The sequence below is a fragment of the Gopherus evgoodei genome, chromosome 12, assembly GCF_007399415.2.
Source record: "Gopherus evgoodei ecotype Sinaloan lineage chromosome 12, rGopEvg1_v1.p, whole genome shotgun sequence".
NCBI classification, from domain to species: Eukaryota; Metazoa; Chordata; order Testudines; family Testudinidae; genus Gopherus; species Gopherus evgoodei.
The window spans coordinates 42,796,020-42,868,108 of record NC_044333.1 but is presented as its reverse complement, the minus strand read 5'-3'; positions in this window follow the sequence as shown (position 1 = coordinate 42,868,108).

Here is a 72,089-nt window from a genome sequence, read left to right as displayed (position 1 = left end):
ACTATTTACATATTTCTGATCCCAAGTAATTTGGCAGAATTGTTTTCAGCTTTGAGAAACTGGCCCTATTAATGCACCAAGTATATCTATATTATTGGTCTGGACTTTATTTTGCTTACACATTATAAATGCGATTGCAAGAACAAAAGAATGTCCATAATGGGTCAAACCAATGACCCAGCTACTCCAGTATCCTCTCTCTGCCAAGTGGCCAGTGCCAGATGTTTCTGGCAATTGGAGGTTTAGGGATACCCGGAGCATGGGGTTGCAGCCCTGACCATCTTCCATGAACTTAGCTAATTCTTTTTTTGAATCCAGCTATACTTTTGGCCTTCACAACATCCCCGGCAATGGAGTTCCACAGGTTGACTGTGTGTTGTGTGAAGAAATACTTCCTTATATTTGTTTTCAATCTGCTGCCTATTAATTTCATTGGGTGACTCCTGGTTCTTTTGTTATGTGAAGAGGTAAATAGAACTTCCTTATTCACTTTCTCCATACCAGTCATGGTTTTATAGATCTCTATAATATCCCCTTTAGTCATCTCTTTTCCAAGCTGAATCGTCCCAGTCTTTTTAATCTCCCTTCATACAGAAGCTGTTCCATACCTCTAATCATTTTTGTTGCCCTTTTCCAATTATATTACTGGGGTTGTTTTTTTTTTTGAGATGTGGTCACCATAACTACATACAGTATTCAGGATGTGGGCCTACCACGGATTTATATAGTAGCATGATGATATCTTCTGTCTTGTCTATCCCTTTCCTAATGGTTCTGAACAGTCTGCTAATGCTTTTGCCTGCCGCTGCACATTGAGTGGATGTTTTCAGAGAACTATCCACAGTGACTCCGAGAGTTCTTTCTTGAGTGGTAACAGCTAACTTCCACCCCAGCATTTGCATATATAGTTAGGATGTCTTCCAAGATGCATTACTTTGCACCTATCAACACTGAATCTCATCTGCCAGTCACTCAGTTTTATGAGATGCCTTTGTAAGTCTTCACAGTCTACTTTGGACTTAACTATCTTGAGTCATTTTGTATCCTCTGTAAACTGTCACTTTACTCTTTACCCCATTTGTCCAGATCATTTATGAATATGTTGAACAGCACTGGTCCCAGTACAAAGCCTTTATGCATAGTATGCATAAAACTTGCTGGCAGAGAAAGTCATTTGACTAATTGAATTAAACACAAAATACCAGTATAGAAGAAATATGAAGTCCTTTATCTTGAAAGAGTTCCCAGGGAAGACAAATAAGCAAGATCTCAGATTAAAAGAGATTGTTCCACCTGGTTATAAGAAACAGCAGTTGCTGACTGGGAGCAACTATTCACAGTCAGGAAGCAAGGTCTTATGAACCCTGGTCAACAACTGAACTAAAATGTACATTCACATAAGAGAGATGAATCATAGAATAGAATATCAGAGTTGGAAGGGACCTCAGGAGGTCACCTAGTCCAACCCCATGCCCAAAGCAGTCCAACCCCATGTCCCCCAACCCCTAGTCCAACCCCATGCCCAATCCCCAACTAAATCGTCCCAGCCAGGGCTTTGTCAAGCCTGATGGATACACACAAACAAAGACAAAGACCTGCAGAATTGCGAGACAAAAAATTCTCAATCGGCTGAAGACAAACCAAAACATCAGAGACTTAAGTCAAGTCCACTTCCATAGATTGTCTCTTCCTTCCCTCTGGAGGTCCAAAATGCCAAGATATTGAACAAGGGCAATGATCATCCCAAATATAGACACATAAAATGCTAGATGAAAAGGAGAGCAGCAAAGAGCGATATACAATCTCATCTTCAAGAGTGATCAACTGAAACTAGTCTATCTTCTTCAGTGGCATGTGTGCCACGCCCCTTTAGATGAAGCTTTCCAATGTTATCAGAGAAAGCTAGAGACCAACACACCTTCCAGGGACAAAGTCAGTTTAGTTCTCATAAGGTGGTTAATAGCAGTGATTGAGATTTTACTACCACAAAAAGCTCTCTAAGCAACTCTGTTAAAAATAAAATTAGTTCTGGAACTCACTCAGGTCTTCTTTAAGAACTCTGAGCCACTAAGGGTCACTTATTTGGTTAGTATACAAGTGAAGTGGCCATTGTCCAGTGATGTCCTGCGGTGAGAGAGGGGACTTTCAGAGTATGAGCAAGGACAAGCCACCCAACTCTTTAGTTAGAGAGCTCTGCTGTACTCTATAGACATTCTGAGCTCTTTCCCAAGTGATGACCCAGCAGATCTTCACTCCCAATTGCCAAGCATATGAGCATGTTACAGAAGGGCCCTGGGAGACTATGGAATATGTTGACACCGATCATGAGGAACATCACTGGAAGTGACAAAAAAGGTCTGACAGATTACCATTAGCAACAGGAACACGGCCCTCTTTGGTTCATATAATAGCCTGGAGCAATGGCTTTTGCAGACCTGAAACTTCATTTAGCACAAGTGGGAGACTCAGGGAGGGCTCATTTCCTTTTTCAGTGGTTTCCTACCAGCCTGTTAGGCCACTTGCTGTGCACTGCCCTCAGTCTGCACAGAAGCTTGAACTAACTTAGCAAGGTTGTCTTGTACACTAGACACATCACCGCACCAGTCACACAACAAATCAAACTACCCCTCTTTAAGTCAACTAGGCATGAGATTTGAATGGCACTGCTCAGGAATGAATGAGCTAGCATGTGATGGTGAAGGCCAGTCCCTTTTCTAGAACAGACTGTTTGGGCACTTTTCAGTGAGAGTGTAAGGAGGAGAGATTGAGTGTGGAAATATTTTGCCAACATGGAGGCAGGGAGTCACTCACTCAAATTTAGCCCTCGTCATTGTGACAGAGAGGTGGCTGGACCAAATTTGAGCAGTGCTGGGACCCTAAGCACTGGGGTCACAACACCCAGAGTGGAAAGCTGAGCCCAGCCAGCCCACGGTCCTTTGGTGCATCCAGTGAATGAATTTTGGGACATGACCTTCAGGCTGAGAAACTGCTTTAGGGAGACAGCATGACAGCTATAGTAATCCCTCTGTCTGGACGTTAGTAGTATAAGATGTATTTACAATGCCCTCAATTCAAACGGCAGCATGACCAGAGTTTTGCACACAGTGACTAGGCAGAGTCTCTCCACTAACCCTCTGAACCACAACACTTCTTTCTAGCTGCCTTGCTGTCAAGCAATCTCATCCTAGATGGCTTTTATCTCTTGCAAGCCCCATGCCTCACCTCTTTGAGAAAGCTGCCCTGCAGTTAGGCTCAGGTTTCATATGCCATATAAAAAAAAAAAAAAGAAAGAAAAAACTCACCACACACATAGAAATGCAGGGGTGGAAGGGATCTCAAGAGGGCATCAAATCCAGTCCCCTGCACTGAGGCAGGACCAAATAAACCCATCCCTTGATGGATGTTTGTTCAGTCTGTTCTTTAAAGCCTCCAGTGATGGGGATTCTACACCCTCTCTTGAAAGCCTGTTTCATAGCCTAACGATCCTTATAGTAAGAAAGTTTTCCTAATATCTAAACTCAATTTCCCTTACTGCAAATTAAGACACTTACTTTTTGTCCTACCTTCTGTGGACATGGAGAACAATTCATCACCATCCTGTTTGTGACAGCTCTTAACATATATGAAGACTTACCACATTCCCCCTACTCGTCTTTTCTCAGGACTAAACATGCCCAGTTTTGTTTTTTAACCTTTCCTCCTAGTTCAGGTTTTCTAAACTGTTTTATCATTTCTGATGCTCTCCCCTGGGCTCTCTCTCCAGTTTATCCACATCTTTCCCAAAATGAGGTGCCCAGGATTGCACACAGTACCAGTACAGCAGGATAGTTACCTCTAATGTTGTACATACCATTCTCCTGTTAGTACATCCCAGAAGGATAGCAGCCTTTTTCACAAATGCATCACATTGTTGATTCATAGTCAATTGGTAAGCTATCACACCCAGATCCTCTTCAGCAGCATTACTGTCTAGCCCAGCGGTCGGCAACCTTTCAGAAGTGGTGTGTCGAGTCTTCATTTATTCACTTTAAGGTTTTGCATGCCAATAATATACATTTTAACCTTTTTAGAAGGTCTCTTTCTATAAGTCTATAATATACAACCAAACTATTGTTGTATGTAAAGTAAATAAGGTTTCAGAATGTTTAAGAAGCTTCATTTAAAATTAAATTAAAATGCAGAATCACCTGGACCAGTGGTCAGGACCCGGGCAGTGCGAGTGCCACTGAAAATCAGCTCGCATGCCATCTTTGGCGCCCGTGCCATAGATTGCCTACTCCTGGTCTAGCCAGTTATAGCCAGCCTTGCACATAGTAGGAGCTCTACTCTGGTCCAGAATTACAAACGCTGCCTCTTGTGGTGGGCATTCAACTTAACAGGAGAAATGTGCTCTTGTCCCTTTAATAACTAAGTTCCTTGTCCTTCCACTAAGCACAGTGGGAAAGGCCATTTTTGTTGCATCCAGAAGTCAAGATCCCCTTCTAACACACTGTTATGGACAGACCATTAAAAAAAGAGAACATTTCACCTTTCTACAGAGACCTCCAACTGAAGATCCCAAAGTCTCCCAGCCTCCAGATGACTGCTTGTTAGGGACTGCACCCTGCTCCGAAGCCCAATCTTGGTTCAAGGAGAGGCTGTTAACCACTCTGCCTAGTAGATGTCCGACCAATCAGAATCTTGGCGACAGTCAATTTCTCTCCTGTCCTCTTTCACATTCTCTTTCCTCTTCTAAACAGAGGCGATGCTAGGAAGCCTCGTGTGTCAATAAAAATCTTCTGCCTCCCCCACATCTTCCCTAGAAGCTATGAGAGAATGTGCCTCTGCTCTCTTTTAAGCAAGTTGTTAAGCTATGTGGGTAAAGTAGCACAGAAAAAAGGAACAGACCCCAGAAATGGCCACACAAATTCAGAGTCTCAGGCCAGAAGGGACTATTAAATCTACTAGCCTGATCTCCTGTGTACCACAAGCCAGAAAAGGACTGCTCTGCTTCAGCAAGACCCACTGGGATCAGTAGCTCTGAAAAGAAGGTTGGAAGCTGTCTGCATTCGCTCATTAGACAGTAGGAAGTTTCCACTTGTCACTGGCAAATGGGAGGGTTATCTTTTTCAAACCCTGGGTTAATGTTGTTCCCCTCTGATGAACAGCAGCAAATGGAAGAGCTTGCAAGCCTGTTTCCGCTGGAACAGAAGTCGGTGATATGGAGAATGAGTATTTGGTTTGTGTAACTTTTTCTTTTCTTTTTTTTCTTTTCTTACTTACACTATGTACACCAGTCCTTGAACAAAGATGGCCAAACAGCATGCAGGAAATCCTCTTTCAGGAGCCTCAGTCCAAACACCAAATTCCTCATGCCCAGAAAGCAACTCTGCCTCAAGGACTGATTCCTAGTTCACGATTAAGGGAGAGAGTTAACTTTTGTGTTTACAAATGTTCCCCGAAAGAAACTATCACAAAACTGAAACTAACACAAGCATTTCTTCAAACACTGAACAGTGCTCTCATGTTAAGAAAAAACCTCATCAGACTCTTGGAAGTACTACTCCCATTTTGTGGAAAGCCACACGGTAAGTGGCAGAGTTGGAAATTAAACTAGAATCCTGGATCCTTGCCAAACTGAAAGGTTGCGTGCGTGTGTGAGAGAAACTTTTTCAAAATGTGGAACACATTGTAAAGAGATGTCACATGAGCCACCTCCTGCTATGGCAAATATAGAAATTGCTTATGTGGAAAGTAACATCAGTAAGGTTATGTGTGTAGCTGTACTCAATACAGCATATTGGAAACGAGGACGAAAGCCAGCACCATGTGGTCAGTTATCTGTGAACTACCACTACCTGCTGTGTCTGGGGCTTGGGAGCTTGCTGGACTGTAATTTGTAAATAAGACTGTAAAAGAACATCCCATTGCTAGGAATCCATTCCCAAAGTGTGTGTACTCTTCCGATAGGAAGCCTGTGTTCTCCTATTCAGTCGCACTCGAAGTCCCATTCTGCAGGCTTTTCCTACTCTGCCTCAGATATTGAGTAAATGGCACAGGACTGTGGCGTCTCTCACCGCCCAACAAAGTGGGTCTGAGATGGAGAGAGACTCACTGGGTTAGCCTAGTTACTTAGGTACTTACATCAGCACCATCTCATGAAATAGGGAAGTTTTCTACTCATTGTACAAACAGGGGACTGAGGCAGAGAGAGATTAAGTGACTTGCCCAAGCTCACATAGGAAGCCTATGGGAGGGCTGGGAATTGAACCAAGTCTTCCACGTACCAGTTCAGTGACTTAACAAAATCATAATTCCCTCTCTCTCAGCTAAGCCTCCTTCATCCCAGGCTCATATGCTCTGGGGAAACAAATGACGTGGCTGCTTGGGACAATGCCTGTGGGAAGCTCATGCTCCATGACCTCCAGTTAACTTTCTTTGATTTCTAGTTAGAAGCACTACCCCTGGAAGAAAGCCAATGCTGACTGCATCTGTGTTCCGTTCTCAGGTCAGGACGTCAGTTTACACTTGTAGGGTTTTCTCTTGAAATATGAACCTGTTGCCTTTTCAAATCATTCTGATCATCCTTAGAGGGAATTTCCTTTCCCTTATCTCCATCTTCCTTCAGGTCCTTCCTTTTCCATGAAATCACCAGCCAAACTGCAGAAAAGAGTCAACTAGACCCCAGTTAGCCTATATTTGACCTCTCAGCTCCTAGGGGGACATAAACCAGTATTCAGATCTCTGAATCAGTCCAACCAGAGACAGCAGGTTCAGTGAGCAATTTGTTTCTTACCCCTCGACGATTCAAGAGCTCTCTCTGAAACTCCTGTCATCTGGAACAGCCATCCTGGATCTTGCCAAGTATCAATAAGCTCTCTCAAAATCTCAATTCAATCTCTCACGCCTTTAGCTCTTAAAAGGAACACTCTCAGGTAAAAGACAACTACTGCCTTTCCTCACCTTTATCACCTTTGAGGAGTGGGTCAAAGGCATTTCATAATGTGGCCCATATTTTAACACAGATTGTCCCATGAATGACTGCCCTCCCAGTTATGATTACAGTTCTCACCTTCCTTTCCATTTCTGATCCTGAAAGTACCCCTGCAGCAATGATAGCAATTGTGGGCATGAAAAAGGATAGTGCATTTTTAGCTGTATTTTACTGCAGTGTGGTAGGTGGGAATGAAGAGAAAGATGAAAGCCAGTACCATATGAGCAGCCTGCTCTCCACAGAACTTCTGCCTTAGGTCATCACAACTGGAAAATTTAAAAATCTCAGCTTTCACTTGTCTTTATTTTTGTTTGTTTACTTTTGCATTTCATTCAGCTAAAACACTGAAAACAGACTACCCAGTTTCACTTTTGGGTCTCGTTCTAGCACAATGCTGAATGTCTGAGCAGCAGACGCTGCAGGGAATAGTCACAATTCAACTGCTGTCTGTTAGAATTTAAATACAGTTGTGACAAAGAGTAATTAATTAATTTAGGGATCTGAAAACTCCCCGACCAGTGCATAGAACCTAGGTGCTAAATTACCTGCTAGTCCCTCTAGCCCCTTAATTATAATAAAAAAAACCTGAAAAAATTATTTTCTTCTGTAAAATCTCTGTAACGAAAGCATTTTATGATCCTGTTTGTAAGAAATATTCTGTACATAGAGTAACTAGTCTTTACAGTTCCAGCTAACACTCCTTTCAGACACTGAATCCCTCCAGTTCCTATCCCACAGCCTCAGTCTGGGGAGCACGGAAGAGTTGCAAGGCTGCAGATCAGCTCTGTACAGTGGCCTTGCCTCTGCTGCCACTATCCACGCTCCCACAGCTACACTGCTGCTTATGCTACCACGAGATGCATACTTAAGCAAGGGAATCACTCTCTCAGGTTCACAGTATGGACATAGTCTAAGATAAGCAGAGGGCTGGTCGAGTTTCTTTTGTCAGACCTGTCCAGAGAGCAGAAGCGCTGAACATTTCAGCCTCTGATCATTAAGCCGCACTTCCTTTTTCAAACTTAACCGATCAGTTGTAATTGCACTCCTCAAAAATTGGCAGATAAAGACAAACCTGAAAAGCAAGAGTGATAGGAAAAGGGGCAAAAAGTTGCTTTGCTTTGCCAATAATCCTGATCACCACCTGCCCTGGAGGCTGCAGTCTCAGGTTTAATGCACCTGATTCTTGCCACTAGCAGAATGGAAACTCAGGCTGCAGTTTGAGGCGACGGCTCCCACGCAGCCTGCCTATGGAGATGCTCTGGCGCAGAGCTGGCAGCCTGTGGAACTGGAGAGCCTGAGCTGTTGCGCTCAGACAGACAGAGACAAGAACAGGAAAGTACTTAAAGGCAGTGGCATCCTGCCCACTCCTGTGGTAGCCTCAGGCCATCAGCTCTCTTCCAATCTTTGCAGCACCTGAGTACGTGTAATCTGGGTTGCCAACTACATTAGGAGCTGGCTGTCCGCCTGCTCAAATGTCTCAAAATATCTGCTGTCTCAGCTTTCCAGGACTGAATCGCTCAAACTCATGTGAATTCTGGAGGCATCACAACTAACGGGAAAAGAACAGTCAGACTAACATTATCTGCCTCAATACAGGGTCACTATGCCACTAAGAAGAGGGGCTTGCCCGCTCAGATGCCTGTTGTGTGGCTCCTTCCAGGGCTCTGGTACCCATGCAGCCACACACAGGAGAAGACGGACTACAACTGTTTACTAAAGATGTGGTCAGTGGAGAAGACGGATTAAATTGCCGTGATGAAGTGCCAGTCAACGATACCAGCATCCCGCTGTTGTCACACTATGGCTACTCCTAGCACATTTTCCAGTGTGCGGAGTGGTGACCTCGGTTTTGTTCCAATTCTATTATGATATTAGTGTTACCTTTAGGATATCTTATGAACAGTTGCAATGAGGTTTGTATTTGTTACCAATTACACTAGGGCACCATGTTTAGATTCTGGCATTAAGCATTGATCCCTTTGTAATATTAGGGAAATATTGTAGTAACACTGCTCCAGAACCTGCCAGTAAGTCCCCACAGTTCCACTGAAAGGAGCTAATTTCTACTCCCTTGCCAGTGCTTGGCACTTGGTAAAAGATGTGCTTTAGGGTTGAATCTACGCTGGGAAAATCTGTAAATTTTTTCTGTACCACCGTAGCTCTGCCTATGCTAAAAGCGATACTTGTGCTTTCTCTACACTCTTTTACTACTATTTGTTTGACCTACTCCGAGCAGGTCTAAATGACATGATGGTTATAATATCCCCAGTCTACATTAGCCAGCACTGCCACCTGTGAAGCTGTATGAGATTTTAATGAAACTGCTGTAGTAGAAAAGGCCTATTAGGCTAGAACACTTTCGCAACAACTGCCAATCACACCTCAGATCTGCATATGAACAGCAGCTTGAAAGTCTTAGAACTCAGGCTACTTAACCTCTCAATGATCTGGGTGCTGAATACAACTCTTAATGCAGCAGAGTTAGATCCCTGGTCCTCTGAATGACGTCTACAAATCCGTTGGCTCAGAGTACTAGGACGTTGCTCTAAAGAGTGCACACTCCCTTTGAAAGGTGAATATGCAGTGGGTAAAGCTAACACTCATCTAGAAAGGTGAGAAGTGAGAGTGAGATGAGGGGTGGTGGAAGACAGCAAGTTGGACACATTCATAATGCGGAAGCGAGAAAAAAGGCCAGTGGAATTCTGTGGCACGTCACAGAGCAGGCAGGTAATATCTCCTTTGGTACAATGCTGGTGGCCACGCCTGTAATACTAAACACAGCTCTAGGTGCTGGAATGCCAAGAGACATTTAAAAAAAGCAACAACAGATGAGGAGGAGCCTGAATCCTAAGGAAAGACGAAAAGGAGGTAAATGGTATAATTTGGTGGAGCATTTCAGCCATCTAGTGGCCACAACCACTGACACCTGGGTCCAAAAGACAACCCCTTCCCAAACCATCCACATAGTTTGGGTTCACTCAGTTCGCTTCCTCTGAGCAAACGTAATGGCTGAAATGTTGGTGACACAAACCACACTCCAGCTTCCTTCCATAACACGGTCACAAGGATTTCTTACAGGAATATGCCACAGTTAAGAAGAAAACAAAGAGCCTCTTTCTTCTCCACAGCGAACTCTGCCGAGTCACAGTTAGCTGGACTTTTTCCAAGCAGTCAATTGAATGATAAACCCTGACTACACCGAAGCCTCTGACTACTCTATAAAAATATCAACTGAATAAGAGACAGTCTCTCAGGAATGAAAGATATTGTTGTAGAACATATCAAAGATCATCCCACTTTTCATCAGAGGTTCGACCGAACAAGCAAACCATTAAAAGCTCCAAGGGACATCAGGACCTGTCCCTGCACCTCAAACCTTGACCCATCATGGTTGTTCACGGGTCCTCAGCTAAGCAAGATCATCTCTCCTTAAAAGAGAGCAAGCTACCTAACCCTTGAACAAGTTTAGCAAAGATGATTAGATTATCATCATCATTATTCGTATTATCATAGTGCTCAAGAGCCTTAGTCCTGGATCTCGTTGTGCTAAGCACGATACAAAGAGAACAGAAAGTCCCAAAGAGCTTAAAGTCTATCTAAGACAGACAAGAGACAACAGCTGAATACAGGCAAAAAGGGGAGTAAAAAACAAAACAATGGTGGTCAGCATGATAGGCTATGGTCTCAGCCTACCAGCAGCCAAGCCATTGTCAAATGTTTTTTTGCAGGCACCCTGGCAAATGAGAGTTTTAGGAGGGCTTTGAAGAAGAACAATGAAATGGTTTTGCAGGTGTTTACCAGATGCTCCTCTCAGGTGTGAGGGGCAGAACAGGACAAAGCGGCTTGTTGGAAAATGTAACGTAAGTGATGGAGGCTGGCATCATGGGCTGACTGGAGGTGGGAGTGGACCTGTGGACAGTGAGAGAGAGAGAGAGAGAGAGATAACAGGAAGGGTCAGAATAGACCACGAAGGGTCTTGAAAGTGAAAACAAGCAGCTTATGTATGACATCAAATATCAGAGGGGTAGCCATGTTAGTCTGGATCTGTAAAAAGCAACAGAGAGTCCTGTGGCACCTTACAGACTAACAGACGTATTGGAGCATGTATGACGCGATAGAGACGAGGGAGGCAGCAGGGGGATGCAAAGAAAGGAGAGACATGATCAAAATAGAAAAACACACAGTGAATGCTAACGAGTTTGCAACTACCAACCAGCTTCTGATCCGATTCCCAGACAAACACACCAAATGTGTTGAGAACCAGGTCCAACAGAACCCCACCCCTGCTTGTTAACATCCTGGACACTTCGTACATCAGTACTCAGGCTAGGCATAGCACAGAGATGGCTCTAGTAATACAAATGGATTGATGACCTCCTTATGGCAGACAGAGGCCAAACCTCAATGATCAGACTGCTCAACCTGTCAGGGACGTTCAATACCTTGGACCAGGATGTGCTGGTGACCTACATTCAAAATACAATGGGAATGAACAGTACAGCACCAAACTGAATTTCACTCACTCCTTTTAACAGATTGCAGGTGACAGGCAACTGCTCCAGGAGTACTCCTATAAAATCCCATCAGAATTAATCCTGTCCCCTCCCTCTTTGTCAACATGCATATGGAGACAGTTTCAGTAACACCAATATGCTGATAATCATCATCATCATCATCCCGATAACAGAGATAACAGGACGAAAAACAAATAAGTGAAGCTTAACCCAGGGAACCAGAAATCACACTAGCAGGGCAAAAGAAACACTTAGCCCAGCTTGCCCACAGCCCAGTCATGCCCTGCACAGAAGACATTATGGATCTGGATTTCAAATGAGTGTGTAGGGAAAGTGGGTGGGTTGAGAGTACACAGAGACAAGGTACCAGTATAGCAACTTCTCTTCTCGACATGGTCCCTGCACATGCTCAGAGCCTAGCCAGCAGTACAACTCCACGAAGAAAGACAAATACGCAATTTGAACTAAACAAAGACTGCAGAACTGCCATTCCAAAGTGAACACTAGCTCTAGATACCAAGTCAAAATAACAGCGCCACGTACATTTGTAACTAACTTCAGATAGTATCAGAGGGTAGCCGTGTTAGTCTAGATCTGTAAAAGCAGCAAAGAATCCTGTGGCACCTTATAGACTAACAGACGTTTTGGAGCATGAGCTTTCGTGGGTGAATACCCACTTCCTCAGATGCATGATTACATCTGTTAGTCTATAAGGTGCCACAGGATTCTTTGCTGCTTTAACTTCAGATAGCAGCTCTGCAGATTCCTAAGATAGAAACATTACGAGGCAGGGAGGCAATGCTGTGTTAGCCCATCAGAGTGAGCCCTCAGACTCTCAGAAAGTAACATTTCATTGTCTAAGACAGTGGTCACCAACCAATTGATCGCCATCTCCAGAGGTGCAGTGGGACTGCCGCTAAGGCAGGCTCCTTGCCAGTCTCAGCCTCATGCCACCCCTGGAAGCAGCCAGCATGCCCCCGTGGCCCTGGGGGAGACAAGGGTCTCCATGTGCACCTCCTGCCTGCAAGCAGCACCCCCACAGCTGCAATTGGTGGGGAATGGGGAACTGGGGCCAATGGGAGCTGTGAGGGCGGTGCCTGCAGGAGGGAGCAGTGCACAGGGATGCAGGAGTGTGAGAGCCCCTTTTGGGAGCAGCTTGGGGCTGGGGAAGGCAGGGAGCCTGCTTTAGAGGCAGCCCTGCTACACCAACCAGGAATCATCAAAAGGTAAGTGCCGCTCACACCCGAACGCCCTGCCGTGAGTCCCCTCCTGGAGCCAGCACCCCATACCCCCTCCTGCCATCCAACTCCCCACCCCAGCTCTAAGCCCCCTCCCAGGGCCGGCAGCCATATCCCCTCCTGCACCAGAACCCCCTGCCCAAGGTTCAACTCAGAGCCCCCTCCCACACTGCGAAACCCTTGGCCTCAGACCAGAGCCTGCACCCCCTTCCTGAACCCCAACCCCTTGCCCCAGCCTGGTGAAAGTGAGTGGGGGGGGGAAGAGCTGGAGTGAGAGGCGGGGCCTCAGAGTAGGGGCAGGGTAGATCCTGGGTTGCACTTCAATTCAAAAAGTGATCTTGGGTGTAAAAAGGTTTGAGACTACTGGTCTAAATTAATCTATTTTGATAGCATTGCACAGAAGCGGCATTCCTTTTAAACTGGTCTCTGAAAGATACACAAAGCCCAGATAAATTCTGAGTGCTTTACTCCATAGCCTGTTGGGGTTAACCATTGCAGACACACTGTCCACCAGCACTCACAGGAGCTAAGAGTGCCAGTAAAAGAAAGGTAAAGCACACTGAACATGTGCCCACAGCACATCATTCCTTAAGGCACTAATTCCAGGAAGACAGAAGCATGAAAGTCTTTTTGAGGTCCAAATCTGACAATGCCCCAGAACCAAGCTGAAGCTTGCCCAGCTTGATAAACATATTGCATAAAGGCTCCATTCATGATGCACAATTCAGAGTAGTTTCTGTCAATAAGCAGCTAGAAGTCTGGTGAGAAACTAAACCAAGATTCTAGACAGGGTGAAGTCCTTACACCTACAAAGTAGCCAGGAGCGGCACCAGGGTTTCTGGCGCCCTAGGCAGAATTCGGGGGGCAGCATTTTGTGCGTTCCCCATGGGGCACGCAGAAGCTTCCAGTTCCAGTCCCATCGTGCCGCCAGAGAAGGACCCTCCGCCAAAATGCCGCAGGCGACAGCGGCAGTCATTGAGCTGCTCAATTGCCTGTTTTCTGCGGGACGTCAGTAGAAGGTCCTTCTTTGGTGGCGCAACGGGAGAGGAACCAGAAGTTCCCGTGCGCCCTGTGGGGAGCGCACAAAATGCCTCCCCCTGAATCCTGGCAACATAGGCGACTGCCTAGGGTCACCTAATGGAAGCGCCGGCCCTGCAAGTAGCCGTGGAAAGGAATGAGCTGGGAACAGCATGGTCTCGTCCTCAGCTTTGAACATTCAGTGCCATCAAGAGGCTCCAAAAGGGCACTGCTTTTTAAAAGCATGGGTGCATCCAAAAACCAGGAGTATGCAGATGTTAACTCTGGGCATCTGCTGTGGAGCAACACCCCTGCACTGAAAAATACCTACTTGTACCTGCATGGAGCAGCTGCCCCACTCTGGCACTGAAGGAGCTGCAGCAAACCAGAGAGGCTGCGCAGAGCCCCAGCCAATCGTGGAAGGGCTTATTGGAAGCCAATCAAGTGGAGGTTTGAAAGCAGCCTATCAGGGCCAGGCTGGGCCCTATAAGAAGGCTGCAGGGCAGAGAGGAGCCGACTCTCTCCCTGGAGGGCAAAGGGAGAAGAACCGGCTCTTAGAGAAGCACCTAAGACAGAGCAGAGCTGGGCAGGGTCAGGGTCAGGGTCAGGGTCAGCAGGAGCTGGGGGAGCTCAGGGCTGATGGCTTCCAGACTGGGGCCCTGACACAAAGGGGCAGAGAAGGTGCTGGGGCAACGGGGAAGTGGCCCAGGGAAGCAGGCAGTAGAGGAGAGTTGGAGGAGGGCAGTAAGTGGCTGTTGCTAGACGGTCCCTGGGTCGGAGCCCAGAGTAGCAGGCGGGCCTGGGCTCCTTCTCCCCCCCCCCCCCACTTGCCAGTGATGGGTGGCTGAGCCAGGCTGCAGTTGGCCCTTGGAAGAAGGGGCTAGACTGAGGACTGCAGTGAGCCACTGAGGTGAGGGATAGAACCAGAAGCTGCCGGTCCCCCGAAACGGGGGGATGTGAAGCAGGCACAGCTGGAGGGCAGTGTCCGGAAGCAGACCCCACAGTCCAGGAGTGATGTGGGTCCGACTGTGAGGACAGTGGAGACCGAGGGAGTAACAGTGGGCGAGACACCACTAGCGAAGGCGTACTGCTGAAAGAGCTAATTCCCAAACCAGCCAGCAGGAGGTGCTGCCATGGTGAGTCACAGTACATTTCAAAAAGCACCTTAATACGAGTTCTCAGCTGAGAACATACAGAGGGATACTCTCAAGTGACCCTTTACAAACTGCACTTCCATGTGTATTTGAAGTGCCATGGCTCCTTATCAAATGATTCCCCCTGCCACCCACATCACCTATGCTAAACTCACATCAAAAACCCACTGTGCTTGTGTGGCACACACCTCACCAGTCATGCCAACAGTCCCCCAACATCCCAGCCCTCATGGTTGGGGAGACAAGCACAAACTCCACCAGTCTATGATTGCAGGGTAGAGGGGCACACACCTGCCTACAACCCTCCCAACCATGCTCACAAGCACAGAAGAGTGATTCACCTGTCTGTACTTGATCTCTGGTTACCCTCTGATCCACAGAGTTCACATTTATAGCATGAGGTGAGCATTTTTTTTGTGCAGATCTTCCTTCTCCAGAGCACATGAACTTTGCTGACATGAATCACCACTGCCCTGAGGAACAGTCTCATTCTGAAGAGTGACTGAGCCAGGCTCTGAGCAGATCAACACTTTTTTGCAGTATTCCTTTTGCGAGGATGGGCTCTTAACGTCTGTCAGAGCCCCGAAACCCCCTTCGTTTGGCCTTGCTTTCTACCGCTAGCCCTTGGCCTGCCAAAACTGTACCGGCCTCGTTAGAGACGCTCACCAAACCCACTCACCAAGAGTCACTGTTGATTGACAAGGCACTTCCCAGCTCACCCCGTGTCCCAAATGACACTTGGGAACTCACCTCCTACATGGTTTTGTTTTAAAACATTCCTCACAGATAGTCCTTTGCCCAGACTACAGCAAAGCCTGCTGCTTGGAATGGCATCGATCACTCATGGGCCTCAAGTCCTGAGTTCTGCTAAAATAGGGCCACTAGGACTACACAGATTCCCTCCCCATACCAGCCCACTGATGCGGCTCAGGGGACAGAAACTGCAGGAAGGAGTCAGCCAGAGACAGCAGCTGGCATAGCAACTCCAGAAGCACTTGGAGCAGGATACACTGATGACAGCCTGCCTGCTGCATTTTCACTCTGAACATTCTCTTTGGTGCTGATTGGTTGTTAGCTCAACCTCCTCTCCCCACCTTCTTTTCTTTCTATTTAGCTAAACCCTTCCCAATCAGATCCCCCATGAGAGACAAAACACACACATCACGGTTACATGCCATGTGCACACCTCACTTTGCCTGGACAGTGCAGCCCTTCCCCCTACTGAGTCTGTCTTGTTTATTTAGATTGCAGTCTTTGGGACAGGGATTCTCTCTTCTACATTTGTCGAGAATTTAGCTTTGGGTAAAATCATCATAATCCTTCAAAATTACAGAGACTTGGTTTTTACTGAACCAAGTAAATACAATGGGTGGACAGGTGAACTTGCCTGACCTCTTCTAGGGACAGCTAAAAACCAAGAGCTGGCTTAGGGTCTTTTCAGCAACATGACAAGCACATTCAAAGCAGAGAAAAAACCTAACTTTTCCCTTCCTGCCCCTAGTAGGGGACCACTCCACTGGTTCTCCCCTCTTTCACAGTTTCAGGGCCTTGTCTGCACCAAAAAAGTTTGCTGACATAAATATAGTGGTAAAGGTGTACCTGCAATCCCATAGAGTGCAGACACAGTTTATACTGGTGTAAAAGTGCTTATGCTGGCATCGTTTATAACATTTCCCGAGAGAAAGAAGCTACGCTGGCAACAGCATACCGGTGCAAGTACATCTATGCTAAGTACTGGTATAGCTACAGTGACGTAATTTTTTTTTTCTCCCGCTAAGTGACACATTATGGCAGGATATGTTTGTCACGTGCAGACAAGGCCTCAGCAGTGTTTAACAGGTAGAGCCAGGAATTTCAGTTGTCACTGATCTCAGGCAAGTCCATTAGGGAAAGGGTTTTCAAAGGGCAGCTGATAATGCATAGAGAGGGCAGGGGCCCCCCTAGGAACCAACTTTCGAGCTGCATAAGGTCAACGTTAGCAACGAGCTAGTTGTGATTCTGGCAGACACAGATGGAGGCAGTTACCAAGCAGCCTTCCACTGGTTGCTGACTCAGCCCCTTTTGCTCAAGAGGATGGCTGGGGCACTGTGGATGGAGTCAGAGCAGGTTGGGAAGGGACGTTCCAGAAACAAGTGGCAAGTTTACTCTCAGGAGGAATATGGGAGAGGGACAGCATAAAAAAAATGGGGTGACCACTGGAATCGGCTGCACCTACAAGCCTTTCAGCCCACACTTTGCCTGAGGCATTGTCAGGTGTACAGCAGCCCCTAGCATATCAGTGGCCTGTTCGCATAATACCATCTCGTAAGTGACTAGAAAATTTACCAGACAACACAAATTCAATTAAATATTCCCCTCTCCCACTTCCTTCGTGCAGTGGCTCTCAAACTTGCCAGACTACTCTACCCCTTTCAGGGATCTGATCTGTCTTGCGTACCCCAAGTTTCACTCATTTAAAAATTACTTGTTTACAAAATCAAACAAAATACAAAAAAGTGATTACTGAAATTTATAATTATATGGTTAAAAATGAAAATTAAGCAAATAAATGGACCGGAGTATAAATATTGTACTTTCATTTCAGTGTATAGTATACCGAGCAGTATAAACAAGCCATTGTCTGTACGAAAGTTTAGTTTATAGTGATTTCACTAGTGCTTTTTATGGTTGCCTGTTGTAAAACTACGCAAATATCTAGCTGAGCTGACATGCTCCCTGGAAAACCTCTGCGTACCCCTGCCTTAGTGAGTCCAGCTTCCCGGAGATACCATTCCAGCAGTCACCATGTAAACTTCAGTCCACACTAGTCTAAGTGCAGTAACAGTTTATTAGTTTACAACTTACCTTTTCTACTTTCCCTTATTTCTTTTGCAGGAGAAGCAGCCAATTGGGTAGAGTATTTTATCTTTGATTTAGTTTCTTATCCAACTGTCCGACAGTTAATATTTGTGTTCCTTAGAAAGACCAGGCTTGCAATGCCTCGACTGCTCTCTTCCCTTCCGGGACCAGAAGCAGAGGAAGGGGAGTAGAGATGCACACAAACAGGCATCAAAGCAGCCTCTGCTCCCTACAGCCTCTCTTCAATTTGTGCATGCTGTTCTTGGATACACTTCTCAGGCCTAATTTTCCGATAACCCAATGGCTACATAAGGGCATTTAAAAACCAAGTGTCATTCTGAGGGCAAAGAAAAGCACAAATGGCAGCATGAGCATACACAGGCTTTCGAAACTCTAGCTCTTAACCTCTCCTCACTCCAGATACCCCTTTCCCTCTGCCCTGCACTCCCTCCCCCTCAGGAAACCCATGCCACTGATCCTATGCTGTCATATCCAATATTGTTATGTTTGGTAGAATTCATTTTTATATAATTTTACAGATAATATTGATGTATTTTAAAGCATTTTTCAGTCACTACATTTTCATCATTATGCAAAATTATGAAGTTGCAGCTCTTTATTTCTACTGACTTAAATTCACGGTTGCAGGAAATCATGGGGGTCAGAATTATTTAATGACAGTAGATGATGAGATTCACAAAGTTAATGCTTTGTACCCATTAAGCCACCAACTGTATATTTTGACATGTGATGTTCACAAAGTAAATATCCTTAAATCACACTCTAATTAGTTCTCAGGGAGGATTCTTCTTACTTTGTCTATTTGTAAATTTCAGTCATCATCTATGGAAAAAATTTCTGGTTTGTGTGTGTACAGTGAAATCAACGTTTGCCAGTAAAAATCTACTCCTATGGCCTATTATTTTATTTTGTGCTAGAGACCCTGTCTTTCCAACTGCACTCTGACAACTTACAGTGCCAAAATGCTGACTGTGAATTGGCATTTCCCCAGCCAACATACCAAGGACTCTGGCTGTCACATCACCATCACCTTCTGGTTAAAGCCACCAGGCAGAGAGCAACCAGTTTTCAAAGCCAGCAATTCCTGTTTATTCTGGCTCAGGAGCTCAAAGAATCCCCTCCTAGGCAGGGCCATGTCAATCTAGATGTGAGGTCTGGGCTTGACTCAGAACCAAGGGAGATAGCATGAATCCTACAGGCCGGAAAGCTACATTTCAAGCAGGGAGGTCAATGTCGAACACAGCCAATCAGCTACATTATATGCTATGCAATGGGACCACAGGCACTTATCTCAATTGGAAGAGACAGAAGGTTCAGTACAGGTGCAAGGCAAACCAGGGAGCTGCTGCCTGCCTTTCACTTCTAGTCTGATTCCCTTTTTCTAAGGTCGTTTTAAAACAAATTCACATTAAAAACAGTGAAAACATCAGGCAGGTATGCCCCAAAAACCAGAGCAGGCTGCCTGAAGTGAATTAAGGAGCTAGCAGGAGCTCTGAACTCCAACTTTCTTGTATTTGTTACTTCTCAACCCTCTAAACAGTTTTATTCAATTTGTGACCCAATTCTCCTTCTCAACAGGAATTCCAGCTGTTCTACCAAGTGGACACACTGCATTCCCTGCATCCAAAGTAGACAGACACCATTCTCTCAGGTGCTACTGATGTGCGGCTGCAAGCTGCTTTAAGGTAAGAGGAAAGCAGACCCCTCTCCTCCACACCTTGCAGGTAAAAAAGAGTTAAATGTAAAAAACATACAACCAGAAAGCATGGAGCTAGACAGACATGCATAAGTGTGATCTGAAATCAGAAACAAAGCATGCGCATCATCTTTGCTTCTGTAGGATTTAAAAAAAAAGTCCAAAATGTCTTCATCAACAAAAATAGGTTTTTGTTCTGCTTCATTATTACATTCAGAATTAGAGTTTCCTGTGTCCTACCCGTCCTGGAAGGCCCATAAACAACTGAACAACTAAAGGGATAACACCAACTCTGGCACTAAGTGACACCTGGGCAGAGTACAATGGGAGAGATTTTTATTCTGACAGTTTAAAGCTCTTTGTCAGTCAACTGAGGGCTTGTCTACATCACAAAGTTGCAGCGCTGGTGAGGGGGTTACAGCGCTGCAACTTAGGAGGTGTACACATCTGCAGGGCATCACCAGCGCTGCAACTCCGTTTGCAGCGCTGGCCGTACTCCCGTTTTGTCTCGGGTGTAGAGGATCCAGCGCTGGTGATCCAGCGCTGGTAATCAAGTGTAGACACTTACCAGCGCTTTTCTTGACCTCCGTGGAATAAGCAGGTATCCCAGCATACCTGAGGAAGCCTCTGGTAATCAAGCAGGTCTCCTTCCCCGCGGTGTGCTCTCGCGTTCCCCGAATCCCCGAGCAAGCAGGTCTCCTTCCCTGCGGTTTGCTCTCGCGTTCCCCGAATCCCCGAGCAAGCAGGTCTCCTTCCCTGCGGTTTGCAGGGGGGGTTGGGGAACGCAAGAGCAAACCGCAGCGAAGCTGGTCTCCTTCCCCGGTTTGCTCTCGCATTCCCTGAACCCCCCTTGAAGCCGCCCAACAGCGCTGCAGTGTGGCCACATCTAACACCACTTGCAGCGCTGGTTGCTGTAAGTGTGGCCACTCTGCAGCGCTGGCCCTATACAGCTGTACTAATACAGCTGTAACAACCAGCGCTGCAAAATTGTAGATGTAGACATACCCTGAGTTAAATAAGTCAAAACAGGCAAGCTGAAAGAAACACCCTTAATTTCAAACACTTCTCCCTTCAATTAGGGAGCGAGAAAGCTCTCCACTTACATTACCTGAACCCATCAAATGACCTCTTGCAGGAAGAGGAAGGAATACCAGTCCAATCTTAACTACATTTTAAGCATTGCCAGAGTTTATGCAGCTTTAAAGAAGGAGGAATAGGCCCCATTTTCAGATCACTTAATATCACTGCTTGATCAGTGATTCCATCACATCTCCTCCATTCCTTTGTGTATTGTACATTTACAGAGCTACCTCTTCAGGCAAAGGACCTGGCCTTGGTATTTGTCTGTGGGCGTTGTGTTGCAACGAGCACTCCCCAAAAGATGAGAATGAGCATGTCAGGGCACGTGTCCCCATCCCACAAGAGGAGGGAAGCGTGGCAGGAAGAAATCCAGCCACTCCATAGATTCCAGGCACTCCTTTTCTCCCTCCCCCACAACAGACTAGCAGTTCTAACCTCCCCATATTCTGGGCCTCTACATCACACAGGCGTGGAAGAAGAGATACATTTTTACAGATGTTGAATCCCACGTGAAGGATAAAGATTTCCCTCACATCCTAGGGCTTAGAGGAGCACATCCTTGATCCCAGCTTTCAGAAGTCGTGTGCCAAATCTTCATTTATTCACTCTAATTTAAGGTTTCACGAGCCAGTGATAGATGTTAACGTTTTTAGAAGGTCTCTTTCTATAAGTCTTTAATATCTAACTAAACTATTGTTGTATGTAAAGTAAATAAGGTTTTTGAAGTGTTTTAACAAGCTTCATTTAAAATTACATTAAAACGCAGAGCAAGGACCCGGGCAGTGTGAGTGCCACTGAAAGTCAGCTAGCGTGCTGCCTTTGGCACCCATGCCATAGGTTGCCCACCCCTGTCCTAGCTCCTGACAGTGTGAGGAGAGCATGGCAAATGAGTAAGAGGGAGAGAAGAGGTACTAACTTAAAAAGAGATCCTCACTTTCTTGTGGGCAGGCATGCATGGAAAAAATGATAACCTCATTTATTCCCTCCCACCGGCACGTTTAAAGTTAAGGAAGGGAGGCAGGTGTAAAGGAGAGTTTGGCAATGGTTTAGTAGGAGCTGCACCTCTGGGAATGGATTTGATGTCAAGTGTCAGCAAGTAAATTGCTATTGGCTTCTCAATAAGCAGCACTAGAGAGCTAAGTGTTTCCCTGTGTTGTGCAGGCTCTCTCGGACTCAATACAGCAGTATTGACAGCACAATCACACCGTAATCCAAGCTCCACTAATATCTCAGCACTTCCTCATTGAAAATACACTTTCTGCTTGGACATCAGCCCATTAGCCTGGGCTGGAATCATCCCCCAGCCCACTAGGATATGTAACTGGCATTGCCCTCAACGTATTGTTTCTTTTGGCTGTGCCTGACAATCACAGACAAGGGCCTTCTCTCCTAGCAATAGATTACAGCAGAAACAAAACACAAGCAAAAGTCTTTATGGATAAAATCTCAGCCTCTGCTAAAGAAAACGGGTATTTCCTTTCTAGAAATACAGGCTCACTGCAGGAATTACCCATCCTCCCACCTCCACCCCACTTTGCTGTGTTATGTCTAACTCAGGTTGTAGCCTCCTCAGGGCAGCTGCCTGCCCTTTCATTCATTCGGAAAGCATCGCTGATGTCCATTGTGACTAGAGCGCTTAAGAGGTAGCCACTTATGGACACTGGCTCTAAGCAGCCCACACCACCAGGGTAGCAGAACTGTTCAGGGAAACGCTGCACACAATTCCTCCACAGCTCTGTGTTGGAAACTTGGACTAGCCTGGCAAACGGCCTCATATTCCTCACAGCCAGACACTCCACTGGGGCTCAGCTTCACAGTCTAATGTTCAACTTTTACCCAGTGCAGCTAGTGTCTGCTGCCACCTACACCTGGTGTTTGTCCCGCAGCTCCAGCTCCCTTCCTCGCACAAAAGACAAGAGAATGGAAGGTTAATATTGGACACCAAATACTGCCAGGACTCCCAGCTGTGCAGGGCTTCACATCCCAACACTCCAGCATGGTATTAGGGTAGTGCTGGCTGGACGCAGGGTCAAACAACATCGGGGATTGTTCAGAGTTGAACCCTGCCTGTTTCCAGGTGTAAGCCAGCCTGATGCGAGGATGGCTCTATCTCCAGGATTAGGAAGGAGAGGTCAGAGACTCTTCTGTTGCAGAGAGGAAGGTTATCCTGTTTGGAGTCAGATGAAGAACTGATATCTGGTTAGGAAAAGGTTAACTCTGTCCCAGCCTGCAATCTGATAAATAGCTCTGCAGAAAGCAGGTTCTCTCACTTGGATATATGATGTCACTGACCTTTATTGATCCACAATCAGAGAACTTTGCTTATCTCTCCTGTGATATTCTGCCCTCCTGTACTCAACTAGTGTTTAATACACTGCTGGGCATCTGCAGTCTTCATAGCTCACCAGACCACCGCTAGGCCACCAGGGGCAATATTTTACAAGCTGTGCCAGCACAGGTCACTGAGGGGATGGACACCCCCCTACCCCCAATTCCTTTCTCCTTTTCTGCATATCCTCATTCTAGATCCACTGTACATGTTCCTATTTAAGTAATTAAGGCAAGAGTTAGCAGTATGAAACTGATCACATTAACTCGAATACATTGGAGCCTATTTTAAACCAGATATCTGATATTAACTATTTTTTCCAAATTCCTGAATTTAAATTTAATCCTAATTTCCATTATATTTGGAAGGTAAAACACAAATGAATAAGTGAAGAAACAGAGCAGGAATAAATGATGAATTTTCAGTGCAGCAATACGTTAACAGTGGAAGCCACAAGATGACACACTAAGACTAGTGTTTTTTTAATATATTAGTGATCTTGGAAGAGGGGTGAACTGTGAATCAATGTTGACAGTAGGCAAGGTGAGGCACACTGGAAGAATTTATATGAACTACTCACACACATTGCTGGGTTTTTAATTAACTGTGGACTCTCAGGAAAGATCTGGATATCACTGTGGACAACTCAATGAAAGCCTCCACTCTACATGCAGCTGTGGCCAGAAAGGCAAAGAAAATGTTAGAATGATTAGGAACAGGATAGAAAAAAAACAGATGTTATAATGGCATTATATAACTCTCTCACTTGGAATACACCTCTACCCCAATATAATGCGGTTCCTGGGAGAAATCTCACCACCTTATAGGCGAGACTGTGTTCTATCGGGTATGGGTTGGTACGCCGTGCTGGACTGGCTTCCTTGGCAGTGATTCAAAGGGCCTGGTGCTCCAGCCACAGTGGGGAGCTCAGGGCCCTTTAAAACACTGCCGGAGCTCCGGCCGCAGGGCTTGGGCAGCGCTTTAGAGGGCCCAGGGCTCCCCACAGCAGCCAGAGACTCTAGTCCTTTAAATCCCACCCAAGCCCAGCTGCCAGAGCCCTGGGGCTCGAGTGGGGATTTAAAGGGCCCGGGGCTCCCCGCTGCTTTACCACATTCTATCGGGGTAGAGGTGTACTGTGTTCAGTTCTGGTCAGCCTGTCTCAAGAAAAGAGTGTAGCAGACACAGAGGATAAAAATTGTTGGGGATTTCGGGTGGGCATCTATTTGAGGAAAGGTATAAAAGATTGAGTCTGTTTAGAGAAGGATGAGTAAGAGAAAACAAGATAGATGTATGAAAAAATAATGACTGGTAGAGAGGATATAAGAGGCGCTCCTATCCCATACTACAAAATCAAGTGGATGGCCAATGAAATCGAAAAGCAAAATATAATTAACTTATGAAACTCACCACCATCTCTGAATCCAAGAAATTAGAAGGATTCAAAACATGTACTAGAGGTTGAATTAGGCTGGATAAAATATCTTTTAAAAGGATATAAACCCCCCTGCTTCAGAGTATAAGCCAACATCTAAATGCTGAGGGTTAGTAAGACACTTCTCCCTTGGGTATGTTATTCCACAGCTGTCTACAATGAGGTCCTTGCATCTTCTTCTGAAGCACCAGGCATAGGCCAGTCAGAAACAGCATTATTGGAGTAGACGAAGTTCCAGTCTGGCAATTCAGACATTCCAAGACTTTTGTTGAATTTAATTTTTTTTTTTTTTAAGTTAAAGCCATTTTGAGTCACATGCCTACAAAAGCATCTTGAAGTAGCATATACCTGCCCGCCTTCCCCCGCCTGTGGAGATTAGATAGGACTATTGTCCAAATGATCAAGTAAAGGAGGCAGCACAAAAAAACCCAAACCTAGACTCCTCCCACAGCCTGAAGGAGTTTTAAATCAGGCCTCTCTCTTATGAGGCAGAAGCTATTGCAAGGGCCAGACCACAAGACAAAGCAAATCCAACAGAATCCAGAAACAGTGCCAGATTCAGGGTTTGGTTTTGACAAATGACACTGTGCCTCTGGCCTTAGTACTGAATAAACCGGGAGAAGATAGGTAGGAGAAGCCACGCAGATTTGTTCTCCTACCCACGTGAGCCATCTATCATGCAACCACTGGGGCTCTATCACTCCAGTTATATCACACCCCAGGGTGCAGAGAAAAAAAAAAGAAAAAAAAGGGAGCTGAAAGTTCTGATCGTGCTAATTGCTGTGCACCAGTTTAGGTTAGTAAAATATTTTCTAGACCCTTCTAGGTTTCTGCAGTATTTACCAGGACAACAGAAGGCAAAAAAGTAGTGCATAACATTCAGAATGTCCTTTCACTGCTTCAGAGCACCCACTATTTGGGTAATTGAACATTAACAAGTTGCTACAATAAAGTTTGTGGTTTTAGTAAGCAACTTCCAGTCTGCATCTTCCAGTCTGCCAGCGTGTCACCACCACCAGACGTGAGCAAGAGTCGAACACCTCACACAATACAATGTACAAAGGAGAGAGCCAGTCACTCCCGACCTCTCAAAACTCTCGATAGCAGACTCTGGCCAAACAAACGTTTCCCTCTTCCTGGGCTCCTCCATGCTATAGGATTTTTCTTCTATTTCCCAGCATTGCACTGCCACTGAATCCGCTTTAAACAGAGAGGAATCCTAGGGTAAAAAGGGTACTACTGTCCTCTTCCAAGCAGGGCTAGGCAACTTGGAGGTTAAAATATTGGTGCCCTGCCTATGTTTGCGTGCCCATTGTTGCTCTACTAGAAGTACAGCTGTTGGAAATTTGAAGAAAAATCTTGGTGTAGAGCCAGTTTTGATGCCCCACTTTCCCTACAGATAGGCACTGTGTGTGACTGTGCCCCCACCGCAGCTCCGCACCTTGGATAGGCCTTGTAGCACCTCCATGACAAACCAGCGAAAGCTGGAGTGGTTAAAGTCTTCACTGTAAAAGTTCTCATCCTCAGTGAAGGAACAATGTTCAACAACATATGTGATCTGCACACAGAGCCAGGCAAGTAACCTCACTTCTGAAACACACATATTTATGAACACAGTTGTGTCCCAGGCTGGCACAGACTTTACCTTTTCTTCCAACATATAAAATTTCAGCCACACCAGGCTATTTCTGGGAATTCATGCTGTGCTCTCAAACAGGGATTGCAGCCTCTTTCCACAATAAGCTCTACAACAGGTCTCCAGTGTTGCCATCTCTCATGATTTTGTCAAGTCTCAAGATAATTGTTTTCCTTAAAGCTCCAATTCCTGGAGTCAAGTGGCTAGGTGAGGATTTCAGCCTTCATTCTTATAGAAAAAGTAAGTTTCTAGCCCCCATGGCTGTGGAGAAAGCTTCAAAGTATGACCCCAGTGTAGCCTAGAGACTCAAGAAGCAGAAGGCAAATAAACACCAAATCTACTCTTTTTACTTCATCTCATGATTTTCAGTGAGCTTAACTCGTGATTTTTGAACATTTGGGGCTGGCAATACTGGTCTTCTCCTCACTGCCTGGAGCACCCTAAACAGACTGTACAATAATGAGGATATGATGCAGGTGCTACTCCATCACTTTACAAGAATGGGTGAGTAGCCTCATTTTAATACAGATGTGGAAATAGGAAGAGGTTAAAGTCACTTGGCTTAGCCACTGCGTGACCTCGGTCGAGACTAGAGCCTACATTGGCTAGATCACACTCCTCCTTTATGTAAGCAGCCCTGTAGCACTTGACCCTAGGTCTGCACCTGCGTCACACTTGTGGCCAACCATCAATAAAATAATAAAAGCAAACATTGTTTGAGGAAACCTCTCCGAAGACCATACTGCTCTGCACATTGAGGCACCCTCAGCAGAAGCCAGTCTGTCCCACAAACAGCACCAAAGGGAGGGCTTTTCCCTTTTCTTTATGTATTGAATAGGTGCCGTTGGAGGCACAAACACATGAAAGTCTGTGTAGGACAAGGGAAGGAATTATCCCTCTCATTGATTTTCGCTCTGGGGTATTAGAAAGAACACAGCGTTTATCTGGAGATTTCTTCCCAAAGCCAACTGCGGACTTTCAGACAGAAACAAGACTTGAAAGGAGCTTATCAGACAATTGGCTGAAACCATCATCACGGAGAGTGGGAGCCCTGGCAGGAGCTCTATGATCCCATTGTTCCTCCTCGGACATCTGAAAGCAACTGTTGTTGTTGCCCAACTTCAAACAAGCAGGCAAGAGGGCACAGAGGGGAGACACAGACTGACCAGGGCATAAAAAGGTTTTCCACATTTCCTTTTTTCCAGAAACTATCACTTCTCTTCACTGCTCTGCCTCTTCTGGCAAGACCTGCAAGGTCCCATTCCTGCTCCTTCCCACCACCACAGCAAAGCCATGGTTTCATATCTCAACCTGTCCAATTTCTATCTCATGAAAGAGAATTAATGGAGGGGGTGAGAGTGAGAGAAAGCACTATTCTTCTAACTCCATGCAGACAGGGAGAGGATCCTAAACACGAAAGTGAAGGCTAGCAATGTGGTCACATTGCATTCTGCATTATTCACCGGGCAGTGTTCCCCCAAGCGTTTGGGTGAAGAGAAATAAATAGCATAAGAAAGCCTTACCTCGGGGGAGCCTTACATAGAACTCCTGGAGAGGTGAGTGACAGATTCACTATTAAACTGAAGTAGAGGAGTTCTTTCCACGAATAAACCACATGCACAGAGGTGAACTCAACAACTGATGTCTGAGCTAGTCCCCAACTGACCCACCCCCTTTCCTCCTGCCTCATCAACAGGCTAGCTCAACAACAACAAAAATTCAAAAGCCCTATCTCCCTTTCACTCTCTTTTCCAGGTAGCAGGAAGGTTGTAATTGGCGAAGCAGGAGATTAGAAATATCGGCAGCCTCTAAGTAAGACTTTAATTTACTGGCAGATCAATAGTGCTAGGGTTATATTGGCAAAGTGTCTACAACTCTATTGACTCACGCAATTCCTCTTATCAATTTATCAGAAATCTGGAAGCCATAAGATATTGTTTGAAGAAAAAAGGCAGGCAGCAGCTTCAGCATTTAGTGTGTGCTGCCCAATCGGGCTCTCAACACTAAGCATTTTACAGCAGACATATCTGCTACAAAGGAGGCTAATATATACATACATATGAGATACGATTAAGAATTAACTTGCTTCCTCACATGCCACTCTCAGCCTTTTCAAGTGGCTCCCTGTACCTTAGACCTTTAACATAGTGATAGTTTCTATGACAGGCACCACCCCTCATCCTGCAACCAGTATGATCTGAACGACAGAATATGTATTTAATAAACTCCAATCCCAAATTCAGGGGCCCCCATTGGGTTTTGCACAGGTTCAGCTTCCTCATCAGCTCACAAGACGATTTTAAAGAGAGGAGGACTTCACACTGCCAGCTCTCCCCCCCACCCCAAACTCCCAGGAGACTGCTGCTAATGGGGATTTTGTCAAATGAATGTTTCCGCCCTCATTCCTACAGAAAGGAGAAAAGGAGAGGAGACGAAACCCCTTGCTACCAAAGGTCTGGCACAGGATGAAGGAATATGAACACCATGAAGCACACTAGGGAACAGCACCTCATGCACAGATCACTGTGGATTGAGTCCAGAAGATAAGGTGCACAGCATCCCTACCATCAGGCAGCAGCACCATAAGGAGAGCATTTATTTTGTTCAGGGGGAAATCACATCCTGTTTTTTGACTGGCTCGATTCATACAAAAAGAAAATTCTGCTTAATTGCTGTTCACTCCTTGTCTCAATAAAATGAAAATAATATTTAAGTGTTTCCAGACAAAAATAACTCACTAATGACAAAGGCTCTGCTAATTAAATTGCCCTACCTTGACACCAATGACCTCAGACAAGGAATTCAGCTGCCCAGCCCCACCCTGTCCCCAGGAGGAGCTGCTGCCCCCAAATGGTAATGTGAAATACTGCCACACTGAGAATGTGAGAGACTTCTCCCCCTTCAAGTCTTCCAGAAACACTTTTGCAAGCAGCAGGACAAGACTTACACGTCTATCTGCAAACAGAAATATCAAGTATCACACAACCCCGCAGCAGGCCTGATGCAGCAACCAGAGAGTTTCATTTATAAACTGATCTGGTAGCCAGAAAATTCCCACCGACTCCCTCTGCCTGGGCAAGGAACATTCTTATGAGAGGACCATTCCAGAGATGCTTTCTTCTACTCCTGGAATCAAAAAGCAAGGAGTGTGCTCATACTGGGATTGAAAAGGAAATCCAGCTATTCCCCTAATGCAGCCAGGTTTGTGCTACTGATCCAAAACCTGAGAGGTGGAACATCAGAATTCAACAGGCAAACTGGGTTTCAGCTTTTAAGAGTATCACCAACACTCTCACTCTATGAGGCACAGTTTAGAAACTCCAAGTTGCAGAGACCTTGTCCACAGTACCAGTGCAGCTGCTCCTCCTCAGGTTTACCGAACATAGTGATAAAATGTTGCAAATGACTAGAGCTCACAACTGCTACTTCTTGGGGAGGTGCACAGGTGCAGATAGGTAAAAATGCTAGTGCATACCAGGCCCTACATGGACTTGTGGTTTCCAAAGTGCATCACTCTTTCTTACAAAAAAGCAGACAAGCCAAATATCTGGCTGCAGACTCCAATATTGTCCAGAATATGAGGACAATGCAGAACACATGCAAAGATGAACGCTCTTATAGTGGGCTTGCTTTTCCAGAAGGTACACAATAGGTACACAGTGGCCTAAACATCTAACAAGAAGTCTGTTAATACCTTTCATTTTCCAGTTCTTTCTCCCTCTCCAATCTAGTCCTGATAAACCAGAAATCCCCACACCACTCAACAGATCACATTGTGTTGACACCTAGCTGGAAACTCAGCATGTGAAAAAGCAAAGAACTGTAGATTCTGCTACAATAAAGTTTTTCCTTTGAAAATTAACTGAATTTCAACTTGCTCTAGGTGAAAAGCTCTTCCGGTCCTCCCTTAGGTGACCTTCCCCAAAATTAAAATACTGAAGCTGCTGGAGTGCACACACACAAGACATCTCCTCTGACTTCTGTTCCCCAGACTCTGCACCAGGTCCCACCATATGAATAAGAGTCATGAAACTCATTTCTCTGTAGTCCAGAAGGCAGAGTCCTAATGTTCAAGAGCTGTATCTTGCTCCTCCCAGCTTACAGACCAACTAGTTAGCAATCAAATGGAGCAGGAATGAATGAAACCCTAGGAGCCTCCTTAATCTCCATTCATAGTCAAGAGAGAAGCTAAACTATTTACATTTGTCTAATGCTTGTAAACAAACCAAATCTACTAGGTGCTACTCAAATCCTCTGCAGAGTCCAATGCACTTTTAAGGGTAGGAAGAGAAAGAAACTAATGCAGCATATAGCTCAGTGAGGGAGCATCAGGACTAAAAAGAACAAGACTCTTCCACATTAGGGCATTGCCACATGGCTCAGGACACCAAGCCAAGACCCTCCAGCTGTTTCCCAGACGCCAGAGCTGTTTAGAGGTGAGAAACCTCTGACCCAGGTCTTTAAGCAGGAAGGAGTAAGAGGGACAGCCTGGCCTGCAGGGAAACAGAGAGCTTCCCAACTCATTCCTAACACCCAGGAGCTCATTTCAAACTGCTAGCACGTAACAGAAACGGGACTTTCCCTTCCCTCGCCACCTCTCTTGTGGGGCATGCTGAATCACCATGGAGACACAAATCCTGCTCATACTAACGTCTGGCTGCCCCAGTGAGGATTTGTGAACATTAAGTGGGGGAAGGGAAGGCTGCAATCCCACACAAGGTTACCATGGAGCTCCAGCAGTTTAATATATTGGGGGGGGGGGGAACAGGAGCAATGCTTCAGGCCTGCTGGCCAGTGCATGGGGTTCAACAAACGTGAAGCTGTGGAGCATGGTCTAGTGGTCCGAGCACAGGCCAGGGAGCTAGGGGACCTGGTTCTGTACCTGACTTCTGCGGGCTGTGTGGCCTGGGGCAAGACACTGCACTATCTGTACTGCACAGAGATTTGCAAGAGAGGAAGGTGCGAGAAGCACAGAATACAGGATTAGATCTTCAGGGGAAACGCAACCAAAAGATGGGTTCGGAGTTGAATGCCACCAGCAGTGCCCCAATTCCATGAGGCCATGGGTTCCGTTTCTATCCCTACACAAACCCAAGCTCCTCAGCGAGCCCAAGGCCACTGGGAACAGCAACGGTGGCGTACTGGCAAAGCACGCAGGACTGCATGGAGTGTCTTTTAGAAACAAAAAACGTTTCGACTTGACTGGAGACTGTCCCAGCCACTTAATGGCTCTCCTCCTTTTAAATGCAGATTTGAACTTTTCACCCAGGGTCAGGCAGCTGCAGCTCACCCCATCCTTAGCAGGGGCCAGGCGCCAGCGCCTTTCTTCAGTCTCCCTCCAAACCCAGGCAGAAACAGAGAGCAGCTCACCCCTTCCTTGAAAGGCACAGGGCTCAAGCCAGGCACCGTCAGTAAGAGCACAAACCAAAGGACTGAACAGGCACTAAATTCTTCTTCCACAGCTTCACGGGCTGGGGGGAGTGGAGGGCAGAGTTTGGAGTTTCTAACCTACCTGATTCTCCCAATTATAACTGCCTGTAAAGAGCAGGTAATGAAAACCTCAGAGGGTCCCATCTGGAAAAAGAATGGCACCCTCTGTAGCACAGGTTTCACACTAAGCTGGAGGCTCTCTATTTACCTGAGCTGTGTCTGGGGCAAAGATAGCCCCTTTGGAAGGGGCCCAATACTCCACTTGCCATAAGCATTTACATGGAGGCCACCCCCAGGATACCTAGTGCTGAAGGCACTTTGTCTAGCCTGGCTCTCTCTGAAGAGAAGTGTGAGATATAGCTGCTGAAAGAGCAGAGGTATCATAGAATATCAGGGCTGAAAAGGACCTCAAGAGTTCATATAGTTCAACCCCCCGGCTCAAAGCAGGACCAATCCCCAGACAGATTTTTGCCCCAGATCCCTAAATGGCTCCCTCAAGGATTGAGCTCACAACCCTGGGTTTAGCAGCCCAACGCTCAAACCACTGAGCTATCCCAGGTGTTTTAGGATTCTCCTCCTACAGGACAGTATTCTGGGAAGAAAGGCAGGATGGCCTTATGGTTTAAGCAACTGACACGCTCAGGAGATCCAAGAGATCTCTGACAAGTCACTCTGGCCTTACACTGACAATGTTAGGGAAGTCTCCCACTGTAGCACCAATGTTAGCAGAGGTGGGAGCACTAGCCAGCTATTTTACAAGTGCATCATCTATCTCTTCTCAGAGCAGCTGTAGATAACATGATGGTAAAAATGTTGGCAGCCATTCTACAGCAGCATTCTCACTTTTGCTAGGGCCAGCGGAGCTGCACTGGTGTTAGACCAAGGGCTAGAAAATTTATGAAAATCCTCTGTTTAGATCTGGGGTCAGCAACCTTTCAGAAGTGCTGTGCTGAGTCTTCATTTATTCACTCTGATTTAAGGTTTCGAGTGCCAGTAATACATTTTAACATTTTTAGGTCTCTTTCTCTAAGTCTACAAGATATAACTAAACTATTGTTGTATGTAAAGTAAATAAGGTTTCAGAATGTTTAAGAAGCTGCATTTAAAATTAAATTAAAATGCAGAGCCCCTTGGACCAGTGGCCAGGACCTGGGCAGCGTGAGTGCCACTGAAAATCAGCTCGCGTGCCGCCTTTGGCATGCGTGCCATAGGTTGCCTACCCCTGCTTTAGATGCACTTGTTTCTCCATTCTTCAGCTGTAAAATGAGGAGAATGTTCTCCTGCCTCACAAAGGCGGTCCATTAAGGTCCATGAGGTGCTCAGCAGTGAGCACCATATACAAGCCTTTTAATAAATCATGACTGAGACCCTGCTGCTGCCTAAGCCAACCTCGATGGGCTCCACACGTATGCCCAAACCCAGGCTGCCAGATGCTTCCTCAGTCTCACCACACCCACAGCTAACCTGCTGAAATCCTCTCTGCCACTCCAAACTCACCCTAGGAGCCTACCCAAGCCTTCGTTGCTATCACCCTCATTGGCTGAGCAAGACAAAACTCTCGTTGCTTCTAATGTTTCACTGCTCGTTTGTCCAAACCCTTGCGGTCATTCCCTCAAGGTCTTGTTAGGATGCCAATGCCACCTCCACCAGGTGTCCCTCAACTCTTTTCTCTGAAAGGCTGGCTCAGTTTTAGCCTCAGCACCATTACCTCCGTTACTGGAGCCCTCCTTCCTTCCCGCAGGCAGCGAGAAAGCAAGTTTCATAGGACTCCAGGACTGGAAGGGACCTCGAGAGGTCATCGAGTCCAGTCCCCTGCCCTCATGGCAGGACCAAATACCATCTTAGACCATCCCTGATAGTCATTTATCTAACCTACTCTTAAACATCTCCAGAGATGGAGATTCCACAACCTCCCTAGGCAATTTATTCCAGTGTTTAACTACCCTGACAGTTAGGAACTTTTTCCTAATGTCCAACCTAAATCTCCCTTGCTGCAGTTTAAGCCCATTGTTTCTTGTTCTATCATTAGAGGCTAAGGTGAACAAGTTTTCTCCCTTCTCCTGACGACACCCTTTTAGATACTTGAAAATTGCTGTCACGTCCCCTCTCAGTCTTCTCTTTTCCAAACTAAACAAACCCAATTCCTTCAGCCTTCCTTCATAGGTCATGTTCTCAAGACCTTTAATCATTCTTGCTGCTCTTCTCTGGACCGTCTCCAATTTCTCCACATCTTTCTTGAAATGCGGTGCCCAGAACTGGACACAATACTCCAGCTGAAGCCTAACCAGTGCAGAGTAGAGCGGAAGAATGACTTCTCGTGTCTTGTTTACAACACACTTGTTAATGCATCCACAATTCAACACCAATGTCATACATCTCTAAATAAAGGATGAAGGGGGAGGGGGCACTGACCCATCTGGCCCAAACATCTCTCTGAAACACGGCTTAACTCACCAGCCTAAAGACTCCTACTGCTGGGGTCATTTGCCTCAGGTTCCTCAAATATCATCTCAGCAAGAACTGACTCAACTATTCGTGCTGAGCTTTTACTGTGTTCAAGTTCTTCCTGGGCTGGTTTATTTCTAGAAAATAATTTACATAAACTCTTGTCCTACTGGATCACTCTGACACCTATCAAGAGTCTAATCCAGCCACTGTTTCCACAAACCCATGGTTCTGTAACCTCCCAACAGTGCAATATGGGACTAGAGCGACATTTCATCCTGGTGAGACTACACTGTGCATACAGATATTCAACCCCAGACCAGGCTGCTACAGAATCTGGTCAACCTCTGCAGGTTAAAGTTTATACTGTAAACCCACAAGGCACCAATCATGGTCTAGTCTAACCTCCAGTATAAAATGTGCCATAGAATTTCAAACAATTCCTGTATCAAGCTCAATAATCTGAATAGAGTTTATCTTTGAGAAAGATCTAATCTTGATTTAAATGGAAAGGAGAAGACACAAAGAAAGGAGGCTGGGGAAGACAGACAAGCAAAGGACATAAATTGTAATAGTGCCCAAGGAGAAATATTTTCTCATTGACTGCCTATAAATGTGCAATCTTCCTTCCTTTCTGGAGGAGGAAAGAGTGACCGAAGGAGAAGAAAGTCAATTTACTTCTTGGACCCCGATTTTCTTTTTTTTTTTCCTTTTTTTTTTAATTAAAGAAGGTGCTCAGATACTATGACAATAGGAACCTGATAAGATCCTAGACAAAAACAATAAGATTCTTTAATGATGATGATTAAAAGTTTAAATTACTAACGGCTAAGTTCTCCATGTGATCCTCATGCAAGCCTCTCCTTCAGAACAGTAGGAGACTCATTGTGGATCATAGGTCATATGTAGTCCTCATTATATACCATGACCCACTGCTCATAATCAAAAATACATTTGTCCCTTTCCATGGAAGGACTTTGACAGCCTGCTGCACAGTTTTGTAACCAGCTCCCACAACATGGCAGCTTTCTGTCCTGAATAAGGTCTCCTCTATCATAACGTCAGCTTGGTTTCACACCACCATGAGTTGAAATTATCTCATTGCTCCTAGTGGGCATCTGACACTCATCCAACTTAGATCCATCAGGAGTGGCAGATGTATAAACTCTCTCACTCAACCCAGGAGCTCGAAAGAGGTAAAGAAATTACTTATGCTTCCAGGAAGGAACCTATTGCTGTCCCTTCTTTGCATCTGACCTGAACCTAGTAATCCTGACAACTGTCCCAACAGAGAAGGAAAAGTGCCAAGTGCTTTGTGAAAGTGAAATGCTTAGCCATCTCTTACGAAAAGAAAAGATGCAGATATGGAAGAGCCATCCTGGGTCTTACAATTAGAGGTATTTGCATTCCTTCTGTAGCAGGATTAGCACAAGAATGTGTTTTGCAGGGAAAAGGAGTCCTGGAAGAAAATGCAAAGAGGAGGGGTGGGGGAGGAGTTTTTTCTATCTATCAAAAGCTCTCTTAGCACTAGCATGAAAAATCAGAAAAGTGGAAATAACTTGCCAAAGTAGTCTGAGTTGAAAAGGCCACCCCAGACAGCGGGACAGGAACTGCTTCTCCTGGCACTTTGATCCCAATGGTCGCTATGAGAAACCAACTTCTCTTCCTTGAGTTAATCAAAACCAAATTACTCAGGAATGCAGCAGGACAGGTCTGTGCTTCCAGGCCCTCTTGTCTTTGAGGATGTGAAATAAGGGGGAAAAAAAAAAAAAAAAAAAAAAAAGAAGAAGAAGGAGGTGGAGGAAAAAGCATCCAAGGGATTTAAAGAGAGGAAAATCTGCCTACCAGGCCAAAAATCAAACCAGAGTGCTGATGCATCACCAGTACCAGGAGAGAAGAGTGGAATAGACTCTGCACAAGAGGATGGGCTAGAAGAGGAAAACTGCAGAAAAACATCCCCTTCGCATGCAGAGGCTTCAGGTGCAAGTGGCAATGTGTGCCCCTCTTTTCCCACCCCTTCAAGGCTTTTGAAGCCACCAGGATAAAAGGCTGCGAATAGATAACCAAGTGGCACCAAGGTAAATTCTCCCTTTCCTCCCCTCCGCCCCCGCCTGAATGTCACAGGATACAGAGTGGTCCTCTCCCTCTTACCAGGGCCCAATGCAACACAAGTCACATCACTTTTCCTCCATTCACACACACACACACTATGACTCCACATATCAGGAAGCAAAGAGCAGGAAAAAAATGTCAATCAAAGCTAGAACAAGGGCTCACTGACTTCCACTTCTGCCTGCCTTATCTGCAGCCCCTGTCTCAGGCTTCTAATCCACTTCTCTTTCCATTATTTAAATTGTATCCCAAAACATGCTAGCTGCTTTAAGACACTTCACTGCCCAAGGAGCTTGCAATTTATGTAGACAACATACAGAATAGAGGTGGGACAAAGGGAATAAAAGAATGCAACTTGAGACTCTAGCCTCCAGTCAAAAGAAAATGGAGCGATTCTGAGAGAGAGCTCTGCTTCACAACTCCTGCCTCCAGGACACAACCCATGTAGGAAAGAGAATCTCACAGTGCCATCTCTTCAGGAGACCCCACTCTCACTAAATCTTGTCACTGCTGGAGATTAGCACCCCTTTCACCCAATAAATTAATCCTGTACCTCCAATTATCTCGAGTTACTGTATTGTAAACTCCAAGGAGAGAACACGGCCCTGTGGAGATTTACCCTCTTTTCCAGATAGGCCAAATGTGCTGTGCAGCTCCCTCTTTCCCACATAGAGGCAAGAAGGTGGAAGCTTATGCAGAGATTAGAGGTTGCAGGGAGCTTGGTCTCCTCTGCTTCATGCCTGCAGCTGTGCAGCCACGGCCCTACCTTTCAAGAGTAAAAACAAAGGCTTTAAAAAAAAAAAACAAACCCAAACCACTGTTCTCACTGACTTAGTAACTGTGAAAAAGACTTTGCTTCAGGGCAGAAAGGAGGGAGGGACAGGCAAGGAGGAGAGCGAAGCACTCTCAGAACAGGATACACACCAGCAAAAAGGCACTTAAGGCTCTCAGGGCTGGTCAGGAATTGCACCTATTGCATTTATTTGGATCAAGCAAGTAAAATGGCAAATGGCGAGATCTGACTCCAGGTTTTCTTTGTACAGACCCTGACCTTTCCTTGGGTGTCAAGAGAGCGAGCTAATGCCATTTAACTCATTTCACGTGCAAACCTTACTAGCACGCCAAGTAAAAGGAAGTACCCCAGAATGGGGCAGACTAACCAAACCTTGTATTTTGGCAATAATGAGACAGATGACAAAATTCAAATGAGTAAAATCCTCCAGACACACAAGTGAACCTCTGCTCCGTACCCCAGGCGATGTAGCTGGGGTCCAAAAATTAGTTTCAAAGCATCAGGTGGAGGCCACCTCCCCCCACACACAAGCAGCGCACTCTAAACTCTGCAATAACTGGGCCACAAGAAAACCACCATGAAGTCATTCATCTGATTGTATTTGGTGTTTCTAGTCATGCCGTGAAAGAAGAAATTCTGTGTTTTCGAGATAGGTTGAGGTTTTTGTTTTAAAAACACCAGACGTCACTTGGTTGCAGAGAGTAACTAGCAAACACCAGCCACTTCTGAAGCAGAACGCAATTAAGGCAGCCAAGAGAACCAGAACTTCCTATACCAACACTTGGAAAAAAGGTACAAAACTCTTCCTTGAGCTGTGAGCTGCTGGCCTCCACTCACTTTGCAAAACCATGTTCAGAACCAAGGAAAAAGTGAGATTTCTACAGTGACACAGGTGCTGGCAACTTTGACTGCATGTTAGCTGACTTCCACAGCTGCAGCCATATTCCTTTTATCTAGTGATTAGATTGAGTCCAGAGCACTATTCTGGTGCCCCTCTATTCCTCCAACAGAGGGAAGGGAGGGGCATGGTCTGGCACTCCCCCAATTACACATGGGTGGGGGGAGTTAGGTCAGATGACTGGAATCAAAAGAATAAAGCCCCTTTCCTAAAGCTGCATGAAGCAAAGAGAAAAAATGCTAATTAACTCAGCAGCAAGTTGTTAGTATTTGCATATAAATGCAGTCACAAATCACTACAAACAAGCTAGGACAAGTCAGGCTTATTAGCATATACAAATCCACCCTGGACAGTCGCTCTAGGTGGGTCATTGAGATGAGGTGTTCACTTTGGAGGCAGCCTGCCACCTTCCTCTTGGGGGAGGGAAACAGAGAAAGGGTCTGAATTCAGACAGACACTTGCACTCCTGAATCCCGTGGCACAAGTGTAGCAAGAAACACTACCCCCAGCCTAGTAAGAAGAGCGGCTACATGAAAACGTAGAATTTAAATTCAGAACAACGAGGAGGGTCAAGCAGAGAAAACTGAAAACTGTGTTAAGTGAGCAAGTGGCGCCTAGGAAACAGGGTGCCGAGGTCCCAGAAACTGTTTATCACATAGCAATTTCCTACCTGCAAAATACCAAATGAACTGTGCAGGGTCAGGAGGAGAAAGAAAGCCCTGTCCCTACAGAAGATGTACAACGGCTGGAGGGAATTAGAAAGCAGACACAGATCTGTTGCAAGTCATCAAGAACTATGCAGCAGTGCAGTCTCTCTCCAGTGGGTATAGATCTGTGCTTCAGAGTGCCAGAGGTTCTCCGCGGTAGGGCGTTTTTTTAAGTGTGAACTCATGCTGCAGGCTGCTGGAATCATGTCAGGAAACTATACACTGTACACATGAAGCAACTGGTTCGGACTCCTACAACCTTGCCACAACAGTTACTAGCTATGCAAATACAAAGCATGTTGCGCCAGTCACAGTGCCTAATACATCACTGGAAGGTGCTCAAAAGCCATGATGTTAGGCGGAGTAGAAGAATCTAAAACAGAACACAATTCTGGGCTACTTCTATTGCCCACTTGGTTCTTTATTCTCTTCTCCTCACCCAAATCAGGTGGATTTGATTCCTCCTTTGGCTTCCTTCCTTGCTGATAAGAATTTCATAACTTCTGCTGCATGAACTACATGGACTGCAGGTGGGTTCACCTCTGGGACACCTCTCACCATCCTCCTCCTAGGTGTGCAGTAAAAGGGGCTGAATCAGCACTCTCTACTTTATTCATGTTGTCCAGCAAGTCACCCATTACGGCAGAGGAGGACACTTCATCCAGTGCTTTTCCTGCCCCTTCCCAAGCCCAACCTGTGTGGTCCCACTGTTTTCCCTGACTGGAAACTAAGTTAAAGGAAGACTAGAGATTAGTAGTTTATAGATCCACTCACTAATGTCCACTAGAAAATCTTCCCTAGCAAGAGACCTACAAAATTTAAGCTTTCACACAAAAAAGTGAAGTCTCCAGACATTTTAACTAGAGATTGCCTTCCAACGCTAAGAGCCTGGAAATCTGTGCAGTGGTGTTCGGAGTCTGCAGACAGCTCCACTGCCACCTCTGCCTTTGCTCAGGGCTTCACCAGGCAGCCGCAGAATGAGCACTTCAAGTTGGAGATTTATTCTCATGAGTGAGTTTCTTCACATAGGAAACATTTTCTACGATACACACAAGCAGGATTTTCAAAGCAGTTTTTTAGAAATCCATGATGGATTTTTCTAAACACTATCACATCTTTTTTCGGCAGGTCTCAGGCCTGTGTTACACAGAAGGTCAGATGAGATGAACGCAAGAGTGCCTTCTGGCCTTGAAATCAATGATTCTTCAGTCAGCATGTGTGCCAGCTCTCTCAGTGGAGGCTGCACTTCAACATTTAACTTGATCCTGCTGGACTGTGTCAGAGCGGTACTAAAATGAGCAGCTTCTCCATTAGACAGCTGGAGAACCGTTCCAAAGTCCTGAAGTTCTATAATGTGAATGTTTTCGGTAATTACGCCCAGCTAACCATTTCTAAATCAGTGGTCACCAACCGGTGGATCACGAAAGAGTTGCCAACCCTCCTGCAGCTAACAGGCTGGTGGGCTAAGGCAGGTTCCCGGCCTGCCTGGCCCCACACCGCTCTAGGAAGCGGCCATCACGTCTGGCAGTGGCTCTGGGAGGGGAGGGGCAGGAGGTCTCCTCGCACTGCCCTCGCCTCCAGGCACTGCTGCTGCAGCTCCCATTGGCCAGGAACAGGGAACCACAGCCAACGGGAGCTGCAGGGGCGGTGCCTGCAGGCGAGGGCAGAGCAAGGAGACCCTCCTGCCCCTCTGCCCCAAGCCACTGGAAACTGGCCTTTCTAGTCCTCTCAGTCCTACTGTGCGCAACTCATTGTTAAAATCACAGCTTCAATGCCTGCATGTTAATTATTATTTATTACACATAACGCAAACATTTCTTAGTGATTTACTCTTTGTAATTAGCTGGCGCAGTTACAATCTGATGGTTTTGTGGTCAGCATTTTTTTCTTGAACAGTTAGGAAGATAGGGGCCACCAGAAAGATACCCTACTGAGACTCCAGAGGAATGGCAGCCTCACACATCACTTTAGCCTTGTCTACACACTAAAGCTGTACCAATTTAGCCAATCACTATAGAAACTGATTTAGTTAAATCTGTGCAACTCTTGTGTGGATACTCATTTTGATTTAGGAATGTCGTACATCAATTGGTTTAAGCCAGTATTTGTATCAACAAGCTAAAACTGATCTGAGGCATTACTACCAGGGAGGTGCACTAATTTATCTATATCAGTTTCTAAAGAAAATTTAGCTAACCTAGTATACTTTCTCCTGCATGCTAGGCCTTAGCACAGAACTTTAACTTTGTGTCAAGAAAGACTTGATGCTCCGCTATAATAAATATAAAAACAGCTGGTCATGGCAATGTTTGGGATGGGAGCACCACAGAGCTCGGCCAATTCCAACATTACATTGGTGTAAATGAGGAGTAACTCCACTGGAGTGGATGGTACTACACCAGTACAAAAACCAGAGTGAAATTAAAGTCAGGGCCATTCTGTGAGTCAGCACTCTAACAGTATTTAATATTTAGCTTTAAATACACGAAAAATCCAGTATGCACCATATACTCTAGGCACTGCTGACAACTTAAAAATATAATAAAATTCTACCCTAACATAACTGACATCCAACAGCACAATCCAAACCTAATATAGCCCGCTATCAGGAAAGGCAGGCAATTCTTCCCTCTCCCCCAGACACATTCACATTTTTGTTTGAATCCATGTTTCTCTCTCTCTCTCTCTCTCTCTTTGGATCATGCCTGATTGTAAAGACTCTGCAGCACAATGTTAATGCAGATGTGAAGAACCCAGTTTCCAAATGTTAATACTGGGCTGTTTAAATTGGAACTAAACTATCTGAAAGCCTGCAGCAAAAATTCATTTTAGAACAGCAAAGAGCCTGAAACACATTAGAAGCCTGGATACCACTTTCTGCAACTGCAGAATTTAGCAGTAGAGTTTTTTTTTCAGGAAAAGTGAAAAAGGTTATTGCTCTTGGGCAGTTCAGGCTGCAGGAAGAGGAATATGTGCAGCTAACATACCTACCAGGGGTGTTAGGAGAATGGGACAGCATTCATACCGAATTCAATAGACCAGTGCTACTGCAAAAGAGCATGTGGAAGGTAAACATTTTTTTAATGAAGTGGACCAAAAGCGCTGTTAAGAGCTGCTCTGAGCAGCCTAGTTTTGGCAGGGGTGAGATACTAGTGCAAGTCACAGATGACACTACAGCATTGCATCTACAGTACTGGTTTGCACCAGTGCAGTTCCAGGTGCAAAAGAGTGCACAAACAAGACCTCAGGCTGCAAATCTGTCCCACCTTCAGCCTATGTTGTTTGCGATTTCAGCGCAGACACCATGGCAATAACCAAGCTCAAAAGGGAGTGTTAAAGGGGGAACTGCAGTGCTTAGATACACTACCTTAAACAGCTGCGTATAAAAATTTCCACCGCCATTTTTAGCCATCCTTGTTCCATGAACAGGACTACAGGTTCTCTCAGTGGAGGGGGTGCCCTATGAATGATACTTCCTCAGGGAGGTCCACAGGACTGAATCAATCAGCTTTTCCATACCAAAAAAACTGGAAGCCAAACTTTGTAAAGTTTTAAAAAGGCAAGTCCTACAAAGCTTTACAAAAATTCTTATGTTAAATTAAAATCTCTTATTTACTTTGAAAAGAGTCTGAAAAACAGCACCGTCTTGTTCAACAAATATCCCCCCCTCGTGCATATTTAGAATCGTACCTGCCCACTCCAGTGAGAGCTTTTCCTTCTTTTGGCTCCCTTTAGTTCTCCAGAGTCAACACAGTTATGACTGAGTGAGCTGGATTCTATTCCCACTTGTCGATCATCAACAGACTTATTTACTAAGGAATTTGTCTACATGGGAAAATTGCACCAATTTAATCTAAGGTGTGAATTCAATCTAATTTACTAGTGAAAATCCCTGTATGGACACAGTTTAAGTCCTTTATGGTTTAGCTTAATTTGATTGGGAACAGATATAAATTTAACCAAAATAAGCCACCCATAAACCAAAATTAAAGAGAGAGTGTCCAACCCACACAGGGGTTTGAACTAGGTTGAATAAACCAGTTTTTAAACCCATTTAAATTAAACCAGTGCAAATTCTGGGTAGAACAGCCTAACTTCCAATAAATCACACCTATGCAAATCCACCGAAGGAACCAGAGCTGCACAGGTGTGAATGAGGGTCTCATTTAGCCAGAAGAACCATTATAGTTACAGATAAGGGACATTTAAAAAGACAGCTTATATCTGACAGCACAGGCTGAGTATGCAGAGTTACCAATGAGAAAAGGGAGCAGATCTGATCGAGAAATCTTAGAAACAATAAACCCAGAGATGCATCACAGCATTTTTATGAGTGGTTTTTCAGAGTAAAACTGTTCTCTATTGTTTAAGTCACTTAAAAGAGGGATCTGTAAAAGCAGCAAAGAATCCTGTGGCACCTTATAGACTAACAGACGTTTTGGAGCATGAGCTTTCGTGGGTGAATACCCACTTCCTCAGATGCATGTAATGGAAATATCCAGGGGCAGGTATATATATGTGTGCTAGCAAGCAAGCTAGAGATAACGAGGTCAGTTCAATCAGGGAGGATGAGGCCCTGTTCTAGCAGTTGAGGTGTGAAAACCAAGAGAGGAGAAACTCGTTCTGTAGTTGGCAAGCCATTCACAGTCTTTGTTCAATCCTGAGCTGATGGTGTCAAATTTGCAGATGAACTGAAGCTCAGCAGTTTCTCTTTGAAGTCTGGTCCTGAAGTTTTTTTGCTGCAGGATGGCCACCTTAAGGTCTGCTATAGTGTGGCCAGGGAGGTTGAAGTGCTCTCCCACAGGTTTTTGTATATTGCCATTCCTAATGTCTGATTTGTGTCCATTTATCCTTTTCCTTAGAGACTGTCCAGTTTGGCCGATGTACATAGCAGAGGGGCATTGCTGGACAGTCTCTAAGGAAAAGGATAAATGGACACAAATCAGACATTAGGAATGGCAATATACAAAAACCTGTGGGAGAGCACTTCAACCTCCCTGGCCACACTATAGCAGACCTTAAGGTGGCCATCCTGCAGCAAAAAAACTTCAGGACCAGACTTCAAAGAGAAACTGCTGAGCTTCAGTTCATCTGCAAATTTGACACCATCAGCTCAGGATTGAACAAAGACTGTGAATGGCTTGCCAATTACAGAACCAGTTTCTCCTCTCTTGGTTTTCACACCTCAACTGCTAGAACAGGGCCTCATCCTCCCTGATTGAACTGACCTCGTTATCTCTAGCTTGCTTGCTAGCACACATATATATACCTGCCCCTGGATATTTCCATTACATGCATCTGAGGAAGTGGGTATTCACCCACGAAAGCTCATGCTCCAAAACGTCTGTTAGTCTATAAGGTGCCACAGGATTCTTTGCTGCTTTTACAGATCCAGACTAACACGGCTACCCTCTGATACTTAAAAGAGGGATGTCATCAATAAGAAATATGGTCAATTTAAAAGAAAAACAGAAGTAGTTTCAGGTCCTACACATCCAACGGGGAACTCTCATTTTAGGAAATGCATTTTCAATTTTTGTTAAAGTACATCTTTTTCTTCCACTGTGTGAAAGACCCACACCAACAAGGAAGAAACTGACTAATCAGAGAAAGTGAAATACACAAAGCACTATCCAACACGCACTGCAAACAAAGAAAAAACCTCTAGGCTTTCCATTAAAATATCCTTAGATGTTGATTCTATCAATTTTCAGACAGAAGCATGATTTTGAGCTTGACTTACCCCTTTAAAGATAACCCACATTAAGGTGATTCTTACAAAACTATCATGTATTAAACTATGAAGAGGGAATAAAAATAATGTAAAGCATTTGTCGATGTTTTACGCTGTGTAGTTAACGTTGGGAATGAAATCGTACGTCACGCTGTCACTCCCTATAAAGGTGATCTGCCAAGAGAAGGAGAAGTTGTCTTGTTTTTGCTTCTTTACAATATAGGAAGGAAGGTGAATCACTCCCCTAACACCCAGCATTAGAAATTCAGGTTTTAGCTATTCCAGGGGTGGCCAAAGTGCGTCTCGTGAGCCATATGTGGCTCTTTTACGGTTAAAGTGTGGCTCAGAGTCCCCCATGCCACCCCACCATGCTCCACCTAACAGACAGGACAGGGGGAGGGGGAGCTCAGGACCTCTGCCTTGCAGTGGAATAATGAGGTAGGGGCGTCTGTCCAGCAGGAAGTGGGAGGCGGGTGTCCTAGGGCTTCTGCCCCACAGGGTGCACCTACTGGGGATCAGGGCTTCAGCCAAGTGGGGTGGAAGCCCCGAGCCCTGTCAGGAACCACCTGCAGGGCTGACACCCCGAGCCCCAGCAGGCTGCCCCGGCTCTCTAACTGAAGATTGTCATATGCGATTCAGAGGGTCAGTAAGTCTGGCCACCCCATCTGTTGTTTTCCTGGAAAGCTCTAGAGATGACTGGGAAACTAGTAGGATATCACAGTACAGTAGCTAGGGACTGAAACCTGAACTGAAAGAGAAAGGGGTATAAAGACTCTTTAGAAATCTGTGTTCATATATATTTAACTCAAAGGCTTGATAAACAGTTGGGGAAAGTATCATTCTTGTTAAACACCTCACCCCTTCAATGGTAGGCTAAGAAAGCTCCCATTCCACTTCTCTGGTTCCCCCAAGGAGACTTCCAGCAAGAAACAGGAAAGATAAATTTGATATTCCTAATATTTCTAAAGAAAAAAGAAAAAAATAATTTGAGAGAAATAAAACAGATGCAAAACTATTTTTTCCTTTGCTGGGCAACTTCAAAGGGAATGTTAAAGGCTTGAGCTTTATGACTCGCTCTTGGTTTCATTCCACTTCTTGGATTTTAATACTAAGAACCTGAGCATTGCAATGGTAGAACACAGGCTCTCTCAGATACTCCGCTATCCCCACTGAATCTTCCTTCCTCTTTATTCAACTCTCCTACACTTGTTAACTTGGAGATCCAGTCCCCCATCAAAGCCCCCTCCAGGCACTACATATCAGCTCTATTCCCAGCTCCATCCGGCCCCTCATCCTCACCCCCAGAAATTCATGTACAAGGTCTGAGCAGTCACTTACCTCTGTTAATAAAAATGGAGGGAGGGGGCACAATTTCACTGCTGAATCAGGGCTCTGAGACTGGGAACACTCAGTACAGAGCGGGAAGACAGCAGCAGATGAAAATTCCACTATCATTTCAAATATTTTAACATGCCAGCTACTCTGTTAATGTTAAGCTTATGTCCCCCTGCCTCCAGCACTCAGAGGGGAATCTCTCTCCACTCCATGCATGCCAAACTCCCATAAGACACTTTCACATTAAGTTAAAAGGGTCCAAATCCTAGCTCCTTTCACAAGGTCCAGACGGAGGGAGGGAGACCATCTTGCTTGGGCTCTCAGCGTTCCTCAAGGGTCTATGCACATGGAGATTTCTTCTGCCTTCAGAATGGGTTGGGAGGAGGAGAAGAGGTGTCACTACTTTGGAGCACTGCTAGCAGAGCCCTAGATGCCCCCATAAGAGAGGACTAAATACAGGAGAGAGGTGCATAACGCTGAAGTCTAATGACTGAGCAGCTAGGAGCTTCAAGATTCCCAGGGGACCATCCAATGCCTCTCTCGAGATGCTCACTTCACAGGCCTCATTAATTTTTGTGTTCCCTGACTGTATCATGACCTTCAGATGCAAAAGGAAGAAAAACCAGTTGCAGTAGGCATCCTGTCAGGATTCTGGATGGAGGAACGAGCTGATGCTTCATGTCCTAGTGGCCTCTCAGACTAATGGAGAAAAAACGAGCAGAAGAGGAAACTTCAACTCCCCTAGACTAGTCTCCCTCTTCCCACCTTCTACATAGCTCAGCTCCAAAAATTACAATTCACAAAGGGACTCACAGTAAGAAGAAGAATCTTCAGAGAAAAAACACATGAACAAGGCAACTGCAGTTTAGTTAAGACACTGCCCGTATGTCAGCAACATGCATGGTCCAGATGCAGAGCTGCTGCCAGCCAGGCTCTTGGTCCTGAGCCCAGGGACAGCTCACTTCAAAACATCGGGGGGGGGGGGTAAAAAAAAATCAAGAGGCTTACTCCTCAAGGTGAAAGTGGTTTCACTGCCTCTTGTTAAACCCAGAGAAAGATAACTAACTGACACTCCTTAGGACAGAGTTAAAGCTTCTTTAGCCATTTGTTTTGAGTAATTCCCTGGACTCTTCCAAAATTCTGCTCAGATGCTTAAACATTTGCAGTTTCAGATGAAACTGTTGCGAGCCTGCAAGGAAGAGAGCTTTTTAGGCATGACTGCTTTGGCATCAGACCCACTTCAAGCACTTCTAGGATCTCATGCTGACCAGCAAGAGCTCCTGCCTGCTTAAAACAAAGGAGAAAACAGTCAAGAGACTGATTAAAGCAACGAGACAACCGAGGAAAAGGTTGTAGTAGCTCCCTCCCAGCAGATGCCACCATAGGCTGAAAATGCATCAACCAGACTCAACAACAGTGGGGACGAGAAACCATTTACACTCTAACGGAGGGAGCCAGGCATTGCTCTATAGTACTTAGCACACCTCCCTTCTAGGACACTATACTAAGCAAAAAGAATCAAACTCCCCAGCAGTCTACCACATCCCCCCTCCTCATCTAGTCAGAGACTGCAACAATGCCACCTGACCAGCAGTTAGCGCATCCTTCTCCAACACCACTCTTAAGATAATCATGTAGCAGACATCTTTCCTCCTTTTGCCCTACTCCTTCACGTTGCAAATGGACTAACAGAGTAGTTGGTATGCGCCTCCCAAACTCCCCTTGCTCTCTGACCCCAGTATATAACAAATCAGGTATACTGCAGAGATCCCAGCAATACCTTTAAGGCTCAATTTGGGGGAGGGGGTACAGCTAGGAGTAGAGTATATCGGCCTGCCCTTTTAGATCTGTCAGTTTTACTTGATTGAACTCTCTTTAAAACTACTACACTGGCTCTCCTAACCTGGACACCTCCGCACATAGAATTTACACACCAGGAACCACTGGGAGCAGAAGAGATTAAAGTGACATTTCTGCAGTGGTAAAGCGTGGATTCCAAAGCAATCCCCTTCCCCACAGCAGTCAGACAGCCCCTCTGGATTAGAGATGGACCTTTCACCTTTGCCAGATGTGCACATCCACTCCTCTCCATACCATAACTGCTATCATAGTGCAAGTATTTTATAGCCACCGTCACTGCCCTCTTTCCACAAGATAAGGCAACACATACTAACAAGTGTGATCCAATAAAAATCTAGCACAGCTGCTCAGACAAGAAGATTCATATCCCACCCCATTCCAAAATAACGGTCAATTAAACCAGAGCCCCAGGCATGTCTATAATGGTCCTGCTGAATGAGGCCCCAGGAATGGAGATGGTGGCAGCCGTGACTGCAGCAAGGTAAGAGAAGCGGAGGAAGGATAACAAGACTAGACTAGGAGATCTCCATATACAGTCACTTTCTATCTGACATGGAAAACGGACACTGGGCAGTTTCTACAGGTCTGTAAGCAGATGTTTTCCCAGGTAATCATACTGTTACCAACACAGCCCCCAAACTAGTTACACAGCTACACTAGTTGGCCTGCTCTCTTTTCTAAGATGAAAGAATACAATTCATAAAGCCCCCAATATGTGGAATTATTTAGAAAATAAGGGAAGATTATGAAGCTGAGAAATAGCATCATACTCAAATGCAGATTATGGATCCAGGAGGAGAGAGTCCTTCTCTAAATAACTCTAGTCTGAGCACGCCTAGTATATGGCTAATTCCAAGCACCTGACTACTAGAAAAGCATTGACAAAGTGGAGGCTATTCAGAACAACGCAACAGAAACGGCAAGGGGATGGACATAATGAAGTGCTTTCCATATTCAATGCGTATGACAAACCTTCTACCACTAATCCTTACTACAGTTCTGTGACATAACTAAGTTTTATCTCATTTTACAGATGGAAACTGAGGCACAATGGTTAAGTGATTTGCTCAAAGTCACCATCATGACTAGGCTTGGGCATTCCTGACTTCAAATCCATGCTCTAATCAGAAATCTGCATCTCTAACAGCCTACAGGTATTTGAAAGATGCAAACAGAAGAGAGGGAAAAGAACTCAGGACAGGAACACATATAACTAAGAGTAAAGGGGTGAAATTCAGAAAGGGAAGGCTTAGGCTCAACATCTGAAAGAACTTTCTAGGAGCGGATGTTTTAAGGCTGTGGAATCATCTCCCAAAGGAAAGGGTGGAATCCCCATTGCTTAAAACTAAACTCGACAATCTAGTATAAAAAGCAATCCTGCATGGGACACGATAATCTAGCAGGTCTTTTCCATCGTTGGCTGCTACGGTCGTCTTGAAAGGGAGATGGTCAAATCCCCCATACCCCAAACTGTCTCTGGAAGGGAAACTCCCCTCCCCGCACTGCCTGCAAGAGCTGCTGGACTTGCCCAGTCGGCACAAGGCGGGATTCCGATTGCCATCCCCCAGAGGGCCACCGCCTGAACGCAGTCTTCCTGCTGCCCGGCTTCTTGTAATAGCTTTATGTAAATTAAGCCAGGCTCTCACAATTTGCCAGCGTGCACTGCACTGGGAGGGGGCTGAGGGGAAGGGGGGCTTCACGTTAGACATCAACAAAGCAGAAGGTTAATTTGAAACTCACAGCCCTGCTGCTTGTAGGCTTGTCTCTCCCTCACTGCCTCGCTCTCCTTTCTGTGCAAAGCCTGACATCTACAGTTCTGTCTGGCACAGTAAGGGGCGGCTAATCGGAAACGAACGCAAGGACGTTGGGTACATAGCAGCCAGGAGCTCTCGCGCTCCTTCAGCGAGCGCGCAGCCTCTCAAACACACAAACCAGGCAGGCACAAATCCACTTCAGCCTGTGACTGGACCCCTCTCTGAAACCAGGAGGGGCTCCTGTAAACCTAGGGGATGTCAAGTGTCCCTAGCAATACTATGCTTGGCCATCAACCATTAGCAGACTTCTGCCGGCCTGACCAACAGCACAGAACACACTGCTTCAACTCAGCTGGAACTGGCTCTTACTGGCGTGCACTGATGCTTCCTGCTTTCAAATAAAAGTCTTCACTCTTCTAAAAGGGACCGGGCCTCATCCTACAATCTCAGTAACCAGACAGCGAGAGCTTCAATTGTGAACAGTCTGGGGGAAGGGACCATCTTTGTTATGCATCTGTAACAATGCCTAGCACAATGGCTCCTGACGTATGAGCGGGGCTCCAAGGGGCACTCCTGCAATACAAATGAAATAAATAAAACGTGATAACATAACCAATCTAGTTGGCAGCACACACACAAACCCACATCAACAAAATCTGTGCAGTTCTGTTTCCTGTACTGCCTACAACAGTAGTGGGCTCTGCCTTCAGTCAACCTCCCACCTCAGACTCTAACCTAGAGCCCCATCTTTCAGGTACCCATCACTTTACCACACAAGATACCTTTGGTAGGCCAAAATGGAACCCCACACTGACCCCTTCATTATTTCATCTGACTGTAACCCTTTCAGGCTTCCCAAGTGCCTGCCCGTGTATTCTGCTTTTACCACTATACTGCATCATACAGAGAGAACACAAAGCTACGGGCACCTCACTGGATAGCAACGAGGCAGGTGCTCAGATACTCCAGCAATCTGTGCAGGTATTTATCCCATGCTCCTCACCAGAACATCTGGTATAAATGCTTAGATGGCTCGGAGTTTGTATATGTGTATTACTACTTTTGCACATGCTAAAGCACGATTACAATGGGGGGGGAGGAGGCAGGTGTTGAAACTCCCTGTTACCTAACAAGCTGTTTTGTCATTAGTATATCATTGGCTAGAAGAAGCCAACACTCTCTGGTACAGACACCAGGCTAGCCCCTAGAAGGAAGCACCTGCATTTTATTCCAGAGAGATGGTAATTCTATCCACTTCCTACCCAGCCAACACCTCCAGAAGCAGGGACAACTACTCTAGGGTTATCAGGGCACTGGGAGGGACAGAATAGGTCAGGAGTATTCAGAGGAAAAGACAGCATTCCAGTGAGCTGAGACTGCCCAGGATGTGTCTGTTTCTATTCGGTCAAAGGAGGAGATTACTTTTCTACAGGTGTATTCATACGAAAGTTACGGTTCTGAAAAGACTATACATACCGCAAAGCGGAAATGTTTTTTTATGAAAACTCAGGGGTGGGAGGGATTTTCTGCAGATAGTAATACTGTGTGCTGCAGTTTATCACCAACACCCCAAACCTCACCCATCCCCAAATAAAGAGAGAAAGACCAGAGCCTCATCCCTCCAATCTCGCCTCTCTTCTGAAACATGTAACTTGAAAGCCTGAGTACTCTGGGTTTGCACTTTCCACCATCCTGGGAACACAAACTGTACAATTAAGGACAATAAGAAAATGTTTGTGTGCTGAAAAAAAAATCTAATTTTGCCGCTTTGCTTGAACATGGAGCATATCTGTAATTTGATAATACCAAAAACCAGACAATTAACAGTTAAACATAATAATGAATTCAAGAGCAAAACAGAAACACCTGGAGTGCCACATAAACATCATCAAGATTTAGCAGCAAAAGAGAAAGTCTTTAACGATGGCTACCAGAACCTGCTTCTTCCACCTCACAGACCTAACAGGGACACAAATAACCTGAGATCCCCCTGGACACAGAACACTTGCTATGAGCAGACGCTCTGGGCTACATGCAGAAACAGGCAGGTAATTTGAATGCTGGGCTGCTCTTATTACAGAGTCGGTCAGCAGGTCTCCCCCATTCTGACACCCCTGAATCAAAACATAATTTCAAACAAGACTGAACTTTACCCGTATGTTTCACCCTTTCTCTGAAAATATATACATAATGTATACCTGGTATGGAATACCACTGCTCTTTAAACCTTAGTTGCTCTGGAGATAAACACTTCACCTCCCCTGCACCAACAGATAGACATTTTCTGTCCTGCGGAACCAACAAGAAAAATAATAGTATTGGAAATGGTCACTCCTCTCCAATTCAAGTCCTTCAGAAACTAATCCAGTTGCATCTGAATGCATGAACTGACAAGAGCTAAATACAAACATTTTAACAAAAAATGCTGGCTTCACATGCCCCGGAAATGGGAGACTTATCACTTCACAGGCTCAGCTAGCTGTTAAGTTACCAAGATAAAAAACTGTGCCAACCAGATTTCTTCACACATATGCAATGAGTACACATAACCTGTTTGCATTCTCTCACTGAGGGCAGATATAATTCCTGAAATAAGGGACAATGAGTAGGAGCTCCCTCATTTTTATCTAAAAGGGAAACTTAGCTATGTGCTTTTTTCTTACATAATTGAGTTTAATATATTTATTTTTGCAAATCCTTTGCTACACTTAAAAAAACCACACACACACAAACACACACACAGTAAATCAGCGACAAAACCAGAGGCAGACATTCAGCTGAGCTTCTTGTTCTGCCCTTATCTCACCCCATTGTGCCTAGGTAGTTATATTTAGGTACACTTTACGATCTGTGGTACCGAGGCCACCCTCGGGCACTACGTAGAATGCAGATTTTCCAGACAACAGACCACAACAGCTCCGTCAAAACCATTAGAGTCTGCTGTGCCGAGGCCTATGCACAGATGTTTGGATTCCCATTCTCCTGACATGACAGCCTTCAACTCCATCATGGCAGTGGTAGTTTCACAGATTAAAAATCCTACCCAAGTTTGAAATGACAGAAAAAGGAAATGAAGGAAGCAGAGGAAGCTCTGTGCAGGTGCTGAAGACAGTCTGTTACTAGAAGAATTTCTTTCATCTAGTTCTCTTTTCCTCACCTCAAAATACAGAGACATAAATCTCCTATAAGGGACTAATGGGCTACAGTACAATTCCAAATAGGGGGTGGGGGAAGAGAAGGGGAAGAAGAGGTTGAATTATAGGAAAACAAAAAATAGAGTAGCCTTGCATACAACACGAACACCTCACCTTATCCCCGAGAGGTTTTTCTAAGATATAACCTGCAAATTTTAAGAGTTCATAACAGAAAAGCTGACAGACCTCTAAATACAGCATCCCAGTTGATGCAGATATATGGGGGGGGGGAGGAGAGAGGAGAAGGATGGGAAAATTGGACTCCTGCTTTGTTCATGGACCATCTCTCCCATCTGATGCATCCGTTTATATTCAGCGTCGTACAAACCACACAAAGGCAGGTGGTATTACATTAAAAAACAAAGTTAAGAGCCTTAAGAGGTTGGGGGGGGGTAATTAGTCTTTTCTAAAATGCACCACTCTCTCCTATGTGCAGCATGTGTTACATCTTTATAATTAAATTACTATATCAGAAACACGACTCATACAAGCCATAGTACAACCTAAAATAAGATGGTTGTCTAATAATTCTTCCAGTACAGACAAGCTTAGAACTGATGGGGGTGTGGTGTATGCGCAGTAAAATGTCATAAAAAATGGTTGCCTATAAATACTAAATCAAGTTAAAATAAAAAAGTCTTGTTTCATTTTTTACTTTTTCAGCACAACATTTTTATTTTAAAAAGCTGAAGAAAGTGTTAACAGAGAGACTAATGCACTCAGCCATATGTGCATCAGTTTAGGATTTAGCAATTTCTACTGAATCTGTTCAACTGCTGGCCTGGCCTACGGTAAATCTGCTCCATGTTGTTCCACTCATCTCTCTCAAGACACAAACTGAAACTGTGAAATTTAAAGAATGAGATGAAAAATCCTAAAACAAAGAGATTAAAAGATAGACAACTGTTTTTGCGTTTGTGTCTCGCCAAAACGATTGTTTGCTAGACTCTGCTCAGACAATAATCATGAGGAGGCCATCCAAAGGCGCTACACACACAGGGAGACTTCTGGTGCTGCCTTTGGTCCGAGTGAAAAGCACCTTAGCTCAGTTCTCCAGGAACAAAAGGCCAGAGCCATGAAGGGGAAAGAGGTTACCCAAGGTTTCACATCAAGCCAAGTGTCAATGCTGGCTCATTTTTCACTCCAGCTTGGATATGGAAAACCTGAAGCAAACAGCCAAATGGCCACTCCTTTCCGAACATAACTAGACATTTAAACAAAAAAAACTTTGCCCTTAGAAATTTGGTTTCTTTCTTTTCCTGCTCTTTCCTACGTTTGTTTGTTTTCGTTACTGACTGAAGAATGCTTGCAGAGGAGAGAACTAGGCTAGATAGCAACGTTAGTAACATCAGGAGAACAGGGCCCATACCTCTGAAGTCAGTCAACTGACCACGGAAAGGAAAAAGCCACTTAGAAATGTTTAAATGGAGATGAAGAACAGAAATAAAGCGACAGGGGGAAAAAAAAAAATCTTGAAACACTTTCGTTCTTTTCACAGCAGGAGCCCCACTAATGCTGGCCTCAGATTTGCAAGTGAATTGCGGTTGTCAGAACTTTTTTTGGCGGGGGAGGGGAGGGGAAGGGACGGAGGGGAGTATTAAAGGCATTAAAAAGGGGAGAGAGCGAGAAAAGGAAATTGAGATGAATCATCGCCTGCCACTGCAGCCAATGGACAGGCCACAGAAAGTTGATGTCTGAGCATTTAACCAGATATTGGGATTGGAGCTTCTTTCCAAGCAGGCAAATCAGAGAATGACGAAAAGGCACCATACGACCCTCAGCCTTTGAACCCAGAACTTACTCAGCTGCTGCACTTCCCCACATTGCCCTAGGCTCCAGCTGGGGGCGGGGAGGCACAACAAACAACTCAAATATGAAAGGAAATGACATCAGCGAACTGAAGGACCTGTTTAATAGACATCAAAACAAAACAAACTTCTAAACCTTTTGTGTATACAAGAGACCTCGCTCAAGACAGACAGAAAATCTCACCACTGGAGAGCAGATATACAGACAAACATGGTGGGGTGGGGAGGGGGAGAGAACTAAGAGGAGGCCGAAGGCCCAGCTGACTTTATTTTTTCCTCTGCTGATACTTAATATTTATTGGTGTTTATAATCTAAAAGCCATGTGGTGTTTCACTTAATACAGGACCAGACAGTGCTCCCTAATGAGGGAGCATTACAATCAGCTTGTAATACTGAATTTTTAATGCCACCAAGGATTCTGTTACATAATAATATGAAAACAACCACAGAAAGTGGGCTACCAATGACATGCCACAGTAGGTCACCAACATCTACAAACATAGGTCCTTCTTCCCCACATTACCATTTCCAATCAGTGCTGAATCCCAACGCAGGTGGCTAATATTTAAATAAGAGAACAGCCTGACTGCCTTTCGCTAATCCCAACCATGACATAGTTTAACTCCAACATTTCACATAACAATAACTAGAATTCCTGCCCTTCTGGGGTCAGAAGATTTTACAAACTTTTTTTAAGCAGGTGGGGAGACGTGGCACAAAAATATAAACTTTTTTGTCTTTCAGAAAACAAAAAAAAAATACAATTTAAAAGTTCACAGAAGACACAGGCACACTCATACATATAGCCTCTGCTTCTCCTCTGTAATACCCTAAGACTGTAAATCTATAACCACTGCAATGATTTAGTGATTAAAAACACGATAACATATTGTGTAACTGCAAACCACAGAATGTCTGCCAACTCTCCTCCAAGATACAGGAACAAAAATACAGAAAATGTGTTGCTTGCAGCAATCTTCCTAAACTCAACTGAAAGATTGTAATGAAAGAACAAGACATAAAAAAAAAAAGTATTGATACTCTGCGAGTATGGGAAAAAATTAGAGAGAGGGCATTAAATATGTAATTTGTGAGTGTGAGAGAGTCAATCTAAACCTGTCTTTCCTTTTTCTCTCTTTTTTAAGTTTGTTGTAACTGGAATAACTGGTCTTGTGTGATGTCTTGCATATTCAAAGTGCTTTGTAATAGGATATGGAGACTGAACATTATTTGCCTAAACTCAATGGATTTTATTTTTTCCCCTTCTCCTCACTACATTTCTTGGAGGGGGGGGCAAAAAGAGGGAGAAGCAGCTTTAAGCTGTAAAGCAAATACCTGAAAGGGGAGACTGCAATTTGTAACATGGCAAGGGGAAGGAAATTTTTTAATTAAAAAATTTATTTATTTTAAGGCAGCTATGGGAGTTTTGGCCTCTAAGGAACCAACCTGACCCCATTCTCTCTACTCTCTTACTCCCCCCATTGCAGGATTCCTGCACCTTCGGTGAGATTCGAACTCAAAGTGACCCTAAGGAGGGAGTCACTAAGCTTCCAGAAAATTGCTCCATGTTAAACAAGAGGGAGAGAAAAAGAGAGCAGGCAGAGATGTACATATACACACCAAATCCTGGAGCTACCGAAGACCAGCTTCAAGCACAGTTCAAAAGAGAAACAAATCTTTCCCTGAGCCCAAAACAAGTTTAACACAGTTTCAAAAACACCCCCCCCAATTTATAAATTAAAACTAAAATGTGTGTTTTTATACACATAATATACACACACTGCTCTAGAGATTTCATTTTAAAAGAGCATGAATCACCTCCTCTCTAAAGCAAGGAGGACAGTTATTCAGAGGAATCAATAGGAAAGAGCATTTGCAAATATTTAGATAAGCACTGTGCAATTCAGCATTAAGTAATTAAAAACTGAAACTGAGAAAGGAGGGATTGGCCTACAGTGGCATTTTCTGCCTTCACCTCTCCCATCCCCCTAACCAGTGTCTTCAAAACTAGCTCCATGTACACTTTAATAAAATAAAGGACAACCAGACTAAGTTGAACTTCTCCTTCAAAATACATCCCAAACCCAAATTCACCTAAGGCAGCAGGATTACAGGGACTGGCAACAAGGATGGAATGGTGCCTGCATTGGAACAATTTTTTAAAAAATTAAAATATTTTTAAAATTACTCTTTGATGTATTAATTGTACAGAATTGTATGATACTTAACACAGCTGAAATCTAACCCTAGATTAACAGAGAAGGGATCCTAGGAAGTGTTATTGTTCATTTGAAAGACTAGCAAACAACCACATTAATCCGCATTCAGGAACTGGTCGAGTTTAAAGACATCTCCTATTAAACCTCTCTCAACACTAACCCGGAAAACACACACACAGACACCCCTGAAGAGCAAAGTAAAGGGCCGGAATTTGGAAGCGAGGCAGACAAAGTGTCTCTCCTTCGCAGGGACAGTAGCCGAGAGCCGACTGTAAATTCGGGGGTGCTGGCTGCAAGGAAATGCACACGAGTAAGCGGCACTCGGGCAGCCTCGCTGCAGAGATTAGAGAAATTTACAGTAAATGGAGGGACACGGTTTCTGCACATTGCCCTATCGATTATGCAGATTATTCTGATCCATGTTCTCTCGTCCCCCACAAACCTGTGTTGGAACCCACTCAGACCAAGCATCCTGTCCCTCCCCAGGCACTCTTCAAAAGGACAAAAGTCTCGGGAGCCTCGAGGGGAGCCCGCTCCTGTCCCGAAGTGAATTTTCTGCGGTGTAATTCGTGACCTAACCCTGCGCCCCGAGCTGGCTGCTGCTCCGCGGAGCTGCGCAGCCCCGCCGGGGTCACCCCAGCCCTGGGCAGGCGAAGCAGCCTCCTCCCTGCGCAGCCCGCTCGCTCGCTCGCTGCCATTGTCCCGGGCGCCGCCGGGCAGGGCAGGCAGCAGTCCAGGGGCGCTGGGCATCTCCTCGGGAGCAGGCGGGGCCGGGGCCGGGGCCGGAGCGATCCCCGAGCCCGAGACACCTGCGCGCTGCAGCCCGAGAAGCGGGCAGCGGGCGGCAGCGGGCGCGGGGGCCGGCGCGGCGCGGCGCGTGTCCCGGGGCAGCTCCCCGGCGGGGCTCCGGCACGAAGTTTGCTGCGGGACCCGAGCCGGGCGGGTGGGGGAGGGAGGAAGGGGGGCAGGACCAGCCCCATGCAAAGCAGCCCGAGCCCCGAGCAGGAGGAGCCCGAGCGGGGACAGGGCAGAAAAGTTGCCACTTACGCGGTCGCTTCTCCGGCAGCGGCGGCGGCGGCGGCGCTTTTAATCCCGGGCAGAGGCGCTGGGGCCGCAGATCCCATGCAGGCTGCCGCGGCGGGAGCGGCGCGCTCCGAGGAGGAGCCCGGGGCAGCAGCAGCGGGAGCAGGAGGCAGCAGCCGGAGCCGAGCAGGAGCCGCCGCCGCCGCCGCCGCTGCCCAGCAGCAGCATCGTTGTTGGGGAGTTTGCAGCCCCCCGGAGAGAGGGGGCCACGGGCGGCAGCAGCAGCAGCGGGGAGGAGCGGAGCGGAGCGGGCGGTGGGGCTGGTGGTCGCCGGAGCAGGAAGCGCCCGGACTCAGATCTGATGATTGGGAAGAAAAAAAACTCTTTGGATCTTTATTCTGCTAATTAGTTTCCTGCAAAAAATGGCTGATTAGTGCAGTGCGCATGTGCCTCATTACCCAGGCACGACGGGAAGGGCTAATTAGCCACCTTCTGGATCAATAAGATTCAGCCCAGGCGGCGGGGGAGGGAGCGAGGCGAGCGAGCTGGCGGGGGAAGGAAGGAGGGAGCGAGCTGGCGGGGGAGGGAGCGCGGCGGCGGCGCAGCGAAACTTGGGGCATGTGGCCGGCCCCCGGCGCCGCCCGGGGGGGGCCCGGCCGCCGCCGCTGCCGAGCCGGAGGGGCTGGGCCGAGGGCTCCCGCTCTGCCCGCGGGCTGCGCTCCCGGCCACCTGCCCGGCAGGCCCGCGGGGGCCCCGCCGCGCCGCGCCGCGCGGGCCGGGAAGTTCCGCGAGCAGCTGGGAAAGTTGCAGCTGGAAACACGCGCAGCTTTGCCGGTCTCTAGGGGTAGGAGCCGCGGCAGGGCGAGCTCGGGGGAGCGCTGCGGGCCCGGCGCGGAGCCCGCCCCAGGAGAGCGCTGCTAAGGCCGGCGGCTGCCGCGGAGCCCGCCGCCCTACCTGCCCCCAGCCTGGCGAGCCCCGCAGCGTTCCTCCGGCCCGAGCCTCCGCGCCCCGCTGCTGCCCGAGCTCCAATGACACGGATGCGCTTGTGTAACTTCGCCCGCTGCCTTAGCAGCCTCGCCGGGCCACTTGCACGCGTGTCCCGGAGCGGCCGCCGAGCTCCCCCTGCGCTCCGGGAGCCCCCAGCGCCAGGTGCAGAGAGCCCGCTCCTGCCCGGCTCGGCTCGGCTCGGCAGCCCCCCCACCAGCCCGGGCTGGGCTCGCCCCGACCCTCGCTGCGGAATAAAGCTGGTTTATGCGGAACGCTCAGTTTAACAAACCGGGGCTTTCCTCTCCAGGAACCAACAGCGAGTTCCCATTCAAACTTTCCTGGCTGCTTTTCCAAGCGGGACAGCTGATCAATAAAGCCAAGGCCGGCCTCGCTGGAAATCGGGCTACAGGTTTCACCAGCCATAGCTGCAAAGCTTTGTCATTTTCTAAAAATAAAAAGCTAAAAGTTATTGTAGAAGAAGGGGCTTTTTTTGTCCTCAGCACAATGTGCCTTTTGTGAGGTTAATGCCATTCTGGGGCTCTCTATTGCCCTGGACAATGGGAACTCCGGGAGGCGGCTGTGCCTCTGCCTTTTTTCTTGCTTGCTTTCTCTCTCTCTCTCCTCCCCCCCCCTTTTTTTTTTAAGAAAGGATGTAGCATTCTTCAGTCCCAACAGAACCTGTGCTTTGATTAAATATTTCTTTATTGTTACGGTAACATTTTTGCTTTCAATTTGTTCCATTGTGATTAGTATTTAAACGTTCCATTTGCAACCGTTAATCGCTCTTTTCCCCCCAGCCAATGCTTGTAAATCTAGCTGACCAGAGGGAACCTGGAGTTTGAATTTTTAGGAGATGGACCAGGCAAAAAACCATCTAAAATTTTGTTGTTGGTTCCCACCCACCTTTTCTCGGTTTCCAAGAACCTATGTAAATGTTAGTTTTTCTGGGGCGAAAAAATGCAGCCAATTTATGTCTTCCTCCTTGAAGATGTAGAGAAGCTTTAAAAATGTCATTAATTTTATATTTTAAAAAATAGTAACAAAATAAATAAAACCTCCTGATTTTAGTTTACGGAACAAGGAATCCAGTTGCAGTCGGTGTTTCCATTTGGGAGATGGATTTCAAATTGTAGTATAGTAAACTGCATGCTAAAACTAGTAAATATCTGTATTTTTAATTCTCTGATCCTACCAAGCATGCATTATTTAATATTGAGGTGGTAATTTTGAAGTCTTAACAATTTAGTAGGTTAAGGCGAAGGAATGCTAGAAATCCAAAGAACAGCTGCTATTTGGTAAATTAATGAAGGTATTTGCAGTTTGGGGATGTTTGTGAGATAGAAGAAAATGGGCATTTAAATATATCATTTTATTTGTAAATATGAACACTCTGAGCTATGCATGGATGGTGTGTAACTATTTGCATGCCTGCATGTCATTTGTGAATTTACAACATCAGTAAGTATATGAATGCAAGCATGTACTTCTGTCAGCCTTGCAAACAGTCATGGAAATTACCTGTCCCTGCACAAAAATCTGTTTGCCCATTCTTACTATGATAACTGAAAAAAAACAACTCGCCTATTTAAAAACAAAAATCCTACTTGCCTCAGGCAAGCAGAATTTTGCAAGGCTGCTGAGTGTGCTGTCTAGAGAGGGCACAGAATTTGTAGCTGTCATTCTTTGTGAATATAAAACAAATGCTTTGATGACAGTGAAGCTAGGAGAACAGAATAAAGACAACAATTGCCTGCTAATTCCCGGTTAGAGTTTTTAAGGAGAGCGTATTTTCTCCAAAGGTTGTAGATGTAGTGGGACAGGCAGGCAGGACCCATTCTGTGTGTGCACATTTTTCTCCAGGATACAGGAAAAAGTAAACGTGTGGATAAGGGGCAAGGAAGTCTAATACCAGATACTATGTGATAGGTGCCTTAGAAATAATGTGTGACACCTACCCTATTAGACATGTACATTTCTCTGTGCAGTCTAGTCTGTTACTGTCCATTCACTTCCTATGAAAACGTATGGTTCTGTAAATGCAACATGCGGAAGTGCATGGTCTGGGTAGTCAACACTAACCAAACATCCTTCTTTTTGGCAACTCCGGGGTATTCCTCTGGCTCTGCTGCCCTCGCCCCTCTTGTGACAGTTTCTCCCCAGTGCTCCTGCATTCTTGTTCTTCTGTGCTTTCTAAGTGATCCAAAGTGCCCGCAAAGGATGAGGGCAGCAGCGCAGCTGGGGTTAGAGGCACTAATGCTACTTCTCCGTTTCAGAGTAACTAAAGGGTTAAGCAGAAAAGCGAGGGGAGAGGGTTTTACTCTTCCTCTTTTTCCTCCAGAGCAGGGTCCAGTCACAAGCAGCTCTGCTCTGGGGTCAAGTCCTAAGATGCCTTTTGTCTGCCTCCGGAAGGGCAGAAGATGAGGCAAAGGGAATACGGGAGCTGGGGAGAGAAATAAGGCCAGACTAAGATGAGGGGATAGAATCTCTCCCCTCCCTCCCACAGCCTCACCAATAAGATAGATGAGGAGAAACAGAAGGAAAAAAAGGAAGAGTTCCCCTTTTCCATGTACAGAGGCTGTGCAGAGCTTACTGAGTCATCTAAACTGTCCTGCAATTATTAAACCCTTGTGCAAACCACAGAATCTGACTAAAGGATGCTGAAATAGCTGAAGATAATGGTTACAAATGCATATAGTAAATTTATATGTACAGGTTGGTAATAGTAATTAGAAATTCATTGTTCTCGAAAGAGTTTGGAGACTAAATTCTATCATTAAAGTATAAAATATCCGTTTTAGTCTTGGTTTTTAAGTGGAAATCAACATAATCCAACTGCAGAGTCACTAGGGTTGCCTCCATTTTATTTATATACCACCTTACATTAATATGAAAGTATTTAATCTTTTGTTGGATACTTATATTTAATGGAAAGCTCTCAAACTCACCTGGTAAGACTTCAAAAAATGTAAGTATTTGCATATAGAAAAACAACACACAAATAATTGCATCAAGAAATACCAACTGTTTATCCATCTAATTTTTTTTGACCTGCATATCGAAGGGATATGTATGTAGATGTATACCATTGCATTTTTCTATTTTACACTAATGGAATGAAAACAGTTTGTACAACTGAAAGACTAACAAATATATTTACAGAATTTACTTTTCTTTAAAAAGTTGCATGAAGACTAAAGAGTTTTTGGAACGCGCTGGCTGGAAACTGCTTAATTCCTGATACATCGGTTATAGTTTTCTGCTGACTGAGTTCCCAGATGAGTGGTGGTATCCATGGTGAATAGACTTGGGGCATGATTCTGGGTCCCCTAAGTCTTGTATGGAGGCAGAGGTCCTTCTGTGGAAATGCAGTTGACTACCCAACAAGGTACTCCCTGAAGCATGAGTGGGACAGAAGTCTGGGTATGGCCCCCAGTGAAAACGATTATGCAAGGAGTCAGTCAGCAGGGAGCAGCAACCATGTCACAATTTCAAATAGAACCCCAAACTGGTGAATACTACTTACTCTAATGTTTTGGGTGAGGTGGTAAGTCATTGATGCTAAAGATAGAAAAGACCTATTAGATCTTCCAATCCATCAGCCCTACGGAGCAGTTCATGATAATGATGCCTGTATATAAAGGGAGAGTTCCAAGCTATTTTTCAAAATTCCTGTTTAAATAAGACAATAACCCATTCTAAAATGTAACCCTGCTTAGAAAAAGTCCATTATATGAATTGTTGATATGATTTTCTGCTTCTTGGAAATATGTTTAAAGAATCAGAATAAAACAGAGGCCCAGAGTCCTTGAAGTAGCTCCAAGTGATAAAGTCTGCCGTTCATTTTAAACACAGTGTGCATTGTGAAAATACAGGTCAATTTGAAGGCATTTGTCAAATTTCCAGTTCTCTGCTCCTTTGCAATGGAAATCTGCAATCAAACCTTAGCACTAAGAGTTGGGAAGGGTCTGGTTTTCTCAGCATTTATTTTAGTTCACCTGCACAATACTTTGGTTGTATTTTTATTTAAGAGTTTGCTTATATCAAGTTGAATGTGGGGACAGAGGGGGAGGTTAGCTAACATGAAATAGATCAAGCTGGTGCATTAATTTAGGGGTTCCTACAGGTACAAACAGCACAAATAATCAAAAGCATTCACTTGCAAAGAGTTATGCAAGCCACAGAAGTGATCTGATGCTTTGTGCCCATATACATACATTTAGCAAGAGGCATGGAAAGGGATATGCCACGGCAGCACGTTCATTGTTGGGGTGCAGAAATGCAGCAGGGCTAGAGAGAGAAACAGAGGGCTAGAGAGAGATGCACTGCTGAGCAATTCTAGCAATGTATGAATTTCTTCTGGAGGCATGTATGTGTGTATTGTTTAATGGACAGGAGACTGAGTTCCTTTATTGCTGAGAGATGTATATGTGGATATGCTAGAGGGATGTATGTATTTCATCTTGAGAAATACCTGGTGTAGGATTTAGAGAGCGAGCAAGCTCTGGAGTGAGGAAAATCAGGGGGATGTTTTTTTCTCTCCCTGTCTTTTCATGTCTCTTCCCGGATACTCTTTATTCAATGATTTTTTTTTTTAAAGATTCGGACATCCATTTTTTTCATCACCGGAATTATCTTAGTCACTAAGAATGAAAGGCATCAGTGGACTAGGAGAGCTATTTCACACCCTTGCCTTTGTCACTGTTTATAGCACATAAATATTCCTTCAGGGTAGAGTAGCTTCATAATAGGGCTGTTATTTCAAACAGTGTTTCTCAACCTTTTGATACCAGGGACTGGCTTGCTGCCTTCCTAAACTGTGTCAGGGAGATCTCAGGGACCAGTGCCTGTCCACGATAAGTCATTGAGAAACACTGATTTAAAACATACCTATTTGCCTATTTTTGCAGGTTTTAATGCAAGGTATGGTAGATATTATTGTGATGGGGGAAAATGGACTCATTATGTAGCTATATATTAATGCACTTTTAAAAAGAATCACCGAGGAAAAAAATCTTGGCATTTAATTAGGACTCACTAACCTGATATAAATATTGAGCATCATTTCCCTCTGCGCTGTAGCTTATGCCTGAAATACTTTATGGATATTCGCTGCAGTTGTACTCGTTTTACACTTGTACACCTTCTGCCTGTTGTACTGATGTCATCTTCAATATTCAAATTTATTAACATATTTACAGAAATCACTGAGTTATGGTCACTTCCCTGATTGGTTAAAAATATATCAAAATAAGGTCATAGTAAAACTAATGTCTGGGAACAATTTTAAAAAGGTGGGATTAAGTTACAAAGTAATATAATTAAAAAGATAAAATAGACATTTTGCTTTCAAGGGAAAAGGATAAATTAAAGGTTCTATATTTTCCAACATAGTTCTCTCACAATTTGGTATAAATGTATCAATACACAAAAAGAATCTGCCTTTCTTCAACAGTCAGGGCCCTTCCACAGGAAATCTGCAAAGGAGAGAGACTCACCCACAATTCACATAACCTCCTCAAATCGAAGACACCAGATCTTCAAGGGGAAGATTTTTAAAAGGTTTCCAGTGGGAGTTAAACACCTAACTGGCCTTTGTGCTTTTGAAAATCTTCCCCCTAAAATTCTTTTGGAGTGAGAGGGAGGCCTAAGAGAGAAAACTTGAGTCAACAGATTCTTCAATAATTTAGGTGCCGGTGACTGGCCTGCTAACCTTATACTATATCAGTCTTACTCCCCTTGCTTCCAAAATTCGAAGTTGGAAAATAGTGAGATACTCATTGTGAGAGAGGGGGACAAGGTCCACCTACATCCGTCTTAGTCAAATATGTTCATCTTGTTACCTTTTACTAAAAATAGATGTTTTCTCTCTAAGAGTCTAATTTACAACTGCACAAAAACCTGCTGCTGTGAAGGGGTTTACAAAGATTTGTTTATTTTATAAAATCATACATACATGTAAAATATCTCACACAAAGTTCATTTCAAAGAATCACATTTTTGAATGTTTGTTTCAGAATATTTCCTATATATAACATAAGCAAGTCTAACATTTGCAAAAGAGAGAGAGGCTTGTTTGAGACATGCCTATTGAAGGTGGGATCCAGTACCTGACTTCAGTCAGTTATGTACCCTGCAGCTAAACCCTGGCCCTCCCCTAATAGCCAGTATAGCTGCTCTGGTTAGTGCCCTCTGAGGGCTGGGATGTGGGGCTGACCATCAGGGAGCTACAGAAACCCTAAAGGAGGCTTCCCGCTCCTCCCTCAGCAATTGTTCTGATCAGCAAGAAGCTCTGCACCAGAACAGCGAAGAGGATGGATGAGATGTGAGTAGACTTCAGGGCTGAAAGGAAATGCCTCATTGCAAGGATTCTCCTCTCAGCACCAAAATCAATCCAGGAATCTCCTCCTTTTCTTACCACTTAACACTTCCTTCACTTCGCCCCTCTATTTTTTCTTGGAATGCAGCTTCCCAGATCTGGTCAGTGCTTGGGATGTGTGTGTTTTCTATCAGTCCTGAAGTGTTTTACAGATGGAGATGATTTGGAGGCATTTCTAGCCTGTCCATTTGCAGCAGGGTCTGATGTTTGTCTGTTGCCGTCTCTAACATTTTATGTGTTGTGTTCACCAAAAGATGAAATTAAGTGTTCTGTGCGAGAGAGGCAGAGAAACTGGTCCAATGTTTCCCATTTTGTATTGTTTCCTGCAGAGGCGAGTCACTAGTAACCCCTCTCCCTTCCTTCCTTTCTTCCCACCCCCTAAAAAAAGGTTCTACTGGGTACCTGCTGCCACTAATTTCAGAATTCCATAGTGTGAGGCCAAGACTGCAAAGAACTCAGTTGTGGGCAGCTGCATAAAATTCCAACCCTTTGATTCAAACCATAAGCATTAGTTTGGTTATAGGTTGTGTTCTCCTATCACACATTATTGATCTACAAAGAGTCTGTTCTGTCAGACCATAGCAGCACAAGAACCCCCAAAGACCAGACCAACACTTTCCACTGGCAAAGGGAATGAGCAGGACCAAAGAGCATCCCGTCTGCAAACACTACAGCACCTTGGTTTTGGTAGAAATAAATGGCATGTCAGGAGCTTCCATTTAAAGTACATTTGCATTTGGCATTAAAGTGATAGAGGTGGCTGAAATATTTTTGTTATCCTCTAAAAAAAGAAAGGGGAAAGATGGTGGGTTTGTACAAAACCCTCTTCCCACAGTCAGGGGAGGCTGTGCTAGAGGAAAGTATTGCTCATAATGACACTTAAGCCCAGACACTTGAATGCTAAAGGTTAAACGTACATTCTTCAGGAAAGGGCTCTTTGCCAACTTGAACTGTGTTGTGTTCACGATAGCCTCTCCTCCTCATCCACCTCTATCTGTATATACGGCTTCTAGCTTTTGGCATTTGTTAAAATAGTGTAGAAAATTCTTTTTTGGCATTTTGCGTTTGTTTTCTATGCTTGTCCTCCAAGCTGTCTGTCAATCTTATCTGCCTGTCATTGTTACTCATGGTAAAAACTGTGTAAGACTCATATAAAAGTTAAGATTTTTTTCTTCATCTGAAAACAATCTTACAGATTTTAAATCTAGAACGACCACTGTGGTTATTTGTTCTGCCCTCACACGTAACACATGTCATAGAATTTTACCCAGTAATTCCTGCATCAGGCCCAACAACTTACGGTCTTATTTTCAGCCTATGCATTTCAGTTACTATGGATTTAAGGCAAAAATTGGAAGCCATATAGAAGTGTCTGTTTCAGTGACTAGAAAAAAAGAGAAGCAGCATCATAATAATCAAACCAAGAGCTGAATCTACAGTCAAGGTTTCCAACGGCTCAAAGTGAGGAAGGAGCTATGGAAAAATGTTTCTCACCAGCCAAACCAATTGCATGGACATTTTAGGACCATGAAAGGCCAAACTGGCGTAATATGAAAAGACCAAGCATGTATACAGAATTCCTCATAAATGCTGTATCTAGATCTGTATTATCAGGAATTTACTGTGCACATTTCTACTTTTTGTCCCCATCTACTTTTTCCACCAAAAAAAAAAGAAATAACTAGGGCTGTCGATTAATCACAGTTAACTCATGTGATGAACTCAAAAAAATTAATCACGATTAAAAAAATTAACTACAACTGATCACAGTTTTAATCTCACTGTTAAACACTAGAATACCAATTGAAAATTATTAAATAGTTGTGGATGTTTTTCTATATTTTCAAATATATTGATTTTAATTACAACACAGAATACAAAGTGTGCAGTGCTCACTTTATATTATAATTTTTATTACAAATATTTGCACTGTAAAACTGATAAAAGAAATAGTATTTTTCAATTCAGTTTATACAGTACTGTAATGCAATCTCTATCATGAAAGTGCAACTTACAAACGTAGATTTTTTTTTTTTTTTTGCTACATTGTAAACTCACCATCAGAAAGTTTAGACTTGAAATTAGACAAGGTTTCTTAACCATCAGAGGAGTGAAGTTCTGGAACAGCCTTCCAAGGGGAGCAGTGGGGGCAAAAGACATATCTGGCTTTAAGACTCAGCTTGATAAATTTATAGACGAGATGGTAAGATAGGATAGCCTAATTTTGGCAATTAATTGGTGTTTGACTGTTAGCAGTAAATATGCCCAGTGGCCTGTGATGGGATATTGGGGTGGGATCTGAGTTACTACAGAGAATTTTTTCTTGGATGTATGGCTGGTGAGTCTTGCCTATATGCTCAGGCTTTAGATGATTGCCATATTTGTGGTTGGAAAGGAATTTTCCTTCAGGGCAGATTGGCAGAGGCCCTGGGGGGTGGGGGTTGCATTTCTGTGCAGTCTGGGACATGGGTCACTTCTTGGAGGATTCTCTGCACCTTGAAGTCTTTAAACCATGATTTGAGGACTTCAGTGGCTCAAACATAGGTCAGGGGTTTGTTGCGGGAGTGGGTAGGTAGATTCTGCGGCTTGTGTTGTGCAGGTCAGACTAGACGATCATGATGGTCCCTCTGACCTTAAAGTCTATGACTCTGTACACTCAAAAACAATGTAAAACTTTTGAGCCTACAAATCCATTCAGTTCTTCTACTTGTTCGGATGATTGCTAAGACAGACAAGTTTGTTTACATTTACGGGAGATAATGCAATGTAGCCAGCACTGCAAGAGATTTACATGCCAGATGTGCTAAAGCTTCATATGTCCCTTCATACTTCAACCACCATTGCAGAGGACATGCTTCTGTGCTGACGATGCTCATTAAAAAAATAATGCATTAATTAAATTTGTTACTGAACTTGGGGGGAGGGGAATAGTATGTCTCCTGCTCTGTTTTACCCGTATTCTGCCCTATATTTCATGTTGTAGCAGTCTAGGATGATGAGCCAGTACATGTTGTTCGTTTTAAGAACAATTTCACAGCAGATTTGACAAAATGCAAAGAAGGTACCAACGTGAGATTTCTAAAGAGAGCTACAGCACTTGACCCAACATTTAAAAATCTGAAGTGCCTTCCAAAATCTGAAAGGGATGAAGTGTGGAGCATGGTTTCAGAAGTCTTAAAAGAGCAACACTTCAACGCAGAAACTACAGAACCCGAACCACCAAAAAAGAAAATCAACCTTCTGCTGGTGGCATCTGACAAAGATGATGAAAATGAACATCCATCAGTTTGCACTGTTTGGATTGTTATTGAGCAGAACCTGTCACATGGATGCATGTCCTCTGAAGCATGAAGGAACATATGAATGTTTACCGCATCTGGCACGTAAATATCTTGAGAACAGGCTAGAACTGTGCTATGCTGTTCTCACTTTCAGGTGACGTTGTAAACAAGAAGGGATCAACATCATCTCCTACAAATGTAAACAAACTTGTTTGTCTGAGCGATGGCTGAACAAGAAGTAGGCCTAGTGGACTTGTAGCACTTAGTTTTACATTGTTTTATATTTGAATGCAGTTATTTTTTGTACATAATTCTATATTTCTAAGTTGCACTTTCATGATAAGAGATTGCACTACAGTACTTGTCTGAGGTGAACTGAAAAATACTATTTATTTTGATTTTTACAGTGCTAATATTGTAATAAAAATATTAAGTGAATCCTGTATACTTTGTATTCTTTGTGGTAATTGAAATCAATATATTTGAAAATGTAGAAAACATGCATGAATATTTTAATAAATGGTATTCTCTTATTGTTAACAGTGCAATTAATGTTTTTAATCGCTTGACAGCCCTAGAAATAACATTAGTTTGATAGTTTTTCTAAAGCATTCTTCTTACATAATATCAAAAACATTTCTAAGGACAGTCAATCATTGATTAAGTGCAAATAAAAGTTTTAACTCCTCACCAACAGTTGAGAGCCACAGGGAGAAAAGGCCAAGACTGGAAGGATGCAGGGAATAGACAGAAAAGGAGGGTGGAGCAGAACCAGGGTGCATTTGAAAATTAGGAAACAATTTTGATTTGGATTCAGATAGTGATAGAAGGCCAACAGTATTCATGGAGGATTGGAGGTGATATTTTTCTCCTTCCTGCAATAAGAGACTAGTAGGTTTGTAGTATTCTGCATCTATTTGAACTACTGCCCACCAGAGTGTATCTCTTGGCACAGTCCCAGTTGCATCCTCTGGTCCCAGCATAAACTCACACTAAAAAAATAAATAAATTATATATATATATTACTTCTGTAGCTGCTGCCACTAGTCAGTTGTCCCTCACAAACAGGATGGGAATGACTCAGCAGAGTCCGTAACCAATATACTGACAATAGTGGTAAGAGGACTGATAAAACTGTATAGAACAGGAATAAAAGACAGTCTATGAGTCTATAATAAGGATTTTTCCCCTCCTTCCCCACCCACTTTAATACTGTATTGCATAATTGGCTAAATATCCTCTGGAGATTTTATACTGTTCTCTGAGGCATAAGGCATGGGCCAGGGGCACGATACCTGACTTGATGAACCAATGGTCTGATATGGTATGGCAAAATCTATGCTCCTATGGGTGGTGATGAGAGGAGAGGAAAATAGAAATCAAAACCCCCTGTTTGCCCATTCACACTGTTTGAATGCAACAGATAGGCCCAATGGCAATCTTTCTTTTAAAGACATTCACCTCAGGGAGGGTAAAGGGTTAGGGTTCGTGGTCTCTTCCAGTTCAGAAAGCTACTGCTAGCTGTCCTCCTCTGTCCTCCCCCCCAGTTTTTGTTTTGTTTTTTTCAGAGTAAGACACTGGATTGTGCTCCGAGAATCACTCTCCAGAAATCCCAGCTAGTGAGGGGAGCAGATTATCTGTTCAGTGCTTTGGTTTCATCTGTTTCTTAACTGTATTTTGCAGCAAGTTCACTCTAAACTGACATGTGTAAGAGTTGAGGATTGGCTGAGGCAAACGCAGAGGGCTTGCTGAAAGGCTTGTTAAGGAAGCAAGCCTGACCATGCAATCCAATTACATAATGCTTCAAAAAATAACTATACTAGGATCTGGGAATCTTGTCTGGGTGATGTGTTTCAGCAACAGAGAGAGGTATCAAGTATCCATCTTCAACCCAAAGGCAGACAGTATATTTCTGCCACAATCTGACACTGCTCCAGCGCTAAACTGCTGTAAAGGGGAAACTTGTTTCCAAGCAAAGTGTCTGCTGTTCCCTTTGAAGGGAGTGCTGCACCCTGCAGTCCAATCCTGAGGCCTTGTAAAATTACCACTAATCGCCAGTCAGAATACAAGGCATTTGAGGGGCATACTCTCTTTGTGAGGGGTTTGTAGGGTAAGAGAAATTGCTTGGCAGGAACAGACCAGCTACTCATCAAACTGTCCCTGGTTTTACCTTCCCCCAGCTCTCTATTCTTTCAGTTTCCCTCTGCCACTCCAGAATAGTTTACATATAAATTACTGGGCCCCAAGGCTGGTGCAGGATACTCTGTAACACTTGGAGAAGATAGGGTCCCTTGCCCCCAGCAATTGACAATCTAATAGCAAGGTGCTGAGCATCTTTTTCTTCCACTAAAATCAATGGGAACTGAGTACAAACAGGACCTTTAAAGATCAGGCTCTCAACTGACAGTCAGTCCAGTCCAGACATTATAAATTGCATGACCAGAGATTAGAAGGCGCAGTCTCCAAGCAGCACAGGTAGCTTTTTGTTGTTGTTAATAATGTAATTGGTGGATTACATTGAAAGACACCACAGAAGGAGCCAGTTTCAAGGAGGGATTTGAATGAAGAGAAGGAGGTGAATGGCACATTGAAGAGGAAACTGCTCTTGGGGTTTCACAGAGCTTCATATGCATAATCTGCTGTGACCTCACTTACAAGTCATGAAATAACTCATTAAATAAATTCATGTTTGCTATAATTCTCTCATTTTCAGTTGTTCCCTGAGGTTCACCCTCTCAGCTCTGAGAACAATTTATTTCCTTCCACTTTAACGAGTCCCTTCAGCAGTTGGAATCTTTTCCACTGAGTCCCCTTAAAGTTTTCTCTTCCCTTGCTGAAAAGAAACATCATCATTATGTTTTCCTAAATCAGAACCTTCCTAGCCCCCTCGGCTGTCTCCTCTTCAGGGCTGAAATGGATGTGCTGTAACCAAGGTCTTGTGAAATAACAAAATCTACCTCCTTTGATTTGTCAGTGTTTTCAACTCAAAATGATCATTAAATATTTAAGAGCTTAAATCAATCTTTAGTCTTTTATTTCTCAAGGGTTGGGTTTTTTTGGGTAATTCTGCTCTAGAGAATCTTGCTTGAGCTATGGAAGCTGTTTGTGTAAGATGCAGCAGTAAGGAAAGGAAAGGGTGAAGGAGCCTGAGCTCCGCTGGCCCTGCTCTACACGCCATACGCTGCCTTCCTCTCATCTATTTCTAGACTGTTTACCTGGCAAGCACCACATGACCGATCCACAAGGAAATGCTGACATCACTGTGTCTCTCATACGTGTTCCCTCCCTCTCTGCCTGGCTGTCTGGAGACTCCCTCTCTCACACACACACACTTCCTCTGCCTATGCATTTCTGCATTAATTCTCTCTTTCCTCCACCCCATTCCTGAAGATTATCTCCCCCTTTTCTTCCTACACATTCTCTCTCCCTACATGCTTTTCCTGGGTCAAGACCTAGTCTGTAACACTGTTCCCTAGCACAGCTAAAGAACCATGTTGTCCCAACTACACTACCAAGAAAACGTCATGTTAGATCCGTGGGTCTCAAACTTGTGTACTGGTGACCCCTTTCACATAGCAAGCTGCTGAGTGTGACCCCCTGGAGGCAAAGCAGAGTTTGGGGTGGAGGCTGACAGCTCGTGATCCCCATGTAATAACCTCATAACTCCTAGAGGAGTCCTGACCCCCAATTTGAGACCCATGACCAACAGCTGTACTAGCACACAGTTATAGTTGAAGTGTGAAAAGACCCTAAGCTAAATGGAACTGTGAGACCCACTAAAATTGCTTGTCAGTTGTGGATGGGGGAGCATGAGCACAATAAGTACTAGCATAAATTCCCTTGCTGTTGTGGATTTAAGAAATTGTTTGGGCTTTTTATCTACAGTTACTTTTGGATTAATCCCCTTTTATATCTATCATGCCCACCCTTCCCCCTAACATCAGTATATGCATTTAGCTCCCTTAGGTAAATTGCCTCTCTCCCTCCCCCCACCAGACTGGATCCCTATCTCTAGCAGTTAGCATTTGGAATTAGGTGGGTTCAGTCATCTTTCCCCAGTGTAGGGTGACCAGATGTCCCGATTTTATAGGGACAGTCCCGATGTTGGGGTCTTTTTCTTATATGGCTACTATTAGCCCCCATCCCCATCCCAATTTTGCTGTCTGGTCACCCTACCCCAGTGCATAATGGCTGGCCTTGGTCT